General features: G+C 41.5%; 1 protein-coding gene and 2 non-coding genes across 4 annotated transcripts in view; all 3 read right to left on the reverse strand.

The window, feature by feature from the left end:
- trnar-ucu overlaps positions 1 to 9 on the reverse strand; it is a 91-nt gene extending 82 nt beyond the window's left edge. Inside the window, exon 1 of the tRNA in view lies at positions 1 to 9. This exon is cut by the window's left edge and continues 28 nt beyond it. This is a non-coding gene — a tRNA (tRNA-Arg).
- An 825-nt stretch (positions 10 to 834) lies between these two features.
- On the reverse strand, positions 835 to 925 carry trnar-ucu. The gene is given in 2 exon segments: positions 835 to 870; positions 889 to 925. It is a non-coding gene; the product is annotated as a tRNA-Arg (tRNA).
- A 14,129-nt stretch (positions 926 to 15,054) lies between these two features.
- dnaja1 (DnaJ heat shock protein family (Hsp40) member A1) lies at positions 15,055 to 44,237 on the reverse strand. Of its 2 annotated transcripts, none has more exons than XM_010868280.4 (9): positions 44,117 to 44,237; positions 43,530 to 43,672; positions 36,760 to 36,940; positions 28,166 to 28,270; positions 27,354 to 27,581; positions 23,939 to 24,053; positions 23,675 to 23,790; positions 23,452 to 23,552; positions 15,055 to 19,397 (listed from the first exon to the last, which is right to left on the reverse strand). In XM_010868280.4, exons 2-9 carry the CDS (start codon positions 43,659 to 43,661, stop codon positions 19,170 to 19,172), a joined length of 1,206 nt encoding a protein of 401 aa, XP_010866582.1. In that variant the 5' UTR covers positions 43,662 to 43,672; positions 44,117 to 44,237; the 3' UTR covers positions 15,055 to 19,169. The 2 variants fall into 2 exon arrangements, with proteins under 2 accessions (XP_010866582.1, XP_034147042.1); XM_034291151.1 differs by lacking the exon at positions 44,117 to 44,237 and adding an exon at positions 44,022 to 44,039.
- Positions 44,238 to 72,089: the final 27,852 nt, after the last annotated feature.

Consider the following 72,089-nt stretch of genomic DNA (forward strand, 5'->3'; position numbering starts at 1 on the left):
CACAGAGCCCTCTGTCATGGGGACTCTTTTGCTCTTTGGATCTTTAAAATACACCAAACCTTGTTCACTGCACTCTGCTTTAGGAGAACATTCTTTACTTAATACCCTCTTACTTCTCTGATACATTATCTTGCTAAAAGGGACGAAAACAATCTTTTAAAACAGAAACTTTTGTACGTTGCTTGTGTGAAGAACCTTTTATTTTGTCATTTCATCCCACATAAGGAGAGCATTCACCTATTTTACATCGCCTCACCTCTGTGAGCTTACTTTTGTCTTTTGCCATCACATATTTTGCTGCAGAAATCATGTCAAATTCAATGTGAATTCCATTGTGCCACACAGGGCCCAGATAAAAAGACACTTTTGCACTTTGGAACTGTAAGGAACACCAAATATTGTTAAATGCAGTCTCCATACGGAGAGCATTATTTTCCTTTATTTCCTCTCAATTCTCTGATACATACTCTTGTTAACATGAACAAATAATGGCATGAACAAAACATTTGACCTGTGGTTGTTTAAAGGATATATTGATTTGTACATTTACTCCACATAAGGAGAGCATTCACATTTTTAACATCATCTCAGCACTGTGAGCTTAATTTGGTCTGGGGAGTCTACCATGAGCTATTTTGTTAGAGAAATCTAGTAAGACTTGCTCATCAATTAGTGCGTTTGCCAAGGTGTTGGAGAGATCAAGTATTATTGAGTGAAGTGAGGCTAAATACCGTCGACAACGCTCCATAGATATCCGTCATGATCTCTTTTGTCGCACATTTAGAGTATAACAAATGGAGTCATATTCCATTGACTGCACTACACACAAGAATTTGACTCTGGTGGGACTCGAACCCACAACCTTTGAATCCCTTTACACAGGCCGCCTAGAAGTCCAATGCGCTATCCATTGCGCCACAGAGCCCTCTGTCATGGGGACTCTTTTGCTCTTTGGATCTTTAAAATACACCAAACCTTGTTCACTGCACTCTGCTTTAGGAGAACATTCTTTACTTAATACCCTCTTACTTCTCTGATACATTATCTTGCTAAAAGGGACGAAAACAATCTTTTAAAACAGAAACTTTTGTACGTTGCTTGTGTGAAGAACCTTTTATTTTGTCATTTCATCCCACATAAGGAGAGCATTCACCTATGAGTGAAGTGAGAGTGAATACCTACTGTCTAATGACTGACCACATATTTTACACAGAGCTGTACTTTCAGCTGCTTGTTGACCACTACGCTTCCTGGAAGCTCTCCATGGCCCTGGCAAGGTCTTCTTCCTACACTTCAGGGTATATTTGGAGGGAGACTTGTCCATGGCATGTAGACTGGAGTACAGCTTCACAATCTCAGCTATCTCTGCAGTTGACAACGCAGTTATTGTGCGGTTGAGGTTGACAAGGTACTCTGCCAAGTAATCAACCACCTCCCATCCAGAAAAACCTCTTGAATCAGACCGGTCATCCTGAAAAATGAAATTTACAAATATGGTACCATATGATATGATATACACTTCCCTGAAAAAATAAGAGACCTCTGCACCTTTTTCTCTCCCTTGCAAAAAGGTTGAAAAGGAAAGTTTTCAATGAGGAACAGAAGCGTTCATTTTGCAGTGGTCTCTTAATTTTTTCCGGAGCTGTACTTTCTTGTCCCCTTAGGGAAATTTTTCTTGCCCTCAGTGTCGCTACATTTAACAAATGTAATTTTACATTTAACAAATGTCATTCTACACTTTACATACAGAGTACGTAGACATGTGACATACCTGAGAAGATGTGTTAGGTCCACTAGAGGAATTGTCCTCAGCAAGTACACTTCAGGCTGGACTGACAGGACTGTGAGAGACACCACTCCCATGAAAACTGCTTTCCTGGGTATTTGTGAGCGAGAAACTTTCATGAGAAAATAATATCCTTGGTTTCTAAAATTTCCTCTGTACAAAATGAATTGGTCTTATAAGCATGCAATACAAAAAGACAAGCTGAGACTTAATGTAACACAGGTGCACTGGTGGCAATGAAAGCTTTCCACAGAAGACGACCCTCTGCCACATCTCAAGACATCCAGGACCTTGTCTCCCTTCTGTAACCCTGAGCTGATTTTGGTGTACAGTTCAAGACCAGGTGGATCTTGGATGCATGTCAAATGCTTTTGTTGTGTCTCCCACACACGTTCCATGCTCTCAGAGTTGATCAGGCGTAAACCTGATGTGTCAGTCAGTTCCCACATGGACTCCAGCAATCCTTGGATGAGACTACGGGTTTCCTAAACCCAACGAGTTCTCCTCTTGCAATGCCTGGCCAGTTCACTGGAGCTGATGATTGCAAAAACTTGAGCTTCTGTAAGAGCATGACCAGCATGCTTTTTCAGCAGCTCTGACCTCTTGGCTTCCTTGAGACGACAGATGTCATCCTTGTCCCACTAAAAAATACAACCAGACAACTTTTAGCAGAAAGTGCCATAGAGAGGATGGTGTTCTGTTGTGAGACCAGTGGTGAATCGTCTCATGAAGTGGAAAATATCCAGCCTCATTTTGGTCTTCCACGGTCGATACCAGACAAGAACTGGGGGCGCACCTGCACAAATAAACTACAAGGCCTGAGTTATGATATGACAATCATGACAAAAAAACTGAAACAACTGGGGGAAACTTATCATATAGAATGAAGTACCACATTCCAGAAACTTACATTTGGGTATACATTAAAGGTACGTTTTAAGGGTATACACTAAAAAGTTCATTTTAAGCAGTACACGTTAAAGTACAAGTAAAACTTATTACTTTTGTGCCTGTAACAAAAAATACATAATTACACAAACATTCTGAAGGTCACACACCTGTTTCACTGCTGCAATCTCGGTCAACATAAATTACATCTAGTTCTGGCTCCCCAGCGTGCTGGTAGCGCTTGATGATGCCTTGGCACAATCACCTGGTCATCTAGGCCAGCTCCCTCACCAGTGGTTAGCACACAGTTCAGTACCTGACCACATTCATTACTGACGTTTGTCATCCACGTAGCTGTGTCCGCGATGCCACCATCACCACCAGTTTTTTTGTGATCTATAAAAACATAAATCGGTTTAACAACATAATCAAGTATAAATCAATGACCATCAATGAAAACAAAGATATTTCAAAGGTTTACAAAGATTTGCCTGTACCTTTTTTGTGGAGTCGAGCTTTAAGATCCTGCCATAAGTTGAAGTGATGACACCCTTCATCTCATCCAGGTGACTTAGGGTCTCATTGGCATGGACCATCACAAACCACTGTGTGAGAGGTACGGGGCAAAAGGGTGGTGGCTGCCGATAGACTGCGGCCTCATATTGGGTTAAGGCACTCCTCCTTCTGTGAAGCTCACAGTCAGAAAGGTATTCGATGGTGAGCCTTGCCCACACCTCACTGTGTACTTCCTCCAGTGCTTGCTGCAAGTTACTGGAGCTGTTCCCTGCAGTTCGTGGTTTGAGCATGGTCCCACACTTCCGGTCCAGAGCCAGCTGTGTGGTGAGTACAGCGGGGAACCTGTTTCTGTGGGCAGGATCCAGTTGACTCAACACCTCGGTACTCCAAGGACAGACAGGGATCATGCACTTACTGTACCGATAGTCCCTGCCAACCAAGTAGTACCTGGAGTCAAGGTCAATGACTTCCCGTACCTTTGTGTAGATCCCGGAGTGGTGCATCTTGTTGTTACACTGAGGGCACTTCAGCAGAATACCCCACATGCACATCGGTGCCCAGAGAAACATCCCCTGCCTGAAGTACATCATGGGATCAGGTGGTTCAGTTGTCGGCTAAAGTGGATTGGGTGGATGGAACCAGTTTTGGGAAAACTGTTGTCTCAGCTGTCCTGTGAGGTCATAAAGGCATTTATGACCTCACAGGACAAAAGTAGCATAAAGGCAATCCAATCCCGGTCACCTGGCTTGATGACCCGCATGAATTGTTTGGGGGGAAAACTCACCCAAATCACCTCAGGTGGCCTCAGGAGGAAAGCATATGGAGATGTGGAGATTGTTGGAGTGGAGGTGGTTGTCGTGGTGGTGGAGGAGTTGGTGGTTATTGGAGTGGAGGAGGTTGTTGTGGTGATGGAGGAGTTTGTTGTGGTGGTAGAGGAGGTGGTGGTTGTTGGAGTGGAGGAGGTTGTTGTGGTGGTAGAGGAGGTGGTGGTTGTTGTTGAGGTGGTGGAACCCCACTTATTATGCTGGTGCCTGAAAGATGGGCTTCTTCAATATGGTTGAGCAGCCCAACTGCACCACTCACCTTTTTTCCACAGTGCTCACAACATTCTTCTGCATGAAAGTCAGACAAATGTTCAGAGAACTGTTTGACATTAATGTCCTCGCTACAAAGACTGCACTTTATCTGTACTGGAGTCTCTATGCTTGAGCTGCCCGGTGTGGCAGGTTCTGTTGGGGGCCTCCCTGACTTTGTGATGCTCTCTGTCTCTGTTTGTGGACTGGTCAGTCCAGCTGACTGAAAAAAAGAGTATACTTTTTCCCTAGGTCTGAAAATACGTTTTTAACTTCATTGTTAACAGTTGTTAAACAATCCAAGCACAATAATGGGATGAATAATGTATTTTCCTGTTTAGATATGTAACATTTCCTACTGGAAAAGCTAAAACACAATGATTTATGGTTAAAGGCAAACGCCATTTAACTTAAATATCTCAATTAAATGTAATAATTACTTACCTTATGATATCCACATTTGCAGGGGATTTTCTTCCTCCGCGGACTTGGTGGTTGTACATAGGAGTCAATGGACAGGCTTCAATGCGCTCCATGACAGCCTTCCATTTACCAGCCCCCGGCTTCTTACCTGTGGTAAACCGGTACTTCCCCTGGGCATACTGATACAGGATACCTGCCCAATATGCGTCGGGTTTACCTTTCTTAGGCATTTCCACAAATAGCAGGGTAAATGTCAGGCAAAATTTGAAACAGAAATCTGAGGTAAAACCTAGTTGTCAGACAAAACGTAATGTCAGGCAAAATTTTAAACAAAATCTGAGGTAAAACCTAGTCGTCAGACAAAACGTTAGACTCCAAAAAGTCGTAGTCTTCTCTTTATCCATTCTTTAGTCCTTTATTTATTTTTATAATAAAGGACCGACAAAAGACGGTCCAATACCGCCACCAACTGGAACTGATTGAGTGTAGCTCATGAAAGTGCTGCAGTCAGAGCCGGGAACGCCCCTTTTCTGTCAGGACTTGTTAGGACTTATTAGGAATTGCGTTTCGATTGTTAGGATTTGTTAAGAATTTGTTAGGACTAGTTAGGATATGAGTTTGCAGGCCAGTCGCTGGAGGACAAATGGGTTGAGGTTAAGGTTAGGGTCAGGATTGGGAACCAGGTTAAGGCTGGCTTTATGATTTTGGTTAGGATAGGAGTGTGTGCTGGGGTTGGAGTTAGGGATAAAGGGTTAAGGTTAGGGAGATTAGGATCATTAACCTAACCCAACAGTGAATAAGGCAGTTGCTTCCTAATCCAGGGTAATTGAAAGAGCGGGATACTAGAGAGCCACTCAACACAGGATTAAGGTCAAGGTCAGGAACAAGGTTGGGATTATGGTTAAGGTTAGGATACGAGTGTGTGCTGGAGTTGGGGTTAGGGATGAAATGGTTAAGATTAGGGTATTGGGTAGAAGGGTAAAGGTTAGGGTCATGGGTGGAAGGGTTACCACTATGATTATGGCTGGGTGTGGAGATTGACTAATGCTAGGGTCCAGGTTTAGGTCATGAGGGGCAAATAATTCCCACACGTCCTTTTTTGCCTCTCTCAGGAATCTCTTGGAGTATCCTCTCCTCCTCAGGGACGCAAAGAGTATGGGCACCACCTCCTCAGCATCTCCCCCCCATCTTACATAACCATCTGTAATGGATCAATTGTGACTTCACTATACCTTTGAAAGTATGTTTTGGATGATAACTAGATTTATGAAGTAAGGCATGCATGTCTGTGTCCTTGAAGTAGACTTTTGTGTGCAAGAAGACTGTATGTGTATCTGCATTTGGAAAGAAGACCATAGTATCTAAAAAGTTAATTTGTTGTGAGTGAATCTGAAACGTATCTGTTATCGTAGGATGGTGATTGTTAAGTATATCAATGAATGTGGTGAAATGTTCCAAACTGTGCTGCCACACTCCAAAGATATCATGTAAATGTTTGCGTAAGCTGTGCCGTGTATTTGTAAGAAATGTTTTTATGTAAAATCATTATTCTTTAGCCCTATTTCCAGCAGTAAAAGTTGTGTGTCTGGCCTACTTGGATCTTGCGGATCCACAGCTGCCAGACCTACCAGGATATCTATGTTGGTGTACGTCTATGTCTATTGTAAATAGATGTGCATGTATTATGGAACTGGAACTGTATGAAGTGTACCTACGAAATGATATGTGTCTTTAATAAAACTTGATATGGGATTGGGAAATTCTGCGACTGCTGAAGATTCACTCCCACAGTCTGAAACAATGGGTCTTCCCCTGGGGACCTCGAAAGGGACCGTCCACTTCTCAGGTGGTTGGTGTATTGTAGTTAGCAATTAAAACAAACGCTATAGAGGCACTTCCGGACCATTCAAGTACACCTTCTGTCTATGTGTAATGTATTTAGCCTGATCATGCTACTATCTGTCTGATTCTAATTTGTGTTTCCCATTGTATGGATTTGGGGATCACTTTGTAGTGTAATGTATTAGATATAACTGCCGGTTAGCTTCCAAAAGGTATTTCTGGCTATGCATAATGACAATTTTAGAGCCTTTATCAGCTGGTTTAATGACAATGTGTTTGTGTCTGCGTAGATTATGTATGGCCTGTCCTTCCCCTTCCAACATATTCTGTTTTGGATGTATAGTAGAGTAATGAAAGTTCTGGATAATATGAGTGTTAGATTTGATCAAATTCTTGATGGGTGCTGAGACGGTGTTAGATTTAGGCTCCCATCTAGATGGTGCACTAAATGGAGGAGTAACAAAATCAGATGTGTAATTAAAATGGCCTGACTCGGCCAATGATGTAAAATCTTATGAGCTGTAGTAGATGACTATCATGCTCCTTTGTGTGGAAGTCTGTATGGTGAATTTCAAAAAGGGGATTATGATTATAGTGTGTTGCTATGTACTGATTGAGAGATTTTAACATAGCCTGTTTATCTGTAAGATAAGGTGAAAAATTAATGATGGGTTTATGGATATGAGCGCATTAGTGTATGTGATGGATGCTTCTTTGTGAAGTGCTTGTAGTTGGCCTATTGCTGTACTAGTGTGTGTCTGGTCCTTGTTATTGATCCCTAGAGAGAGCACCGCCACCTCAACATTAGGAAAAACTCAAGATTTGGCAAACCCCCCTACTGGTGAAACTGAGCGTCAGGATAACTGTCAATTTGAATATGTTCAAACTTATGGGGAGGGATTCTGTCCAGGTTGGAATCCCCAATAATGACAATAGACTTGGTGGAATTGATTTCCCACTGATGAATCTTCCTATTTGACCTACAATGCCTAGTAGGAAAATATACAGGCATAGTTGGAGATGTAGGTGTGGAATGTCTCGGTGTAGGCAAAGGAGAAAGTCGTATTATAGGTTCAGCATGACCCCTTAATTGTGGAGACAAAAGGATTTAATTTAACACCGGGCCTCTCGAGCGTGGTGTGATGGTAATTCCATCGATCGACACTCTTAAATAAGGAAGTACAGAGAGGAAATTCTCTAAGCACAAGTTAACCATTTTAATATTATTTGCAAATAAGAGAGACGTGTCAAACGCTTACCAACATAATCGTCTGAGGAGTCTCTAACTCCATACATGCACAATCCGTATTTATTACAGTGAAAAGGGGTGTGGTAAGTTGTTGCCCATCTGTCTTGTGTCACAAAGGCTTTACCCAAAGGGAGGGCTGTCCCCCCACCTTATCCTTCCTGCCATAATGTTTATTGTAGTGTTTACCTAAAGGTAACTGACCTTACTCCCCCCAAGGACCACATTCCTGAGGAACAAAAGACTGACACCCTTCTTTATCTAGGCAGAAGGAAATGGCCCAAATACCTAATAATCCTCTGATATCATACAGACGTGTGTCACAATCAAAGTAAAACTTTACTACCAACCAATGGAAAGACAGACATTTCTCAAATATACCTTAGATCAAAATTTCCATAACAGTGGAGAGGTTAGAATTGAGGAAGGTTCAGATGGGAAGCCTTCTTAGTTTTTTCCCATAATCATCACTTTTTCCACCTCTACTTTTCTCTCCACCGTAAACGACGTGTTCGAGTTTGGGTCTGACTGCATGAACAATAATATCAGTATCAGTAACTTGATTAGAAGCAGGCAAAATATCCAAATCCAAATGAGTAGCTACATTCGTAATTATGGCTGTGTTGGGTGACACTGCTTTCCCCTGGGGCCCAGGAGGGCCTAAAACTTCAGGTTGACTATGAGGTGTATGAATAACTTGTGCTTGAATGGTAATAGGTTTGGGCTGGAATTTTCCTACCTGATTCAGGGGATGTCACACCTGGCCTAGTTGGCTTTTAGAGCCTTGGTGAGGCTTATCTGTTGGTGGGATGCGAGTAGAGGATTGTTGCAGGGAGACTGGAACTGGAGTAGTAGTCATTGGTGTGTTCCTAAGCAGATTGGTCGCTACTGTGATGGTACTCTCCTGTAATCTATGTCTGTAATTTTGTTTTTCCCAGCGTATAGCTTTGTAAAGTGCACTATGATTCAAATAGGGGCCGCAGAAGATGTAAAAATAGCATGGTAATGGTCACATAGTATTTGCATGTTTACTGCGATTCAATTGGGTCTTGGCAGCTACTTTTGTTTTATGTGTTTGTGTCTGTGTTTGGAGATGATGGTTTGATGTATGTTTATTTACTTGTTTCATCATCCCCACTGGAAATGTATTAGTCTTAAGGGCATTCTCAATAATCTGTCTATGAAGTATTGCTCATATGAGTTTAAAATGTCTTAGTAGAGGATTGAGTTGGTTGTTTGATGGGTTCTCTCCTTATAGTCTCTTGTTGGCTGATGGACTGTGATGCCTTCCCAGTAACTAAGCTAAAAACGTAACTTTATTGTTAAAAGCCACAACAAGTGGTATTCTAAAACAGCAATAAATTCACTGCAAATTAGAGAAAGAAAACAAAACAAAAAAGAAAATGAAAGCCTGACGTTTCGCACACCATGCGCTTCTTCAGTGGCTGGATTAGGGTTGTGTAAATTGGGTTTTAGACACATTTGAACTCCTTAGAGAAGAAACAGATATATTGGTGACATGATCAACATTTTAATTTTAATTCAGCTACATTGAATACTTTGTGTTCATTTTTCTGGTTTTGACTGGTTATGACCATCAGTTAGCTCTCAAACACCAAAGAGGTTGAAAGCCAAATTGACACATTGAGTTGAGACAATTTGTTTAAAGTAGAGATTTTTAAGGGCCAATTGTAACTATTACTTTCAGAGTACATCTAGTACAGACAAGAGTTCCAAAAGATAGGATTCTTTTCTGGATTTTTTATTTCCCTGTGTAAAAGTGTAATGTTTTAAATTTGGATTGGGCTAATTACTCAAAATCAGGACCCTCACACCCTACTTCAGGGTGAGCTCTGGCATGGCATGGGGGGGTCATGATTTTTGACAGGATAACAGCGTCTTTGATGTGCCAGTGCTTAGAGAAACTGACACCATGCTACATTTGGTGAAGCAATTATGGATTAAATAATGGTTGTGAATTGTCTTTAAGATTGATACTTCAACGTAAGCAAACTATGTTAACAGATGTTGAGTAATTGGAACAGTAATAGGAAATTGTGTTCTTCTGTTCTTGTAGTTTTTATTTGTTGGTCATTGAATCTATACCAAATATATAAAAGAGTGAAATTGTTATTTTTCAGTAATGCCTGGTTCCTTACAGCTGTAATTCTGCCTCAAGATGAAAAGGGCAACCTGCAACTGACGGAGGGCTAAGGAAAGCTCCGGTTCTGAACAACATTTACTGGGCCGCGAAAGGCCAGTTGCATGACATCATGCCATGCTGGTTGGGTCCATACTAGGTGCACCTCATCACACAATCTGCTGTCCAGGTAGCTGAGATTTTTACGGTCTGTTACATCGGTTTGCCAAGAAATGGTTCACAACTGACTGACATTTGGATGAGCAGAACATTTGTGATGACTATGGCAGTACATCTTATTGCAACCACGAGATGACTTTTCAGTGAATCAAACAATTGGAATATGAAAACCTTGTACCAGTAACAAATTCAAGGATGTATTTAGTGACTGGTGTGTACACATCCACGTGTCTATGCAACTTTCCCCAAACTGTCAATAATTCACTGAAATTACCTACTTTGACCATTGTTATTATCATACAACTTTTTACTGTACTATGTTATAGTCATGTGTAATGAAAATGTGTGGTCTTGTAAAAAGTTACAACACAGGTAATGTGCCAGACTCATGCTGACAAGGACACACACAATTCAAATTTCTTTCTGTTCCCTTATTATTGGAATGATGACACCATACATGATCACTATGTATAGAGTATTGATATTAACAGCCTGAGACCCATTCATTTGATGTTTGACAATCCATTAGTAAATTGTTTAAGGACTGACACCAAGGGTTGCTTTCATGTCAAGAGGACGAATTGTCACTTAATTTCTTGAACTGATGTATTCTTAATTCTATAAATGTATAAAGGAGTTACTGGTTAAAGTACTTAGTCCCCATGTTTAGATAAGACAAGGAATGTGGGAGAGAGGGATCTGGTATTGGGTCCTACATCAATCTGTATGTTTAAACCATCTGTGTATCTGTTCTTTGCCCAGATGGTGTGTGTCCCTTCTGAGTTGAATAGGTTACCTACAGTGTCCTTAGTTACCTGGGATAAAGTGGGGGGACAGCACACCCTTTGGGTAAAACCTATGTATTGTTGACATAAGACAGCGGTTCAGTATCTTACTACACCTCTTCTCACTATATAAGTACTGATGCTTGTTCGGTGTTACTTGCCCCACAGGTTTATTCTGTAAGCTTTTGACATTTCTCTCTATTTGCAAATAAACTGCTAAACTGTGGCAAGAGAATTTTGTCTCTGTACTTCCATTAAGAGTTCTTATTGATGGAATTACAATCACACATGTGTACCCCCTGTCCCCTAGCAGCAATCCACTGAAAAGCCCTGAAGATGAAAGCACTGAAGATAAAAATGCAACATACAGTGGTAATACCTTGCTCAAATGTTATCAGTTGTCAGGTTGTAATGGTTAAGGTTAGTGTTTAAGGCAGGTATAAGTTTCCACTTTCGGGAACCCATCTGTGGAACAGAAAAGCATCAGATGGTAAGGTTTAGGCATAAGATTGTGATGGTTAAGGTTAGAGTTGAAGCATACATATATTTCTATTATCGAAAACCAATCCAACGGGCAGAAGAATATCAAATGGTTTGGTTTAGGCATGGTCACAGTGGTTAAGGTTAGGGTTTGGAGCAGGTATACATCTACTCTATTAGGAACCACTCTATTGGACAGAAGACCATCAGATGGTTAAGTTTAGGCATGGTCACAATGGTTAGGGTTTGGAACTAATATGCGTTTCCAGTAGCCTAGAGCCCACATGAACCCCACACACCATATCACACTCAATGGTACCCGGGCCACCACCCTGAACTGACAGTAAAATAATGTATATCATAGAAACACACAATCACCCTCAAATATACAAAAACCTACATAAATAGTTGAGATATAATACCCCAATAAGTGCTGATAAACAGGAAAAAGGGAAAGTGAATATAACATTTAAAAAAACATGCTCATCCAATCATAAATAGTTGAGATAATATCCCAATAAGTGCTAATAAAGAGAAAAGGGCAGGGGGTGGGGGTTAAAACAAGAAGAGGGACCCAGAATGGCCATCTCCTGTACAACACAAATGTCCTACAGTGTAAGTCACAAAAGAACCACAAGATGGAGGCATATTAATCAACTTAGAATTTTTCATTGAGTCCAGGAGGATCCATTGTTTTCAAAACCCCAATTTAGCGCTGTTCAGCCGGTTGTCTCTGAACCGTAGACCACTGCATATTGCTCTCCAAACCCATTATAATCACATTTTCAATTCTATGATCCCTGAAAAGGGTGTACAAAACCGTCAACCTATCCCCCTTTTTAATATAAGTATTGTTTAAGTCTCTCCTTTAAGGCATTCTGTTTTTCCCTTATGTGGAGACAATCTGCACTGTAACCCATAAACAAAATTTTTAGTGTCCAACTGGACATTGCTTCTGGTAGGGACTCCCAGTCCCGATTGTATATAAAAAATTAAGGGCATTAGGAGAAATTGCTAGTTCTGCGCCAGTTCCTTTTTAGTAAGGCTAGAATGTACCAAAATATCCTGAAGATTTTTATTCCTCCTATAAGCGGAAATAACCTGGAAGTTAAGTTCCTGAATCTCACTCTGAGCCTGTTGGAAATAAGATTGAATTACAGAGACAAACCTCACCAGGGCCTGCAAATAAGTCCCCACAATGGGGATCAAAGGGCGACTATCCTCTTCACCTTTGTATACACTATGTTCCGGGAAAACAAGACCCACTTATTTAACACCTCTATGGAAATGCCTGGAATATCCCCTAGGTCTTAAAGCTGAAAAGTGTACTGTCGTAGCCTCCTCCACATCTTCTGGGAAACTAGATTCTATGGAAGTATATTAGTTGTGATTAAATCCATCCATCTTCTTCCGCTTATCTGGGGCCGGGTCGCGGGGGCAGCAGTCTAAGCAGGGATGCCCAGACTTCCCTCTCCCCAGACACTTCCTCTAGCTCTTCCGGGGGGACACCGAGGCGTTCCCAGGCCAGCCGGGAGACATAGTCCCTCCAGCGTGTCCTAGGTCTTCCCCGGGGTCTCCTCCTGGTGGGACGGGACCGGAACACCTTCCCAGGAAGGCGTTCCGGAGGCATCCGAAACAGATGCCCAAGCCACCTCAGCTGACCCCTCTCGATGTGGAGGAGCAGCGGCTCTACTCTGAGCTCCTCCCGGGTGACCGAGCTTCTCACCCTATCTCTAAGGGATCGCCCAGCCACCCTGCGGAGAAAGCTCATTTCGGCCGCCTGTATCCGGGATCTTGTCCTTTCGGTCATGACCCAAAGCTCATGACCATAGGTGAGAGTAGGAACGTAGATTGACTGGTAAATTGAGAGCTTCGCCTTGCGGCTCAGCTCTTTCTTCACCACGACAGACCGATACATCGACTGCATTACTGCAGAAGCTGCACCGATTCGTCTGTCAATCTCCCGTTCCATCCTTCCCTCACTCGTGAACAAGACCCCTAGATACTTGAACTCCTCCACTTGAGGCAGGCACTCTCCACCAACCTGAAGTGGGCAAGCCACCCTTTTCCGACTGAGGACCATGGCCTCGGATTTGGAGGTGCTGATTCTCATCCCCACCGCTTCACACTCGGCTGCAAACCGTCCCAGTGCATGTTGAAGATCCTGGTTAGAAGGGGCCAACACAACAACATCATCTGCAAAGAGCAGAGATGAAATTGTGTGGTCCCCAAACCTGACACCCTCCGGCCCCTGGCTGCGCCTAGAAATTCTGTCCATAAAAATTACGAACAGAACCGGTGACAAAGGACAGCCCTGCCGGAGTCCAACATGCACTGGGAACAAGTCTGACTTACTGCCGGCAATGCGGACCAAGCTCCTGCTTCGGTTGTACAGGGACCTGACAGCCCTTAGCAAAGGACCCAGGACCCCATATTCCCGAAGCACCCTCCACAAGATGCCGCGAGGGACACAGTCGAATGCCTTCTCCAAATCCATAAAACACATGTGGATTGGTTGGGCAAACTCCCATGAACCCTCCAACACCCCGTAGAGGGTATAGAGGTGGTCCAGTGTTCCACGGCCCGGACGAAAACCACACTGTTCCTCCTGAATCCGAGGTTCTACTATCGGCCGTGATTAAATCAACCCTCTAAAAGTGTCTTTAGGATGAAAGCTAGACTTATGCAGCAGTGAAGGTCTATCAGTTTCCTTAAAAAACACAGCGAACTGTTTGATTTTCCCCTCTTTGTGGGTGGAAAAAAACGCTTCACGTTCTGGAGCGGTATGACGGTCACTTGGTCCAGTGGTGTTATTTGCATATTATATTTTGTAGAGGTGAATGTGGTACCTTCAGGCATTTGGAAATTTCTCCCAAATATGAACCAGACTTGTGGAGGGGTACAATTCTTTTCCTGAGGTCTTAATTAATTTATTTGATTTTCCCATGAAGTCAAACAAAAAGGCAGCGATATTAAAGGCAGGCCTAGAAATAGATCCACAGGTACACCTCCAATTGAGGCAAAAACTTCTAAAGCCATGACACATTTAATGGTATATTTCAAGTTGTTTAATGGCACAATTAACTTAGTGTATCTAAACTTCTGACCCACTGGAATTGTGATATAGTGGTTTATATGCAAAATAATGCCTGGAAGCAATTCTTGGAAAAATTACTTGTCATGCACAAAGTAGATGCCCTAACTGACTTGCCAAAAAGCTCTGGATTTTAGTGCACCTCCCATGATTCAGAATGTTTTATTTTCATGGCATGCTTTTTCCAGGAGCTATAGAATGCCAATGTTGAAATGTTAAATTGTAGCCCACCTTCCTTCAAGTTAGAATACGCACTTTCTATAGTAATGGCACATTTTCTAGGAGATACTGAATTTCAAATAACCAAAAGTTACATCATTTTGAAAAAATAAAAGGTAAAGATTGCAGTCCATTCTATCCGATTCAAAATCCATAATTTTTATAGCTATGAAGTCAAGCATTCAGTGACTATTGACAAGAGAAAACGAATATCCACTGAATGTCCATTATAAAACTTTACCTTGCTCTGCATACAGTAGCACTTGTGACTACAAACAATGAGTTAACGCACTAATAAGACACTGCATTTAAAGTAGACCAGTCTAGGTTCAGCACAGCGCCTGATGGTGTGAATAACGACAGAAAAACAAGAACAAACATAGAAAAATAAAAGCTGGCTTGTATTGACAAAGTTAACAAATTAGAAAAAGTTGCTTTCCAAACACACTAAGAAATATCAATGGCACAAAAAAGAGACTACCATATACAATGATAATGTACAAACGGCGTATAGTGAAACCCAACAATTTATCCAAATGGTCCAGAGTACAGTCCAGATATCACACAAATAAATCCAAATTCACATTAGGGATATCAATTAAATTAGACACTCCCCAACTCAGTAAACCCACAGTGGATTTCCACCATGATCCACCAAAAAATATGGCCTTTCTTCTTGAAGAATGGTGCGATATCCCACTATACTCGTATGACAGAATTCCAAGAATGAATTAGAGCTCTTTTAAAGGCAAAGGCTGGCCCTACTCCTGTTACATGTCTGTCTTACCCTGCCAGGCCCTGCCAACTTCAACATGCGGCCGTTCTTGTTCCTTGCTGATATGTCCATGTTCGGCATATACTGTACATTTTTGTGATCAATGCACTCGCAATTCAGGCACCGACTATTAAGCATCTTTGTAATTGTGTTTTCAAAGCAACATGAGGCAACCAGCAAAGTTCCAATTGTCAGATGTCTTTTATAGCCAAAATATTTACTGCTGGTTGGCAATCAACCTAATGTGACCTCAGCAGCTACGTTTGTAAGGCTGATTTACATATTTTAAAGGAATGGCCCTTCACCATATAACGTTTCTTTTGTTTTGTCTAACCTTGCAAACTTATATAGCAAGGATGTCTGTCCTAGTTCATGTTAGAGACTGATGTCTCTTAGGTCTTATAGCTTTCATTTGCTATGAGATTTCACATACGTAGCACCGCAAACCTTCAGATTACAGAAACTCAGTTGGACCGAAAATAACTCAGTTGGACCCTTGTGTTTAGTGCCATATTACCAAGTACGCCAGGATTTCACAAAGTAGGTATGACAATCTGGATATTTGCCACACAGCACTACCCAGAAATGTTTCAAAGTTCATTTGTAACACTTGAGAAAGAACATTCTGTATTTAATTATAAATATGACAATATACAAACAAAATGATTGTTTCTAATACAACTGATCAGAAAAATACAACTTTTGACAATATTTTTTTTTCTTCAATTTTAACATTAAATCCACCTGTCCCAAAGGATGCAAAATTAAAACAGCACATTTGCTTACAACGAAATCCCAATTTTTGTAGCAGTCTTTCACAGGTAAACCCAGAGGTTAAATTAAGAGTGAAATGAAGACAGCAAAATACTGTGATAGCTCTTCATTCTCCATGGATTTTAAGGCCTGAATTCAGTCGGGACCACAAAAGATCTGTGTTAGAGAAAATTACAAGTAAAAGGTAGATTCCAATAGCGCCAACATACACAGTTTACTGTTAGTCCCTGCAACCATTGCTTTGAAAATGTGCATAAAAACATGATCTCACTGAATCTGTCTCTCAGGCTTTACAACAAACACACCAATCACTGAGGTAAAAGATGTAAGAACAAGACTCAACATGGCAATGTAACTCTATTTAAAAAAATAATAATTTACTAGAAAATTTAAAGTTGAACTCATTTTCGAACTCATCAGTAATGGTACTCAAACAGCTAAATGTTGGAATTGATTGGGTCTTGTTTTCAAATTACACTATTGCTATTCAACCAATGACATTAACACTTCTAAAAAACTAAACCGTACAGGAGAAGCCCTGGTGTTCAAGCTCAGCACATATTGCAGCCGTAGAAGTATTCTTAAGGTTGATTAAATGTTCAATAAGAATTTGACTAATTCCAATGAAGAACAGGTGCTTAGCACCCAGTCATATTCCACAAACATGGCCAATGTAGTTTCTCTTTGCGCCATTTTGTCATCCATAGCTTTAGCTTAGAGATAAATGTATGCTTGTGCTGTTGATTTCTGATAGCGGTTTTGTCAGTATGGCATACGCACACTATTTATTCTGTCATAACAGCTTACTTTCACCCTGTGTATACCGCCGTGCACAGCACAATTAAAGCTTACAGATACAGAAAAGAGGCCAATATGCATTTTATGAAAATGTCGACAAAACAATCAATTATACAACTGATCTAAAATGGGGTATAGAATTAAAGTCAGTGGAATAACTGGCAGGGATTTAAGAATCATAACCGATTCAGGCATAAAAAACTAATACTTGAAAATGTAATAATTCCATTGCATTGAACTGTATCATTGCATTGAACTGTAAAGGCATCACAGTGACACAATACTGTATCAATACAATGGGAAACGATTTAATGTATTGGCTGTTTCATACAGTACAATTTGCTATTACCTCTCAGCGTGCTGCCAAAAAAGCAAACAATTTACAAACACCTGAAAAAGACATTTTTTAAATAAAAACAGTGTTTAATATTGTATACATCCTATCATTAATGAAAATCTTTCTACATCTCTGCGTGTGCAGTAGCCTATATGTCTGTTCTTCCACTGCTGTCTTTTGTATTTTTTATATTTGACTGATTAATCTTGTTAACCTGCTAGGTAGCATGCTAAATATCGTTTGCTATTAATAAACAAAAGAAACATTTCGTTAATTGAAAACAACCCTTGAAATGGCTTATCTAACTACATAGACAGTGTGCAGGGACAGATGCATGGGAGTGTCTTTTACTCTAACACACCTGTCAATAAGACAAATCTGTGCAATCAGCTCAATTGTTATCTTCTCAAATAAAAGTTGGCAAACTTTCCGAGGCATTAGGTGCATGACTACAAATGCGGTTGAGTGAAGCTGTGCCGCTTTTCCTGTTACATTCTTTAGAGCAAGCTATAGACAGCTGGCCTGTTCATTCTTCTACCTGTTGAATTTAAATGTAACCAACTCTCATTCAGCAGTTGGCTCTAATCTGTAGAATTTTGCATATGTAAATGGAGCCTGGTTTAGAGACTGTGGTTTATTTCAGTGACATTGTGGTGTTAGTGTAGTTCAGTAGATTTGGCAGTGTTTTTTGATGGTAAGAGAAGTTATTGAACACTCACTGCCTACCTTCCTTAGTGGCTGCTACGTTTGACAGAGTTACCCACTGCTGCAGTAGCTACATTCATTGACGTTCATTGGCCTCTTGTCCCTCAAAAAAATTTACTTTAAAGTGATCCTTTTAATCTATAAAGCTATCAATGGCTTCTGACCTGCTCTCCCCCTATAAACCACCACGCCCCCTATGGTCCAGCAACGCCAATCTGCTTAATGATCGCCTTTTCCTACATTGGACCTCACCTCTTGATCTCCCTTCCTGACAGAGTCAGGGATGCACAGATAGTCACAGCTCTAAAAACAGGCAATAAGACACACCTTTAACAGTTGCCCTGCACTTCCATTTAATCAAATTATACTGTACATTATTATATAATATGTATTATTTCAGTTTACTGTATTATCAATATAATGTAATGTAGATATTTTCTATATGTATTTCAGAGTTCTTTTATTTATTTAATATAATTATTTGCATATTCATTAATTATTTTCTCTTTCATGCACTTTGAGATTATTCCTCTATAAAGTGCTTTACAAATGCAATAGATTAATATTATTATTAAAACAACAAATCCACCGTATAAATCGATTATTTAAAATTCCACCAATACAAATGAATCGTTGCCACACAAACTGGTGCACCGATACATATTGATGCATAGTTACACCCCTAATGTGCACACAGGACTATAGTTCTCCAGTGTGAGGAATTAATAATCTTTCCCATATGGGCGCCAACAAAATCTATCACCAACTGTTCTCATTGCAACAATAAAGCAAAGCAAAAGAGGGTGCTAACAGCCTGCTAATAAACAAAAATTACCATGAAATCAAACTTCATATGAAAAAAGGTCACAGCATCCACAACGCTTCCAGAATCTCCATTTTGAGTCATCTAAGGAAATGAAAAACTGTCAAATCACTCAGGCACATGATCCGACTAAAAGACAGCAGTCGTCTTGGAACAGAGATCCAGATTACTGGCCCAAAGGGTCACTTCAGCTCAACAGTTATTGTTAAATTAAGACATGCTTTGTGCATATTTTCCCAGAGGGTGTTGAATCCTTAAAGTTTGAAAGAGGTGAGGTAAGGGGTCTCATGAGGTCTGGCACTGCACGCCACCTGGGGATGGGTAGTCATCCTCCTCCATGTAGTGGTAATGGCTCTGTCTTACTGTGGCCGGGTCGCAGTCCTCTAGGTCGACATATATGTATAGGTCATCATCCATGCTCTCGGATTGCTCCCCTTCCTTTTTGGGTGGTAGATAGTGTGCCAACTCTTTTAGCTTGTGCTTGGGGAGGAAGTTGGCCTCAGGAAACACCACCTTTGGTGTAAAGAAAGAATAAATTCAACATTCTGATCTTTTCTTTAAAATATAAGGTATAAAACTGTTACATGTGACAAATACACACTGACAGTGATGGACTCTCCATTATAACATCAATTACATAAACAAACATAAGTGTCCATATGCTCGTAAAGAGCATTTTGGTAGGTTTGCTTTGAGCAACATTAGTATTTACACAGGACTTTAGCTAGTAATTTCCTTGCCTAAACACTGAATCGCCCAGTGCAGATGCATATTGGATACATGTATGGTACCACACTAGTACAGTTCCCTTTCATGTACATATTTGTACAGCCGTTAAGGGCAGAAGTACATGCATTTGCTTTAAATTATGTAACATTTTTCTAGGGAGACGTGGGCATGGTGGCCAGGAGTAAATGCCACTGACTTGGACCTCAATTCTTGCAAGCTACATACGCAAGAATTGGAATTAATTTGTCAAACTTTGAGAACATGTGACTAATAACGTAGATAATGGGGATGCAATGGAACAGTGAGCCCACTGTTCGGTACGTATCAAAGTTTGTGGGTCATGGTAATGGTACGGTATTGCTATGAATGACTTCATGTAACAAGTGTTTCCACTTTACAGTCTTCTTACCTTCATCATCGTAACAAGTACTTGGCACCTAGTACCAAGCTAGGTAATTTAGCTAGTTACATAGTGGACATTTAGCTGTTAAATGGTATACCATGGGAAAGTGTAAATTGAATCAGAAGTTGTTGGACAACAGCAACTTTGATTTGTGATTGAAATCTGTTGAAGGGAAAGAAAATGAAGCCAACTGTGTTTTTTGCAAGAAGTATTTCAAACTAAGCACAAATGAGAATTAAATCTGTGGAATCCGTTATAAAATTTTAGAAACACAAAACCGTTGCGAAAAGCCCCCAACAAACCTGTAATTTCTCAGTTTTGTTTGGTCGTATCACCGAAACAGTCCTGCGCAGTACAGCAAGTAACATTATTGTTAGCAGTAGGCTTACTGCTCTAACAGTGGGTACTTCAGTCAAATTGGTGTCCTTGTGTATTTTTTGCATGGGGTGTTATGAATTCGTAGTGGCACTAAAAAGTATTAAAAAATCTTCAACTTCACTTCCTGAAACTTGCAGATACCTTGGGAGGGGGTGCCTTTGGGAGGTTTTCCAATGAGATGTCATTGCAAATCATCCACTGGTTGTTTAACAGTAGAAGTGCCGAGCCATAAACACCTACTAGAAGTGCCCACCGGGGTCATTTTGACTCATGCATGTTTTGAATGGGAGGGTGTTGCTGATGGTGATCTGGAGATGGCGCACCTTGAGCATATATCCAAAGACAATTACACTATTAGGGCCGGAAGAAGGCCATTGACCAAGAGGCACATAAAAAAAGTGGGTGTTGTGTGCGCACGTTTGTACAGTCAGGTTAGGGACAAACCCCAGTTGAGGTTATAGGCTCAGAGCTGAGGCTCACTGTTTTCTTGGCAAACATATACAGTATCTCACAAAACTGAGTACACCCCTCACATTTTTGCTAATATTTGATTATATCTTTCCATGTGACAACACTGAAGCAATGACACTTTGCTACAATGTAAAGTTTGCGGTCTCCTCAAAATAACTCAACACAGCCATTAATGTCTAAACCGCTGGCAACAAAAGTGAACACCCCTAAAATTTCCAAACTGCACCCAATTGCCATTTTCCCTTCCCGGTGTCATGTGACTCATTAGTGTTACAAGGTCTCAGGTGTGAATGGGGAGCACGTGTGTTAAATTTGGGGTTATCGCTCACACACTCCCTCATACTGGTCACATGACAAAGAACTCTCTGAGGATCTGAAAAAAAGAAATGTTGCTCTACATAAAGATGGCCTAGGATATAAGAAGATTGCCAAGACCCTGACACTGAGCTGCAGCACAGTGGCCAAGACCATACAGCGGTTTAAAAGGACAGGTTCCACTCAGAACAGACTTCGCCATGGTCGAACAAAGAAGTTGAGTGCACATGCTCAGGGTCATTTCCAGAGGTTGTCTTTGGGAAATAGACATGAGTGCTGCCAGCATTGCTGCAGAGGTTGCACACTGCATCAAATTGGTCTGCATGGCTGTCGTCCCAGAAGGAAGCCTCTTCTAAAGATGATGCACAAGAAAGCCCACAAACAGTTTGCTGAAGACAAGCAGACTAAGGACATGGATTACTGGAACCATTTCCTGTGGTCGGATGAGACCAAGATAAACATATTTGGTTCAGAAAGTGTCATGTGTGTGTGGCGACAACCAGGTGAGGAGTACAAAGACAAGTGTGTCTTACCTACAGTCAAGCATGGTGGTGGGAGTGTCATTGTCTGGGGCTGCATGAGTGCTGCCGGCACTGGGGAGCTACAGTTCATTGAGGGAACCATGAATGCCAACATGTACAGTGACATACTGAAGCAGAGCACGATCCCCTCCCTTCAGAGATAGGGCCGCAGCGCAGTATTCCAACATAACTACCCCAAACAAACCTCCAAGACGACCACTGCCTTGCTAAAGAAGCTGAGGGTAAAGGTGATGGACTGGCCAAGCATGTCTCCACACTTAAACCCTATTGAGCATCTGTGGGGCATTCTCAAATGAAAGGTGGAGAAGCGCAAGGTCTCTAACATCCACAAACTCCATGATGTTGTCTAGGAGGAGTGGAAGAGGACTCCAGTGGCAACCTGTGAAGCTCTGGTGAACTCCATGCCCAAGAGTGTTAAGGCAGTGCTGGAAAATAATGGTGGCCACACAAAATATTGACACTTTGGGCCCAATTTGGAAATTTTCACTTAGGGGTGTACTCATTTGTTGCCAGCAGTTTAGACATTAATGGCGGTGTTGAGTTTTTGAGGGGACAGCAAATGTACACTGTTATACAAGCTGTACACTGTTCACATTGTAGCAAAGTGTCATTTCTAATAAAATATTTGAGTGCCTTGAAAAACATTTTAAACATTTTCTTTGGTGCCTCTGGGTAACTGACCACTTCCAGCGGTTCTAGTGTTAAGGGGAAGATGTTTGCAGTCCCTGTGATTGCCACATTTTGAGACATTGCTGTAGAGTAAAGTTTGTCAGCCCTCCAGAGCCCCCTAATGGCCTGAGGCCCCAAGCATTTGCCCTGCCTTTCCTGTTCACAAGCTACACATTTGGGTCTGTGGATCTGAATCTACACCTTGCGTGTAGTCGGCAGCATGTAGCAATAAGCATGTTTTGGAAATTATAAAAAAAAAGACCAGCATACCGTAACTCCACAGTTCGTGTGTTTTGAACTATAGGGGGCATACTAAATGTTCACGCAAACGTGCGCACACAACACCCACTTTTTTTATGTGCCTCTTGGTCAATGGCCTTCTTCCGGCCCTAATGGTGTCATTGTCTTTGGATATATGCTCAAGGTGCGCCATCCCCAGATCACTATCAGCAACACCCTCCCATTTTTTTTTTTTTTTTTTTTTTACTGTTGCTGAATAATTACTCAGTATATCATTTAACAGTATTACTGCCGGTAGTAGTTTGCAAATATAATATTAACCAGCCGAAATCAGAATTTAGATGACGTCTCTGGTCTGCTTTTGAATGCACCTCAAATAGTCTTGAGTAAATGTACTGCAAATATGGAAAGGCTTTAACTCCACTTTAACTCCATAGACATTGCATCATTTCACATCATAGAGTACAGAGCTAGGCAAACGCATAAAGAGGCATTTGAAACAGAATGTCATGGTCAACACATACCGTATTCAAAACACAACACCTTTCGCCTTCTAAATCTGTTTGCGTCAAGAATTATTTTTGTGACTTCTTAAAATGTTTGCTTCCTAAAATGTCCAGATAGGGTACAAAAATGAAAAAAGAAAACTGTTCACCTGATATTAATGCAAATATTCTATAATACCCTTTCATTGTATCCTTTCAAATATTTTCTGGAGTACATTTAGAAGTCACCATATAAAATCTACTTGAATGGCAGCTGTAAAACACGAATATTGAAAAAACAACGAGGACAAAATGATTAGGGTTACAGCACATACCGAAAAAAGGATAATAAGGTGTCCCTTTTCAAATGGCCGGCGGTGCATGGGCATCCCCTCATTCATGATGTACTTTTTGTCCCCAGGTTTGATCAAGTCCCCTGCAATGTGAACACAATTGTAGGACATTTACTAAATAAATGCCTTTACAAAACATGTTATAAACTTCCCATATAAAGTCCCAATGTGGCATAATAATTGGGTTTTAATCTAGGCACTGTACCTGGGGGGCTGGTGATGAGGAGACATCGGTTGTCAAGTGTTTGAACAGGCTTCTGAAAACCACACAGGGCCTCCACCAGCTGCAGTTCTATAGTCATGGTCAGATTTTCCCCTTGTCTGAGACGCAGCCAGAGAAAAAAAAAAATTCAATATCAGGTAAGGACAACAAGGCAAATAAAGGGGATTTTTTTGTAAATGTTTAAAAGGAAAACTAAGTTTCTAAACTACCTAGATTTTAATAAAATTGCTCATAACCCGCCCCTACCTCGTGAACACAGGATGGACTCTCTGATCCAGGACAATGATGATGTCACCAGGCTCAAGTCCAGGCTCCTGATCTCCCTCCCCATGGAAAACAAGCTTCTGTCCATCCTTCATACCTGCAAAAAGAAATGAATCTAATTAAAAATGTATTTAAAATAACTAAACAAGTACAGTTAGTCTTCGACCTATGCGACTTACCGGTACCGAGTAGGACAATTTCTAGAACAATTTCCATGGACCCTGTAGATTCGTACCCGGAAAAAGGGCATTTTCATTCACTGTAGACTTAAGAACCCGCAGACAGCCAGTATAGGAACATCAACAACTAACCCTAACTCATCAACAACAAGGCCTAGTACCGTGTCGAACAAAAGGCCATAATGCAGATATCACCTACCCAGTCAATAACCAGAAATTATGACAACAATTATTTTTGTAAACTTTTTTGTAAAAGATTTCTAGGCTACATCACCCCAGCCTTACCTCCCTACACCAAATATAGGGGTCAAGTCTTCAGAAAACAAAAAGTGGAGAAAATGAAGTGTTACAACATCTCATCTCATCTTCAGCCGCTTATCCGGTATCGGGTCGCGGGGGCAGCAGCTCCAGCAGGGGACCCCAAACTTCCCTTTCCCGAGCCACATTTGCCAGCTCTGACTGAGGCGTTCCCAGGCCAGTGTCGAAATCTCTCTCCACCTAGTCCTAGGCCTACCCCGAGATCTGCTCCCAGCAGGACGTGCCTGGAATACCTCCCTAGGGAGACATCCTGGGGGCATCCTTACCAGATGCCCGAACCACCTCAACTGGCTCCTTTCGATGCAAAGGAGTAGCAGTTCTACTCCAAGTTCCTCACAGATGGCTGAGCTTCTCACCCTATCCCTAAGGGAGAAGCCACCCTTCTGAGAAAACCCATTAAAGCGAATGCAATACCGCCCCCGCTGCTCCGATTCTCTGGCCAATCTCCCGCTCCATTGTCCCCTCACTCGCGAAAAAGACCCCGAGATACTTGAACTCCTTTACTTGGAGTAACGCCTCATTCCCTACCCGGAGGAAGCACTCCATCGGTTTCCTGCTGAGAACCATGGCCTCAGATTTAGAGGTGCTAATCCTCATCCCAACCGTTTCGCACTTGGCTGCGAACCATTCCAGTGAGTGCTGAAGGTCACAGACTGATGATGCCATCAGGACCACATCATCCGCAAAAAGCAGCGATTAGATCCCCAGCCCACCGAAATGCAACCCCTCCCCACCCCGACTACGCCTCGATATCCTGTCCATAAAAGTTACAAACAGGACTGGTGACAAGGCGCAGCCCTGGCGGAGGCCAACCCCCACCTGGAACGAGTCCAACTTACTACCGAGAACCCGAACACAGCTCTCACTTTGGACGTACAGGGATTGGATAGCCCTCAGAAGGAACCTCCTCACCCCATACTCCCGCAGCACCTCCCACAGTCTCTCCCGGGGGACTCGGTCATATGCCTTCTCCAGACCCACAAAACACATGTTACAACCTTGTTATAAAATGGAATTTATGTTTTTCCCACAGTTTGTAACGCCAAAGCAAAAACAGGTTTCTCGCAAATTCATTTCCGTTTATCATTCTTGACATGTTTCTACAACTAGATTGGAGTCCACTTGTGGTAAATTCAAATAAATTGACATTATTTGGAAAGGCACACACCTATGGCAAGCAGTTTTAACATTTATTCGCTATACTTGACTATCCAGAATTTACACGACAGTCGTAATTACATTGTAACTAGTCAGAATTTTGATTCAAGATGTGACATAATTCGGACTATTGAAAAACAACAGTTAAATATATCTGTAATTCAGTTCTGACTAGTCAAAAGTGAATTACAGATATCAGCAATGACCTCATTGAAAACGACAACTTGTTACACACCCCAAATGGACATTGAAGATATCTGTAATTTAGTTTTGACTAGTCAAAATAATAGTTGCAGATTATCTCAAATGTCATTATGAATATTTTGAATTGTTTTCTGTGACGTTTCTCATGCGAGGCATCGGATCATATTGGCCAAGCAACGCATTTCGGTGTTAGCAGCAATGGCAGTTTCAGTTGTGGATAGAATAGTTAAAACATTTCATGAAATAGAACAAGCTTATTATCAGGAATTTTGTGACAAACAAGTTTTTAAAAATAATCGACTTTTGAAAGAAAGTAAATCATCTCTATTTCTTGCTAAAAGCACTTGTCGTGCACTGCCTGCAGCCTTAAAAATTATGTCAAAAACTAAAACTTCGGCCTATGACATGGCGGTTAATGCTTGCCATACGATGGAAGAGTATTAACACGTTTGAATACAAGCAAGCCACTCACTCCTGACTCCTACAAGTAACTATATATATCCGCAACGTAATTTTGCCTAACTAAAACCCCAATTCAAGATATTGGTAATAACATTGTGACTAAACAGAATGAAAGACATCTCCAATTTCAGATATCTCCAATCAAAATTAATTTGAAGATATCTATAACTTGATAATATATATCTACAATTCCATTATGACTGGCTGTAATTCCAGTTTCAGATATCTTCCATTTAATTCAGACTAGTTAAAACGTTATTTAAGATATCGCAAAAGACCGATCTAGATACCTTAAATTGAGGGGGATTTAAGATATCTTGAACTGGAATTGTGACTAGTCACAATCAAATTATGGATATCTGGAACTGTATTTACAACTAGTCATAATTCAATTGAAGATATCAACAATAAACATTGCGGATATCTCAACTGATTTAAAGATATCTGTAATGAGAAACCTCAGACATGAATGGCAATAGTAATTTAAAACTGACTAGTCAAAACTGAATTCCATATATCTCCAACTGCCGTTTTGACTAGTCAGAATGACGTTATAGATATCTTGAATTGGAGTTTTGACTAAGCGAAATTATTTTGTAGATATCTGTAAGGAATATCCAGTCTAGAGAATAAATGATAAAACGGCTTGCCATACACACCTGCCAACATTAGTGGTTACCTTATCGGATCTCCAATATACCGGTGCCGATATGGGCCTTCTAGTAAATCTGCTATTGACCGTGCTCTCTCCGATAGTCCTTCTACATATGAAACCTAAGTGCACCCTCTAGTGTTGATAGAAACATTTTGCTGCCACCACCAGAAAGATCCATCAGAACATAGGCATGCTCTTGCTCCCCTCTCCCACAGTAAGATTACTGTATTGAAAAACAAACAAGTTGTCACAATGACCAAAATGTAACTCCATTTACGAATATTAGTTGAATTTATTTTACTAGTAACATGCATGGACATGCATTCAATAAGTAAGCTAGCTAGTCACTACATAGAGGCTAGTTAATTTGATAATTTACCCTCTCTCATAGATTCACTCAATTAACTGAACACTGCCTCACCTTTGTCAATGTGCACCTCCAGAATTTTCTTCTGTCGAGTGATTTTGCGGCCACCGCAGGCCTTGCAGCGGTCCTTGTGGCTAATGCGCTGGCCCTGGCCTTGGCAGCCACCGCACACTGTAGACACCTGCTGCACCATGCCTGGACCAAGTTGGTGCAGGCGCACATGCATGCCTGTACCACGGCAGGATATGCACATTTCCACAGCACCTTTCCTCCCCCCACGACCTACCCCAAAACACAGCCAGGTCAATCCACCTTACCAGTTGTTTGCGGCTAGAAACCTATTTTGCGACATTTCACAGGGGGTAAATGCTAGTCATCTGAACTAGTGTAATCTCTCATAAAACCTGACTAAGGATTCAACAGATTGCATGGCACTGAATGTCCATATCACCCTGTGCATTGCCTGGATACCATTACCAAAGACCATTATTGAAACAATTATATGACTTTGTACATATATTGTCAATAGTTTGAGGTATGTATATTTATTCTTGACATACATTTTTCATGCATTTTCAATTGTCAAACGAAGTCAAAACAAGGTCAGCAATAAAACATGCTTCAATTTTATAATCTGAGCAGCAAAAATACTTCAAAATATCCATCTTAGCAACAGCAAATACCTCCCTCTAACAGCATGTTTACAATGTAACATTGTAGTAAAATTTAGTTATTACATCAAAGTCCGTATACATGTATGGCACAGCTATTAAACCAAACTTCTTTAGGGTCACCACTCTCAACATAAACCAACAGATTTTATGTGGGACTGATCCAGACAGGTAACATTAGAAGTAATGAAGTACCTTCACATCGATCGCAAATTACATTCTTCTGGACAGCAAGTTTCCTCGTAGCTCCATTGTAGAGGTCTTCCAAAGAAACTAAGAGCTGATGAACCACATTCTTTCCTACGTTTGAAAAGCACATGAAGGCAATCCATTAGCATCAGAAAGTCAAGAACATCCACAGACGAGCAACAGCCACAATGATATACAATTACACTTCAGAGCTCAATAACATGTACCTGTATTTTTCCAAGATTTGTTTGGCATTGCAAACCCCCCCCCCCCCCCCAAAAAAAAAAACATATGTTCAAGCCAGCCATTTATTAATAGTTTAGGCCCCTTGTCTACAACCTATATCAAATGTTTTTTTTTTGACAAATCTGTTTCGTTTAACCTTGCATGGCATTGATTCAATACATGATTTGTAGTGTTGTTTCTATTTTTTTCTTTCGTGGATTATTCACAGACCAAAAACGCTGGAACAGCAGTGCCTCAAAAAGAAAAGCAACCTCAGGCTGCCATAGACAAGCTACAACCGGATAGTTCAGACCCACTGGAGGACGAAGAGCAGCATTTGGAAATGGACCCTGATTCTTGAAGCGATAAAGTCACAGACCCTGCTTTATGGGGAAATACATTAAGTGACAGAGTGAAATCCACAATGACTGGAAAGGGAGCAGCTCCCCAGCAAAACCATAGTTCAAAACCCCCAGCATCAGAGAGGGATAAAACTATTGGGGGTAAGACCAAATTTTACAAAATGTATTTAGTTGCACAATGCCAAATGGACAGAATCTAGACAGCGGCCACTGTACACTCCTTCAACAGGGTGTGTATATTGCTTTGCATGAAAGTTGCTTTCCAACAAAAACTATGCATTTGTTGACAAATTTATAGTGCTTATGGGGCAGAAAGAACTGGAAGCCAATTCGTGAAGCCAGATATTTTTCCGTAACCGTTGATTCCACGCCAGACCTCTCACATGTGGACCAACTGACATTTATTTTCAGGTTCGCAAACGTAGATTGACATGTTGTGGAGTGTTTTCTTGCGTTTGAAGCAATTGAAAGCCACACCGGGGAAAGCTTGGCAGACTGCGTCGTCGACATGGGATAGGACCTGTCAAACTGTAGGGGCCAATCATACGATAACAAGCAATATGTCTGGAAGGTACACTTAAAAGAACACTGTAGAAGCTGGAATTCATTTCATATGATACAGTCAATATATGCACTTCGCTCCTTGTCCACACAGACCGGGTAAAGTTTTCCGTAACACTGATGTCAAACTGACACTGATAGCCATGTCGACCTCTTGATGGAGCACTCGGGCAGAGTCAACTAAGGAACTCTGGAAACATTAGCACAGATTAGAGGGGCCTCTGGAAATATAGACAAAGATTTAGAGAAACGGGAAACAAGATGTGAAGCTACGTCACTCTGTGCCAAATTGGGTTGTTCAGAGACGACAATCATGACACATTTCTAGGATTTCAAGTGTCTCAAGTCGTACAGGTACGATCTCCAGCGCACAAGAAAGCGCAGGAACCTGTGCAGACAAAAGTTCAGAGCCAAGTGTGATACTCGACGGGAGGGGGAAGTTTCAAACAGAAACATTTATTGTTGTCACTGACAAGTTAGTGAGATGTCTTGATCATCGATTGGAAGCTTACACTTAGCGGAGCTCTTTGGAGTGCTATCTGCCAGAAAACGTCTAACAGTGAAATAAGAGTGAAGGTCAACGCACTCACTGCTAAATATGCATCGACTTATATATAAGCCTGGCGAATGAGGTGATCCAGCTCAGATCATTTCTGACCTGAAGGACAAAAGTGCCCAATGAAGATGCTCGAAACAATGATTAACTCGGATTCTGAAACATCCTTCACAATTGTTTTCATCGCACTTAAACCGCCTGTTTCATCACACTTACACCACATGTTACTAACTGTGAGGGAGAGCACTTTCTCCAAATCGGTCCAGATTAAAAAACGAACTACGGTCAAGGATGTGCCAAAAAGTGCCTCAACTCTCTCTCGCTTATGACCATAGAATCTTACCTAGTCAGACAGCTTGACTGCGATGGATTTGGTGGATTAGCAAGGAGGAAAATGAGAAAGACTCCTAAGGTAAGAAATCGTTTACTATTCTGACATTTGCTTTGTTTCATCTGAGTACTTTTGCCTGAAGTTATTGCTTGCATATTGTGGATCTAAGTTATTCTGCAGGGATAGTGATTGTGCAGAAAATCATGTTTGATAAGTTGTGTGTTTTTGGGCAGTGTCCCTTTCTGCATTGATTCCACTGTAAATCCTGAGTTATCCACAGGTGTATGTTTTGATGTACTACAGGCCTAAATATAGCAATTGGTGGTGAGGGGTTGCTGTTCGGGTGTGCGAACATAGTGTGAGTTTGGGGGTGGGGGGGGCCTCCAAAGACACTCGCTCCCAGGAGCCTTGTAGTATGTAGATCAGTCATTGCAAAAGACAAAAAGGCTGCATTAAGTTGTTATAACCTGTCTGGCAGTGGCCACTGATGTTGCACATGCATTTTATATTAGTTTGGCCAGTGTCAGATTTCTCATGATCTACAGTAAATTCATGAAGACACCCTCATTTTAAAATGTGGAGCCATGAAGAGAGTGTATTATAAACTCATCTCTCTCACCCACCCGCTAATGTGTGCACTTTCATTTATTTATTGAATAGGATAGTGCTTGGGCATGAATTAGGCCTACCTGGCCTGTCTACATGTGTAGGGCTATAAAGGCATGTGTGGTGTGTCTGATAGTAACCTAGTAATAAAAATGCACGACCCTCAGCAAGTTAGAGTGCTTACATTTTATCACCTCACACACACAACATCAACAGTGTTTTAGGCTATTTATTGCAATGGAGAATGATATAATGAACAGCACTAGACTAACCACTATACTTTGTAGCATACCAAAAAAAGCTTCTGATCACGTTTCCTCCTCCCTCTATGCAAATACCTGTCCATTCCATTACCATGGAAAATACCCAGTCGAAACAGAGCTCAAACAAATCAATTATATTTATCCTAAAAGACATGCAGCTACGAGGAATGCATGCAGAAAAATATGTTATGTTGTGCACAATACATGATGTGCACAACATAACAGAGAGCTGAATTATGAAGTTATTACAAATTAGGAAGTTATTATAGACAATCGACACATCAAATAGACCTATCATCAGCTAATAAGGCACATATAATGCGCATGCAACGCGTGCATCCACAGGTCAGTACCGGTAAGAAATACTACTTTAACCCCTGATCGTCGGATGAGTGACTTCAAAAAGCTCTTGCCAGTCACTGAAGTGTTCCTGACTACTTGTTTTATTTAAAACTAGAAGCACTGAGCCATTCACACCTACTAGAAGTGCAGTCAGGGGTCATTCTGACCCATGCATGTTTTAAATAGGAGAGCGTTGCTGACACACAATGATCGGCAGATGACGCATATTGCGCATCTATCCAATGCCATGTTCGTAAAGTCAGGTTAGGGACCAAACCACTGTTGAAAATCATTGAAAACCTTAGGTCCTGCCATTCATGTGGATGTTACTTTGACATGTACCACCTACCTAAGCATTGTTGCAGACCATGTGCACCCTTTCATGGCAGCTGTATTCCCTGAAGGCACTGGCCTCTTTCAGCCCCCTGCCACAAAGCAAAAATGGTTCAGGAATGGTTTGAGGAACACAAAGATTTACAGGTGTTGACTTGGCCTCCAAATTCCCCAGATCTCAATCCAATCGATCATCTGTGGGATGTGCTGGACAAACAAGTCAGATCCATGGAGGCCCCACCTCGCAACTTACAGGACTTTAAGGATTTGCTGCTAAAGTCTTGGTGCCAGATACCACAGCACAAATTCAGAGGTCTAGTGGAGTCCATGCCTCCACGGGTCAGGGCAGTTTTGGCAGCAAAAGGGGGACCTACACATTATTAGGCAGGTGGTCATAATGTTATGGCTGATCAGTGTACATTGTGTGTTTATAGCAGCACTTAACTTAGGATGAAATAAGAGCAGGAACTGACATTTGACAGACTGTTCAGCAATATAGCCTACGGCTTACATTAAGGCTTGTTACTAAAAGAAACCATAATGCTGTTAGCCTAACATTATACACTCACCTAAAGGATTATTAGGAACACCATACTAATTATATACCATAAAGGTTTATTAGGAACACCCCCTTTCGCCTTCAGAACTGCCTTAATTCTATGTGGCATTGATTCAACAAGGTGCTGAAAGCATTCGTTAGAAATGTTGGCCCATATTGATAGGATAGCATCTTGCAGTTGATGGAGATTTGTGGGATGCACATCCAGGGCACGAAGCTCCCGTTCCACCACATCCCAAAGATGCTCTATTGAGATCTGGTGACGGTGGGGGCCATTTCAGTACAGTGAACTCATTGTCATGTTCAAGAAACCAATTTGAAATGATTGGAGCTTTGTGACATGGTGCATTATCCTGCTGGAAGTAGCCATCAGAGGATGGGTACATGGTGGTCATAAAGGGATGGACATGGTCAGAAACAATGCTCAGGTAGGCCGTGGCATTTAAACAATGCCCAATTGGCACTAAGGGGCCTAAAGTGTGCCAAGAAAACATCCCCCACACCATTACACCACCACCACCAGCCTGCACAGTGGTAACAAGGCATGATGGATCCATGTTCTCATTCTGTTTACGCCAAATTCTGACTCTACCATCTGAATGTCTCAACAGAAATCGAGACTCATCAGACCAGGCAACATTCTTCCAGTCTTCAACTGTCCAATTTTGGTGAGCTCGTGCTGCCGCATACTGGACTGCCGCATACTGGATGTTTTTCCCTTTTCACACCATTCTTTTTAAACCCTAGAAATGGTTGTGCGTGAAAATCCCAGTAACTGAGCAGATTGTAAAATACTCAGACCGGCCCATCTGGCACCAACAACCATGCCACGCTCAAAATTGCTTAAATCATCTTTCTTTCCCATTCTGACATTATTTGGAGTTCAGAAGATTGTCTTGACCAGGACCACACCCCTAAATGCATTGAAGCAACTGCCATGTGATTGGTTGATTAGATAATTGCATTAATGAGAAATTGAACAGGTGTTCCTAATAATCCTTTAGGTGCGTGTATGTCTCCAATATGAAATACTGTGCTGCCTGGATATTTCAATGGTTTTATCAGTTGAGTTGGATCTTTACCCCAGATTTTGCTTCAGCTTGGACGATAGGCTACTACCGGTAGGCAAATGTAGGCTAATGATCTACGTCGACTGATAAAACCTTTGAAAATAGTTCATATAACCATTATCACATTTCACAAGGATAATATATGGTGATGTTTTTCAAAGTAAATTAACACATTGTGTAAGGCCTCAGGGGGGAAAATGGCACCAATAATTTGCTATTCAATAGGCTATATGGGCCTATCGAAACCACTGTGAAAAATTGACAATTTTATTGATCAATTGAATGGGCGGAGCTGTTAGGAAAACTGTATTCACAGTACAATTTCTTTAGCGTTTAGTGCTATAAAGTAGCGAGTGGGTGGCTGGAGTTCACTGCATAAACGGGCAGCTACACCATTAGAGCGGTTGCACGGTTTGGTTGGTAGTGTATTTCCTTACAATGTCCTGAAGGGCACACTATATGGCTCAGCAAGTTTAAGACTTGATACAAAAGCAGTTGATGAACTGCTATTCCATACCAAAGCATGCAGTCATTTCACATAGTACATGCCTAATAATCCAGACAAATTTGGCATAAACCTCTGAATTGCCACTGAGGTCGAAATAATATATGTTGAATGCACTTCCCTATCTGGGAAAAGAAAATAGCAGGCCGATACTAAAGGTTGAAAAGTTTTGAGTGCGGAACTGAAGCATTTAATTTGTAGTGGTCTCTTAATTTTAACCTTTCTGTTCCTCACTCAGAACCTTCCTTTTTTTTCCCGATCTGCATATTACCAATTCTCCAAGGGTATGCAAACTATTGAGCACAACTGTTTATATGCTGTTTAAGACCAAGATATGTGGGGAAGCACAAAGACATTTGGAAAGAACAAGAAAGACATACTATATTTTGTGAATAAACATGGAACGCTCCTTCCCCTCTGATAAATATTATATTTTGTGAATAAACAACAAGGACCACTTTTCCCTGACTTGGGTCCATTATTATTTGGCAAAAGAGCAAGAAGCTAACTGTCCGGAGGACACAGCGTCCATGATTAACCCAAAAATTATTTTGGATTTGTCAGACCACAGAACGGTTTTCCACATCACCTCAGTCCATCTTAAATCAGCTCTGGCCCATAAAAGGCTATATATAGCTTCTTCTTTGCTTGGTAGGGTTGTAAATTAAGCCATGAAAGTTAATGCTAACAATTCCTACAGGTGTACCAAATTTCGCAGATTACATAAACACCTATCCAGGGTCAGAAATGTACACCTGCCAAGTGCCAAACGCTTTGCATTTGGCAAATAAATCACAGAAAGAAATCCGCCACACTGGTGGGTAAATGTTTGTGCCAGAATAGTAATGTAATAAAATCTGTCAGGTTGGCTAGCAGGAAATGACTCATTTGCATTACTCTGAAATCCACCCTTTACTTCAGTGAGAAAATATGTTAACTTTTTAAGGAATACAGTACTAAGGATCAAAGTTGGCTGTCCGATAACCAAACCAGTCTTTACAAAATCATTTTTTGGATCTTGGGAAGAATAGTCTGCTAGCTACTAGCTAGCGCCGGAGTAAGATAATTGTTTCTGTACTGACAGTGAAACGGTAAGGATATTTGAAGCAAGAAAAATCTCCCAGACTGAAGATTCTACTGTGTCTATAAGCTACATTGCCTTGCCTGTAAAAACCATGAAAAAAAGCAAAATAGCATAACTCTTCACCTCCCAGGTTAGAGGCAACAAATGGAAACTACATTAGCAAGGTGACCAACAAAGCCTGAATCTTTCACCTTTTAATAAAATGTTAAATATAATGTAATGCCTCGTTATAATATCTCAATACCTCACAAAAAGGAAAGTCAGGACCGGTAAGGTCCTATATGCAAGGTTGCCAGATCATTGACAGTTAACAGTGAAATCTGAGGAACGCTGTGTCTTCTATACAACCCTCTCTCTAAATCTGCCTTCCCAAGCTCATGGGTGGGAAACCTACATATCTGGCAATGTGAAAAAAAAAAAGTTTCCTCCTACAGTCACATTCGCAGCAGTATAGACTATTTAGCGAACGAGCGCAAAATTTGGATTTACCATGCTGACACACAGAGGCGGTGCAAGATTTTAGAAATGCAGGGCCGCCTTTGAGTTTTATATGCAAGAAAATCCCTGGTAGTGTATTTAAAATGGTTTACTACATTTTAATGAAATAAACTGCAGTGAGTTTAGTTAAACTTTAGGACTAGAGACAATCATCCACTAACGTGCATGGGAAAACCATGCATTTATGCCATTGTCTGTTCAATTTCACATTCACAAACATAAATCTGCACATTAAGCTAGCAAGGGCATATATTTGTTGCATCTAAGCAAACTAAACGTACTTCAGGAGACAAGATTATTAACGCCAACGTACATAAGCAGCCAGACGTTGTTGAATTCATGTGGACCTAATGTAAATAATGTACTTCCATACATTCACAGAAATAGCTAAATGAAAATACAATATTAAGCTACCTCCGAGTTGCTAACACAGACAGGTTGCCATGAATCCCTTTGAGTCATGCGAGCATGGCATGTCCTGCAAAAGGCGTAAACAAAGCAATTTGTGGGTCACAACTTCCTGGTATTAGAGACTTAATAAAGAAAAATGTTAACCAAGAAATTGAACTGCACTCCTGCTGTTATTTTCGACTAGCGTGGGTTATTGAGATACACTAGTTGGTGCTGAAATTGCCATGATGGCTGCTTTTTCTGTTCTTCTTGCCAAGGCGTAACATGATTGTGATGTATGCAATTTTTCTTCTGTACAATCAATACTACCGAACGTGTTGAAAATGGAAATCATTACCAATGGCACCAGTGGTTCCCACCCCTAATTAACATCCCATCATACTCTGTGGCATTGCTGACCCGACTAAGAATGACTGGAAAATATATACTCCAATTCCAATTGGGTGCCATTGGTAATGATTTCTGTTTTCGTTCGGTAGTATTGATTGCACAGAAGAAAATTTAGGAACCTCCCAATTCAATTTTAATTCTTGGCATTACGATTAGATTTCAAATTGATTCGCAATTTAATTAGATTCCCATTCAATTATGATCAATAAAACTTCTAATTGCATGAAAGGAGAAAGTTAAGTATTTCAACTGGAGTTTTAAAAGCTCAAAAACTGAACACCAAATACAGAACATAATAATACAGGCCAAGGCTAGGCTAAGTAAGCAGTAGTAGGCCGGCCCGCAATATTTTGCAAACCGCCCCCAATATTGTCAATTTGTGAGAAGATCTAATGCATTAAAACACACAAACTCAATTCCTAATTTGTCAACCCCAAGTACCATGACTAGTCTACTTTGTGTGCACCATCTTACTTGAAGGAACTATTTAAAAATATACATTACCTCTCCTCTCCCGGTGCATGCGGCCACCGCCTCCGAAGAACATGTCAAAAATGTCCATGGGGGATCCAAAACCCCCACCACCTCCACCTCCTTCTTTTATGGCTTTCTCCCCTCCTCGGTCATACACCCCTCTCTTTTGGGAGTCTGACAGAACCTCATATGCCTGGGAGATCTGCTTAAACTACAAAAAGAGAAAACAATTCTTAGAGGGCACTGTATTAGAAAATCTAAACCAGGGGCCGTAATCACAAAACATTTTATCTTACCACTAGGAGGACTCCTAAACATCACTACAAGTTCCTAGCTAAGAGTTTCCTCTTAAAACCTAGTCACAAAGCTGCTAAGAGCAACTTTTACAAAGGAAAGGGGAGGATAAGTAAGCTAAGGATGATGTCGTTTCCCATCAACAAGCTTACTTTCTATGCCCACAGTGATTGGCTGATAGGGAAGAGGTCTTCATCAGTGTCATCAAAGCAATACTGTAGAAGGATGTCATGTTGCCATATTGAAATGAAGATAATCAAATAAATATGTAGGCTAAGCGTCACCGATCAAACAGCAAACCAAGAATGATATAAGGACTATTCAAAATAGTCCTTATATCATTATAAATAAGGTTCAGCTAATTGTCAACCACTCACAAAGCTCGTAAAGAAATGCGCATTCATCTTATGATGGTGCAATAATGCATGCAATTGTGTCCCATCTATAGCACCAACTATACTGGGTGGTCGAGCTATGGCCATGAAGTCAGCTTTGTTTGTTTATAGTTGGCGAACATCATGAGAAACCCAAATGATTTGTTGCACAATATGGGGTCTGGGGAGGGCATTTATTGTTTGATATAAAATTCTACTGACAGATGACTGAGATATACGTAGTTTGTCTGTGCTGCATAGCAGTGTAGTGTTGTCAGAACCTTCATCTCTGATGATGCTGGTGAAGTGACAGCCTCCCTGACTAGCTCTAGTGTGATCATAACACCCTCGCGATTACGGCGATACCTTGTTAAAAGCTCAGTATCAATAAATGTTTCCAAAATATTGACCTGATTACGAGGCAGATTGCCGATAGCAGCTCTTTTAGGATTGTTGGTGACTTGGTCTTAGTGACTACTCCTTACTCCACAGATTTAGGAGCAGGTTTTAGCCCTAAAACGCTTTGTGAAAGAAGAAAATGTAAGATCAGTTACTCCTAAATTAACAAGTTAGGAGGCACTTTTAGCCTTAAGATGTTTTGTGAACACGGCCCCTGAAGTGGAAGGGTAGTCGGGAGTTTAGAGCATCTGACCATTGAAAGAAGGACTGCTATATCAAATCACTGAGCAGACTAGGTGAAAAATGGGTCATTCCATCCCTGAGAAGTGGGTTAACCCAAATTGACAACTGTATAAACTCTATGACAAACTATAAATATACATGGACAAAATTACATAGATGCAGCAAGTCTTGCTTCTTACCACTTAGTGTTGGTGTAATGCCATACCAGTCCACGGTATTGGGATTGTGTCGTTTTAGCATGAAGTGAACCTGCGCATGCATGCTATCTTGCTCGTGGCAATATCTGTGGAGTAGCCTGTTGCCACATCTTAATTCGCTAAGTCCAATCTGCAGAAATACTAGCCTAGAGAATGTGGCCAAGAAAGTATAACATTTCAGAAATGTTATAGATCAATGACTCTTGGAAAGACCGGGTGTTAAAACTATTGTTAAATTTTAGTGAATTACATTTTCCATTTAGTGCTACATAGTAATAGCCTATAACTTTTATTTTGAATAGGCCTATTGACTGCGGTGAATTAGCATACCTATTTTATGTTCTATTGATTTTCATTCAGTGACATGTTCATGAAATTTTCTGAAATGTATTGTCAATTTTGTCAAATTACATATTGTAAGACAACATGTGTGATAACGCTGTAGCTCATTCAAAAACACATCCTCTAGGTCTTAAAAGTGAGCACCTTTAAAATAAATCGGCATATTGTAGTGTATGGTAAAATAAGCAATGTCGAATGTGTTGCTTAACGCACATGCAAATAGGGCTATTGTTAGTCTTGTTTTCAAACTATGGACATGTCCACTGAAAGTGCTACGTTTAACCTAGAAGTCCTATCAGTTTTTAGGATTTTGACACTTGCTACATCCGTAGCATATAAGCCTACGAAGTTGCATGAAACAGTTTGCACATTCCTGTAGGTAATTCATATTTATTGATAATATTTTTCCCATGTATTTTAGTTGACACTCTACCAGCTTTTGTGAAATAGCATGGTATTTCTCCAATTCAAGCGCTAGGCTGTGCATACGCATGGGCTGAAATTTGCCCTGTATCAATTGTGGGTACCCACAATTGATACAGGTCCCTTGGCCCTTTATGGTATCAATTGCGCGTAATCTTGTAAGTATAAAAAAAATGAAATCTCAATATTTTTTGTATAGTGTGTGATGACATGAAAGCCAGCTGGACTGTCCTCTCTTATTTAAAAGGGGATGTCCTCCTGATTAAAACGGTGCTCAACTGAAAAGAAAAAAAGATCTGAAGCAGACAGTAATCTGCACATATAGTATTTTTCCATATGGAAACGTAGGCAGGCTCAGTGTTTGGAAATTAATGTGTATTTCTGAAAGTGTGAAAGCTAATGTTAAATGTTATAGGACAATTATGATTAGCGGTTTATTACGGATGTCTGTAAACAGCGACATTGTAGTAAAGTTTTCCAAATTAAGGATGACGAATTAAAATCCTCAGATATTTTCCTAACCGATTAGAGAAAAACTTGCACAGATGAGGATAAATATGAGAGGCAATTTTCGTAACGGGTCAATTTAATCTGCTTAATTACAAAAAGACCCTTGTAAGGCTGGGTAGCCAAGAAAATGGCATACAAAGAACATTGCTGCGTAGCATTATCATTCACTTCCATATAACCACCCCACTCCCACCCTCAAACAAACATTCACGCAAGTGCAATATTAGTCTACATGAGAAAAATGAAAACCTTAAAAAAAAAAAAACAATAACCTGGTTGCATAAAAGTGTGCACACCCTCTTATATCTGGGGATGTGACTGTGTTCAGAATAAACCAATCACATTCAAACTTATGTTAAACAGAAGTCATTACACGCAAGCCATCATTAAGTGACGGATTAATCACAAATAAAGCTCAGCTGTTCTAAGTAGGATTTCCTGACATTTTCTCAGCAGCATCTCAGAGTAAAAGCTGTGGTCCGCAGAGAGCTTCCAAAGCATCAGAGGGATCTCATTGTTGAAAGATATCAGTCAGGAGAAGGGTACAAAATAATTTCAAAGCATTAGATATACCATGGAACACAATGAAGACCGTCATCAAGTGGAGAAAATATGGCACAGAGGCTACCAAGAACTGGACGTCCCTCCAAAATTGATGAAAAGACAAGAAGAAAACTGGTCGGGGAGACTTCCAATAGGCCTACAGCAACATTAAAGGAATTTCTGGCAAGTACTGGCTGTGTGCTACGTCACAACAATCTCCCGTATTCTTCATATGAATGGGATATTGGGTAGGGTAGCAAGATGGAAGCCTTTTCTCACAAAGCCTGGCTAAAGTTTGCAAAAACAAAACATCAAATTCCCCAAAAGCATGTGGGAAAATGTGTTATGGTCTGATGAAACCAAGGTTGAACTTCTTGGCCATAACACAAAAACACTATAAATCACCTCAAAGAACACCATACCCACAGTGAAGCATGGTGATGGCAGCATCATGCTTTGGGGCTGTTTTTCTTCAGCTGGAATCGGGGCCTTAGTCAGGGTGGAGGGAATTACGAACTGTTCCAAATACCAGGCAATTTTGGCAAAAAACATTTTATCCCCTCAAAGATCTCAGTTTGTTCACATTATAGGTCACATTAAAGGAAAATGTTCAGACATGATTTCTCTCTCTCTCATTCTGTTACATCACAATAACCTGGCAGGGGTGTGTAGACTTTATATCCACTGTATACATTAGGATTATTTTAAAGGGTACACATTTGCAACTAAAATTTCAATTACAGTATATACTGCTGACCAAAACATGACCACCTGCCTAATATGCTGTTGGTAGTTCTGACCCACCAAGACATGGACTCCACAAGACCCCTGAAGGTTTCCTGTGGTATCTGGCACCAACATATTAGAAGCAAATCCTTCCAGTCCTGTAAGATGCCAGGTGGAGCCACTATGGATCGAACTTGTTGGTCCAACACATCCCCAGGCGCTCAATCGGATTGAGATCTGGGGAATTTGGAGGCCAGGGCAATACATTCAACACTTAATCATGTGCCTCAATCCATTCACAAAGAATGTGCGCAGAGGAGCACTGGCACATAATCCTGCTGAAAGAGGCCACTGCCATCAGGGAATACAATTGCCATGAAGCGGTGTACCTGATCTAGAATGATGTTTAGGTAAATGGCATGTGTCAAATAAAACATGACATGAAGGCCCAGGCCCAGGATTTTTCAACAGAACATTGCCCAGAGCATCGCACACCCTCTACCAGCTTGTCTTCTTCCCACAGTACATCCTGGTGCCATCACTTCCCCAGGTAAACGGCACACACTTTCATGGCCATCCATTTCAAGGGTGGAAATGGGTCAGCATGGGCACTCAGTCTACCCAGCAGGGTGTGATGCACTGTGTTGACGTATTCCTCCAATATCAATCTATACAATTTTGTGACTTGTGCCACAGAAGACCTTCTGTTGATTTGGACCAGACGAAACAGCCTTCACTGCCCTCCTGACCAACCCTCTTTTGCTGATTTGTGGTTTGTCCCTCCTCAGACAACTGTTGGATCTCACCACTGCTGACTGGGAGTACCCCACGAGCCTTGTCGTTTCAGAAACACTCTGACCCGGTCATCTGGCCATAACAATTTCACCCTTGTCAAAGACATTCAGGTCTTAACTCCTGCCAATTTCTCTTGCATCTAACACGTTGACGACGAGAACTGGCTGTTTGCTTACCATGTAATCGACTCAGACCTTGATGTGTCATTATTCATTATTTGCTGAGTAGTAAATGTTTTGGCTCATCAGTGTACCAACAAAAATAAATTAGATGAGAATCTAGGTGAAAGAAGGGATAAAATAGTGACATAATTATGGCTTTCATAAACCTATTGGTCTGCTTGCACAAAAGGTGACACATTTCATTGTTCTGTTCACATTTATTTTGATACAATGCATTTTTGTGCAAGAAAAAGTGTTTGAAAAGTGTTTGTGTAATGGCAGAACAGTTCCACATGGGTTTTTGGGCTGATTTCAATATAAAAAAATAAAAAAAAAGTGTGGGACAAAAAGCAAAATCTGAAAACTTTTCTTCCACAAATGTGCATTGTTTGCACAGAACATTTGTATTGGGAGTATCACTCCATATGGGTGTGTTATGATCAGAATTCAAAGAAAATATCTGATTTTGCTTATGAAATTACTTTATTGGGCATTTTCCCCTAAAACAATACCTTATAAGAACCTTAATATGCATGCTTATATTAGCTGAGGTACTTTGGAATAATTTGATGCCAAATACACAATGATCGATTTGCATTACATATTGTTTATAAGCCCAAATATAAAAGTAGTGAAACCCAAAAATAAGCTCTAGCCCTGCATAGCTTTTTTTTTATTTCCATTGGACAATTACAAACATGCAAAGACTCAAATAATCTGAGACATTAAATATTGCTGTCCAACAATGATTCCTGACCAAATTTACTGAGCATGAGCAATTACAAAAACAATTGATTGATGTAGACCTAAGAATTTACCAAAGTGCCTCCACTAAGTTTTAACATGGGGTGTGAATACATGCTTGTTTATTAATTTGGAAAATGTTCTGTAACTTTCCCTGAAGGGGAATGCCTTTTATATTAAAATTCAATCCTGAATGGTTATGAATGACCTAATTTTTACAGTTTCTCTCTGTTGTGTTTTCTTACAAGAATATCCTGTACTTTTACAGCTTTTTACTGGTGACTCTGCTGACAGACTTTCTATTGTATTTATTATAATTGTTTCTAAATTAGGCGAGAATAATGTGATTTAACTGAATAGTTAGTTAACTAAGCCAGTTAAGCAAAGAAATTACTGGTATTGTGCCTTCCTCAATTAATTGTTTTGCACATCGGCAGAATGGGTTCTTTCGCGTGTGGTGAGGATGTCTGTAGCCTACTAATCATTCAGCTCGTCTGCATAGAGCATTATTGGCGGCTCCAAATACAGTTCAATCAGTGTTTCTCAAATTGCATGCAGAAAATAGTACGAGCTAAATACCCTTACGAAAAAAAAATATGATGAAGGCTTATAATTGATGTAATCAGAAAAATAACAATACAGAAATAGGATTTAATAAGGATTTAAATCTGAATAAATATTTAACTACGAATGGAAAAGATTTTGCTTTTGATGGGTATGTCCCAGAAATGCACAGGTGAAAAGTGCCAAATTTAGGACCGTTTGCTGGCGATTTCTTTTAAACTTCAGCAAGCAGCTTGGACATAAGGTAATATTATGATACTTGCATCTATGACGAACACAACGATCTAAGTTTCATCCGGAATAAGCGCTGTTACATTTTTCATCTGTCCAGCCTACTTAGGATTAAACGCCTTGATCAGAGAATGCGTTTTCACATTACCCACTCCGGATTTGATCTACTGACTTCCAATCATTGGCTACACTTCTTATACCTACCGCACACAATTACAACATGGCAAAAAATTAAGTTGGTATATTCCACTCACTTTCTCCCCCTCCGTAGGGTTCTTGTCTGGGTGGTACTTCAAGGCCAATTTACGATAAGCTTTTTTCAGCTCATCTGGAGTGGCATTGGGCTTCACCCCCAACATGTCATAAAAGCCAGTTTCCTTCACCATTGTTGTTTGGACTGCAGAAAATAGAAAATATGTTCAGAGACAGTATTCAATTTCTCTAATGGGTTTGCGGTGAAATTAGCTATACTGTACAAGTCAGTTAGCAGTAAACAAAAGTTGAACAATGTAACTACAGTACCTAGCCTAACTCAAGCCAACGACCTAACCAGCAAACCCAAATATTAGAATAACTAGTCACTTCAATAAAAACAACGTGGAAATAGTTACATGACTGACACCTAATTGTCGTATTTAAGGTACCGTTAGATATTTAGGTTACTAAAGTTAACTAACAATACATAATGCAGATACCGTTACAGTAGCTAGCTAAACAGCTAACGAGAATCGACATTCGGACATTACATTTGCTAGCCGGACGTTAGAAACTAGCTTGTTGGTTACGAGTTAGTAACATTACTCTAAAGCGGAATTAAAAACAGGACAATGCGGTACGCTACCGATAAGTATAGCTTTTTCCGTAAAGAATAGGCCTTTATCTAGCTGGAACAACCCTCGTCCATAAGACGAACTTCTAGAACCTTCTCCTTGCACCGCCTACTTGACACTTCCCTAAGATGACGTCTCAGACCTGGGCCAAGAACTGGTAGTGGCTTAGTTTGCAAAACAATGCGTCATGCACATAGATAATAGAACAATAGATAGGCAGAAGTCATAGAACCATAAATAAATCAGAATGGAGAAAATTGGCAGCCATCTTACCTGGTAGCTGTTACAAACAAGCTACAATAGAAAAACATGGTAGAAGTGTAATTTCAACTATGTTTCCAAAAAAGCTGGGAAGGTGCATAAATGCAGAACGCAATGATACATAATGCAATGATTTGCAAATCATATATCCTTATATGTAATTGAAAATAGTACAAAAACAATATATGAAATGTTTTTTTTTAAAGTGAAATGTTTTTCCATTCTGGCTTGACACAGGATTGCAGCTGCTGTATCCTATATGGAAAATAAAAATATTTTTGCAATGCAAAATGTATGTAGAATATATGACCTAAAGGATTATTAGGAACACCATACTAATACTGTGTTTGACCCCATTTCGCCTTCAGAACTGCCTTAATTCTACGTGGCATTGATTCAACAAGGTGCTGAAAGCATTCTTTAGAAATGTTGGCCCATACTGATAGGATAGCATCTTGCAGTTGATGGAGATTTGTGGGATACACATCCAGGGTACGAAGCTCCCGTTCCACCACATCCCAAAGATGCTCTATTGTGTTGAGATCTGGTGACTGTGGGGGCCATTTCAGTACAGTGAATTAATTGTCATGTTCAAGAAACCAATTTGAAATGATTTGAGCTTTGTGACATGGTGCATTATCCTGCTGGAAGTAGCCATCAGATGATGGGTACATGGTGGTCATAAAGGGAAGGACATGGTCAGAAACAATGCTCAGGTAGGCCATGGCATTTAAACGATGCCCAATTGGCACTAAGGGGCCTAAAGTGTGCCAAGAAAACATCCCCCACACCATTACACCACCACCACCAGCCTGCACAGTGGTAACAAGGCATGATGGATCCATGTTCTCATTCTGTTTACGCCAAATTCTGACTGTACCATCTGAATGTCTCAACAGAAATCGAGACTCATCAAACCAGGCAACATTCTTCCAGTCTTCAACTGTCCAATTTTGGTGAGCTCATGCAAATTGTAGCCTCTTTTTCCTATTTGTAGTGGAGATGAGTGGTACCCGGTGGGGTCTTCTGCTGTTGTAGCCCATCCGCCTCAAGGTTGTGCGTGTTGTGGCTTCACAAATGCTTTGCTGCATACCTCGGTTGTAACGAGTGGTTCGGTTATAACGAGTTGCTCTTCTATCAGCTTGAATCAGTCGGCCCATTCTCCTCTGACCTCTAGTATCAACAAGGCATTTTCCCCCACAGGACTGCCGCATATTGGATGTTTTTCCCTTTTCATACCATTCTTTGTAAACCCTAGAAATGGTTGTGCGTGAAAATCCCAGTAACTGAACAGATTGTGAAATACTCAGACCAGAGGAAGTATCTAGGGAGAGGGAAGTCTGGGCATCTCTGCTTAGACTGCTGCCCCCGCGACCCAGCCCCAGATAAGCGAAAGATGATGGATGGATGGAGATTGTCTTCACCAGGACCACACCCCTAAATGCATTGAAGCAACTGCCATGTGATTGGTTGATTAGATAATTGCATTCATGAGAAATTGAACAGGTGTTCCTAATAATCCTTTAGGTGAGTGTATATCTGACAGTTTCATTATGTTACCTTTTGCTCAATTCTCTCGCATACACACACTTGTAACAATAACCCATAGACATAGCATTGACTTACTACTGCCTCTTTCACTGTCAGTGCTAGTCTGTTTATTGTCTTAGGCAATAATATTTTGGTTCAGAGGTCTATATGACCACAAATACGTGGTCACAAATGTCCCTTACCTGAATATTTTCTCATACTGAGCATATTGACATTCAGTGGCAGTAGTTTGTATATACTCAATATACTTTATACTGTCTTTCTCTTTGACACATACACTGGCACACACACATCTTAGACAGTGGACTATTGAGTCAGAGGTCTATATGTCTACACAAAGATAAACAGTGTGAGTGTACCCTACCAGACCATTTTCCTAGCCTGTACATTGTTGCTATGCAACAATATTTGTTATTGTTATCTTTGGAAATGAAGTATAATCCTGTATCTTCCTACATTAGACCATAGCCTTTTTGTACTCTTAAATTAATAAATTATTAAAAGCAATTTCAAATGGATTTGTTTGTTAATAATCTGAAAAGTACAATCAATTTAGGCATTATGCAATGCATGACAGTTCTTATTTATACAACGTTTCCAAAAATGTTGGGACGCTGTGTGAAATGTAAAGAAAAACAGAATGCACTCGTGCAAATCATTTAAAAGAGGACATACACCCCGGAGGACGCTCAAAGGGAACACGACAAATCTGATTAAGAATATATTTTAGATAGAGATGGCACTCCTACACCGTATGTCTGGCGAATGTATGAAGACAGAGTTGGATTTATTCACAGTTCCATTCACACAGACATCTATCGAGAAAAATACATACATTGAAATACCGACCCTATCAGCAATATCTGACGCAGCCCCTCTGGAGTTCTTTATTGCCGGGAATGGCGAAGACTACGTTGATCTAAACAATACTTTGCTGTACCTACGTGTAAAAGTCACTAAACCGGACGGAACCAATATTGATGCCGGAGCCCGTGTTGGGGTTATCAACTATCCGATAGCCACCCTATTTTCACAAGTGGATGTCTCCTTGGGTGATCGTTTAATTAGCCAGAGTAGCAACACATACCCCTACAGAGCCGTTATAGAGAGCATTCTGAATTATGGATGTGATACATTAAAGACAGTTTTCAGCTGGGTTGTTTTACAAGGATGCCGCAGGTCACATGGATGTTACGGACCCTGCAGGCGTGAACGATGGACTTACGAAAAGGGCAGCCTATTCGGCGGATAGCACAACATTTGAAATGATCGGCCCTGTTCATAGCGATATCTTCTTTCAAGAGAAACTTATGTTAAACGGCGTTGACATAAAGGTTAGGATGATGCGCGGTAAAGATGAGTTCTGCCTTATGGGGGTCGGGGATGTGCGTTATCGTTTGCATATACTATCAGCATCACTATTTGTCAAGAAAGTGTCTGTTTCGCCAGCCGTGAAACTTGGACACGCTCAAGCGCTACTCTCAACCAATGCCAAGTACCCAATTGAAAGAGTGTGTATGAAGACATTTAGTTTACCGGCTGGGGGTCATGTTTGTAACCAGGAAAACCTATTTTTAGGACCTCTGCCGAAATGTATTGTAATCGGATTGGTGGACAATGACAGTTTTACCGGAAGTTACACAAAGAATCCATTTAATTTCAAACATTATAATTTGGAGTTTATGGCTATGTATGTGGATGGTCAGCAATTTCCTAGCAAACCATTCCAACCAAATTACACAACAGGGTCAGCAGTGCGTGAATTTTACCAATTGGCCTTAGCTTCAGGAAAACACCTAAAGGACCAAGCCTTGGCTATTGACAGGTCGGACATCTTACACGGCTATGCCCTTTATGCATTCAACTGCGCACCAGACGAGGAATGTGGTCAGCACATATCCTTGATCAAGTCAGGGAATGTACGACTTGAGATGAGGTTCAGACAACCACTACCCCACACAATTAATTTAGTTGTTTATTCAATCTTTGACTCCATTATCGAAGTGTCAAACCGGCGACAAGTCATGGTTGACTACTATTAGGAGAACTGTGTGGAAATGAATACCGCAGAGTTGACCAGTGTGGTGAACCAATTTTCATCTAGGACCCATTTCTATGGTGTACTGGCAAGTGACCAACTACCTAGGGTGCCTGTCCGAGATGTTGCATCAATGATGATTGTTAATACACACCCAAGCAATCAACCGGGGGAGCACTGGCTTGCTATTTACATAACGGATGATGGCATTGGAAGGTTTTATGACAGTTTTGGAAACCCCCCGGATTTTACATATTTTCCCAAGTCAATCAAGGCCTTTCTGAAAACCTGTGAGAATGTGGAATACAGTTCAAAACAAGTACAGGACCTGATTTCAACCACGTGTGGACAGCATTGTTTGTTCTTTCTCTTTCTAATGACAAAAGGTCTGAGTTATAAAGATTTTATGTCTTTTTATGCTGATGATTTACGAGAAAATGATGCCCTAGTCTCAAAGTTTGTAGCTAAGATGTACCAGAGTAAGCGTGATAAGCAAATGTTTAATTGCATACAACATGCTCAATCTTGTGAAACGTTTAATTTGTGCCATGGTTGTTGAAGAAATAGAAAAGCCAATCACGTGTATGTCAAATTTATTATTAAAAAATAAAAACAAAAATAAAAACCACATCAATGTTTACATATTATTTTTCATACAACATTTATTCAAGATAAAACAAACATACAATGTATCACAAATAAAATAAAAACACATTAAAATGGAAGCCATTTTGCGGGGTCCGTGGTATGAGGTTCAAAGAAAGCTTTGGTTGTTTGAAAACCAGTTGCTGGTGGTGTGGCTAAATCATCCATTGTGTCACCAGACTTTTGTTTATACAAATTGATTTTACGTCTTACATGCGCATTTGGAATAGTTGTAAAAGGCATGTTGAGACATGCCATGGCCTCTAAAACACACCCCACCCCAACGGTCTTCTATCGTCAGCAATTTTATTGGTAGCTGTCACACTTTTAACAAGATCCAATAGGTGCGAGCCCTTGATTATCTCTCCTTTGAAAACAAATTCACCATTTGAATTCCATGAAGTCAAATCTTTAGACCTGTGCATTCTATTAAGAATATATTCAACATTCTTTCTACGCTTCACAGGCACATTATCCAAAATTTCATCAACAAGGTCAACATTTCGGTCAACAGTTTGCTTATTCTCAGTCACGTTTACTACAGCAGACCCGGGTAGACTTAAAGTCAGGGTGTTTGTATCAAGCTCACCCTGGCGCACAACAGTCAAAAATCTTTGTAAAATGGCAGAGTATCTTTTAGCTTTCTCATGTAAATCCATATCAGGCTTCAACAGTATATTGCGAATCGATGAGTCCAAATCATTCTCAACAGATTGTCTTACATCGGTGCTAGTTGTTTTGGATTCTCGCAGTTTTTCCAACTGATGTTGTGGCACCAGAAACATTTTCTGAGCATGCTCCATGTTGTTTAACCCTGTCTCGATGCAATTAGACTGGTTAAGAATGGAACTGCAACGCTTAGTAACGGCAGTAGAAAACCTCCAGATTGGTTGATGGTTTTTCTTTTCCATGCAACTGAAGTGTTCTTTCTAGACATGTATATAATTTTGGCTTTTTGTCTCTTTACTTTTCGGAGCTGCGACTCGGTTAAGGGTATATTACCGTGCCTTAGATTAAGCGCTATTTCACAGAGTGATAGAATGAGGTCGGTGGATGCTGATTCTAAAATAACTTTTCGTTGACTTGCCGGTGCCTTAAATATCATTTTCAAAAGTGGTAAATTTCTACGAATGCGTTTAGACATGATCAAACTTTCTTAGGAACGTACACGACAGGCCAATCCCCTGAAAATAACCCTGTTCTCAGACGGTAGTCTTCTGGTGTTGTAGCTTTAAAGTCAATAAGTAAATAACCAAAAGGCGGATGTGTTGCATCTTTAAAACTCTCCATGAAGAATCGAGAAAGACCGGGGTATATCTGTCTGCCTAAAATACTAATCTGCTGATTGTCGCAGGGGTTTTTAAACAAGATGAGGTAGTTTGTGTTCAAGTTAATAGTTCTACTAGATTTGCCTTTAACAAACATGTTTTGGACGAGGTAAATTGCACTCAGGTTACGGTGGTGTGAATATTGTGTGAAAACTCGCTCCATCTCCAAACTCTCTGATGCACTTTTCATTAAATCGTCAATAATTAAAAGGTTGTTTTTCTGAATCGGTAGCAGATTGTCATCACACAGCGATGTTGGTAGACCTTCTATGAAATGTATCTCCCTTACTTTCAACAGTTCGTCATACAGCGGTTGCCAACATGAATAAACCCAGACGATATTTTGAATTTCTTTGGAGAATACAACCTCTGCATTATCCAACAACATCTTCACAAAATATGTTTTACCAGAGTTACTGGGGCCACTAATGACACAGCTGAACGGGTGTTGTAGTCGCGGGTCAAAACCGCTATCCATCCTAGACTGTGGTTTAGTACCCATAAGGCCTTGTGCTGTAATCAGGGAGCAGTACACGCTTGTTGTACACAACTCTGAAACGCTTAGACACTACTTGGTTTTTCAACGTGAATGTTCTTTTATCTCTAGCAATTGTGTCTGCATTAGCAAGGACATGATCATCATCACCGCCCTCACCCCGTACAAAGTTGTCAACCAGTCGTGTCAGCGTCTCCAAATTAACAATGGTTGTGTTGTAGCTGTTGAGCGTAATGCCTTTTGCTTTGAGACAGGTCAGACCTTTAACGGTTTTGTAACCATATGTCTTTGGCCCACCACTAACAAATTGAGCTATGCTGTCACCATCCGGTAACTCATCGGTCAAGTCACCCAAGAACGGGCCCAGTGGGGGGACCCAATCCCCATGGCGTGTGACAAAGATCACGGAATCAGTGTCTGTGTAGAGTACACGTCTATCCAACTTTTCCAAGAGTGAATACAACTCGAGTCTAGCATAAGCGGTTGTGAACGCGGCAATAAATATGTTGCCGTTACGTGGTTTGATTGGTGTCTGTTTTGTGTAACGCCACTGTACCATCGCAACAGTGTCTGAGATGAACGAGAAATAACCAACATCTATTTCACTGGAAAAAAGGTAGTGGCTAAACTCCTCCGGATCTGTAATTAACATTGTGTTCATAAGGTTAGTCCGCTCACCCATCTTACCCCAAAGACTATTCATTGCCAATTTAGCTAAAGATCGCCTAGCACTGTTTACAACAATGTTTTCCTTGTCAAGCTGCACACCCTCCTTTTCATGATATTCACGGATAAACCGGTCTTTAGCCTCATCGTCAACCACAGATGGTGGGAAGCCACTAGCTTCCTGCTTGTGCTTCAGGAATGTTCTCATGTAATCTGCAAAAAGATCATCTGATGTCCTGGTGAAATCCCAGATTTCAAATATTTCCACAATGCGATAACCTTTCTCAACAGCTTTAACCAGCTCAATAGAAACCCAGGTACCGGTTAAAGATCTTTCTGAATCAGTATGTGAACAATCAGTTACCTGGTTTTCAGACTCTGCACATAATCTACACAATGGAAAGAACAGCTTACCACCAACCCTGTGTGGTAAAACGGGGGGATAAAGGCCTTTCGGTGGACACACTGTAGCCTTAACAATACCAAAGTAAGTGTCTAGGGGTTTGAAATCTCGAAAGATTATGTCTGGATGCCCAATCGGATAAGTCTTTGTCTTGTTGCAGAATGGGTAAAGACTACAGACATCGTTATACTAAATAGTCTCCCCTTCTCGAGCCGTAAACTTCAGATGAATCGCATTAGTACGACCACCAAAAAGAGCATCCCGAGGGTCAAGGCGCTCTGGAGAACCAAAGGTCTTCAAGAAAGCTTTGACATTTGCGGATGTGTTTTTAAGCCGGTTCCACTCACACTCCCATATGTATTGAACATGTACGTTGTGTTGTTCTTTCAAAGCCTCTAGCTTTGTCAACCATTGCTGGTGCATCAACCCATACTGAATCTTTGTCATTGGATTGATGCTGGTTGAACAATGACACTTTGGGTGACCGTGCCAGAAACAACCTAGAAATTCATAGACCGTGCTAAAACCATCACGTTCAGCATAACCATCAACGTAGTAGGGACCGATTTTCACTTCACCCCTGTTCACCCCGGTTGGTGGGTGTCCCTTTGGTTGATGCCTGGCAATGTGGTTGGATTGATTTCCTGCCTGTTGGGCCCTGTCCGGGGCCTCCCCCGGGTAGGGCCACAGTGTCACCGGACCCCCCCGTCTCAGTTTCCGAGGTGTTACGCTGCTATATTATTGTGCTGGGGGACATGAGGGATGTACTACTAACTTTTCTCAGTTTCCTCCAATTTTAAATTTTAGAAGGAGATGAGGTCCTGGTCCACACCTGCGGATTACCTGGTTTGGGGGGACCGTTGCTGTTCCTGTCCTTGTCCACCTGGTCATACTTCTGACCTAGTCTAAAATCAAATATACTCTGGATTTAGCCAAGAGAAATTTATTTATTACTCCAATTGGACTCCTAATATCTCACCCGGCACAGCCAGAAGAGGACTGGTCACCCCTCTGAGCCTGGGTCCTCTCTAGGTTTCTTCCTAAAATTCGACCTTCTTAGGGAGTTTTTCCTAGCCACTGAAATTCAACACTACTGTTGTTTGCTCCTTGGGGTTTAAGGCCGGGTGTCTCTGTAAAGCACTTTGTGACAACTGCTGTTGTAAAAAGCGCTTTATAAATAAATTTTGATTGATTGATTGATTGGTTCAGGGCGTGCTGTATTGATATATTCTCATCGGAGGCCACATATTCAAGCCACTGGATTGAGCGGTTTGAGAATGTCTTCTGACAACGGTTGTAGTTGTCTGAGGGGACCAATGCAATGGTGTCCTTGGTGAGGAATCTGTTGCAAAAGACTTTCATGCAAGCCGAAGCAATCGTAATTGACCGGAATGGGTCAACACCACCACACTCCAGGAACTTGAGTCTGTAGCGCATACAACCCTCTCTCAAGATGACCACATCATTCACGCAGTAAGCCTTTATTTCATCCTGCATGACAAAGGGGTCTGCGGAAACAGTTGCATACCATTGCAAAAACTCATCTTTTTCTTTAGCCATCATGGTATTCACGCCATAGTAATGCGGTTCCGGATGGGGGCCAACATAGTTCTCATTCTCCTTGATGTTAAACTTGTAAGGAAAGTAGCCTTTTTTCGAATCCTTAAAACCCATAGCACGTGGCAAAGCTGACAGCTTCATAGGTAGAAAGCAATGACTATCAATGTATCTCTGATTGAATGTGCTGTCTGTAAAAATCATGAGCTTGCTACCATTAGCAATAAGTGTCGTGCCAATACCATTGTTAGCAAGGTACTGCATCAAGATGTAACCATCGAAACCTTTAGAGTTGTGTGCTATAAATGTGTAGTCATTATATTTCGGTTGCCTAAACTTTTGAAAAAAAGCAGAGACACAACCATCTCCGGCTGAACACCACGTCTTGTTATCAAAGCTTATTGCACACACAAAATTTGCAGTGTGTACACCATTCACCGGATTGGTAATAGTCTCAAAATCATAAAATATGTAGCGCTCACTGGGGTCCTCGGGCTTGGAGGGTTTTATAAAACACTGATGATTAATTTCAAAAGCCAGATCCACATTACAATTGGGGCACATGTTAGCAATGCACCGGTGTGCTTTATAGTTGGTAATACTGACATTGTAATAGCGACCACAATCGACACAGTATTTCTTCTGGTCACACCTGCTAACCCAACGATCCACACTTTTGTGGTGCTTCAAACGTTTATGCTGGCTATAACAAAAATCTGAATAACATATCCGTTTACAGTCAGGGCACTGCTTTGTGTTACGGGGTTGGGTATGACAATCTTCATGAAGACAGACACTACAGCTATGTTTACAACCATGATCACCACGTGTGTTGAAACCGGTATAGCACCAGTCACAAACATAACCCTTCAGATTCATGATACCGTAGAAATGGTTATCGTGTAAGTACATAAAGACAGTTCTAGGGTGGGTTTCCTTGCTGTTTTGAAACTTGGTAAAGTGACCATCCCGTGTTCGGTGAAAGACAACAATTTTACACCCTGTCATTTCTTCAAACCGAACAATATCTGTGAATGACACACATTCATCTAACGCTAAACCAGCCCCCTTATGTAGCTCACGACCACTAACCAGGGCCTCGGGATATGTGTACTGCGGGTTCAACATACCCATCAAACAAACAGAAAAACACGTAGAATCATTATTCACAGCCACATATAAATGTCTTCTTTTTTTATTGATAATCTGATCTATCAACAATGTTTGAGCTTTACGTCGCGGGGCACCACCCTCACGGTTTTTGACAATTTGTACCACCAGTTCTAGTGATTCATCAATCATAAGCTCCGTATTACTCTGCATAACACTTTCAAGTAAATTACCAAACGTGCGTTCATTAAATTCATCCGCTCTCATGGTCACATGTACGGGATCTATCAGAGATTCACCAATCAACTCAATCTGCAGACGATCACCGGGCCCTTGTACAAAGTCTGAGGCTCTAACAATCAAAGTATCCAAGCCTGCCATAATACTTGTGTAGAATGTGCCAAAATCACCAATTTCACCAGTATTTTGTAAATGTATCAATTGTCGTAATTCAACATTGTCAAACGCATTACGCTGTATAACTCTAACATCGCCATCACTGCACTGAGTTTGCATCAGAGAGCTCGAAGGAGTGTCAACTAGATCGTGTGAAAAATGGGGGCTACTAAGCTTGGTTAACAAGCCTTGTATCTGAGGATTATTGTGCACATCGCTGTGTAACAAAGTAGCGGTTGGTTCATTTGTATTTTGGGGTATGGTCGATTGATTATTTGTAGAGGTTGTTGGCTGTTCCGTGTCTGGACTGTAGTTAGCATTATCTTTCGCCATTTCTCTGGTTTAACGTGTAAATAACAATCCACTTTTCAGATTTAAATATTCTAACTCAAACATACATTTACATACAGCGCAGTTTTGAAGAGTTGGCTGTATTACCTTCAGCTTTCAAGCCTGAAAGAAAACAAAAACCCCCTCACGCTGTGCAGCCACAAGGAAGGGTGTCCGTAACTGACCCCATTGTGATAATGTACTTTGTATCATCACCCGGCTGTCCTCAATCTGTTGGAATATAGAATGTTGTACCAAGGGTCAGTATGCATAGTCATAATTGTTAATAACACTTTAGAACAAGACTAAAAATTTCTGTAAATAATTAAACTTACACAAAGTATCTGCTCAGGTTGTGTAAGATCACAGTCTGACCACCCAGTCCAACTGACGCAGATACCGGTCACTTGAACTAAATACAAATAGGATTAACAATCGTATACAGGGTAATTAAAGCTGATTAACAATAATGTCAAAAGTCTACTTACCAAGATTTGGAGGTCCAAAAATGTGTTTACCAAACACGGTCGGTGTTCAAATCTGCTCAACCTAAACCGGAGATTTAAACAGGCAATATGAAAGACAGCTAAAATGAATGGATTGCGCAATCGTAAAATTGATTTACAAATTCTTAAAAAGTTGCATCACAATTCAAATAAATTACTTCAAATAAAATAACTTGTACTTACAACAGAAACGATATACTCCACGCTTGAAACACCAGCTGTCTTTTGTGGATGCTGCAGGGTTTAATTACTGTCTTCACATCGCAGCCGGGGCTCCTCCAGCAAGTCACGCCTCTTAAATTTGTCATTGGTTACATGTCATCGTTCTTCACGTTAGATTCAAATTGTGTTAGAACTATACATGCTGCAATGATACAAATTCAGGATAAAACTTAACTATTTAGTTCTGATTTTTGTAGCCACTTGGCAACCAAATATATTGCTATATCACGTCTGGTAGAACAGCCGTTCTCGTTAATTTTCGCGGCTCAGCCGTGACACACGTCATATAATTGTATATATTAACGATAAACTCATCTGCTTACATATAAACGCTTGCTATTGTCACCATATTGATATTATTCAGTTCAACATTTAACAAACACAGGACCATAATGCAGCAATACAAAATCAGATTTCACGAGTTGTTCATTTAGAGAATGCAGCACATCTTCACCCGGAAGTGACAGCATAACCCCATACTAACACAAATACTATAGTATTTTTTTTAACCAACGTTTGCCTATTATTAAACATTTCTACCAATGTGTAGAAAACAATCTTGCGTTGATCTCTGTTGTACAATTTCAAAAGACGCCTTTACGAATGTTTAAATTACCTGAAATAACCTATCCTTACCTGTCAACGATTCCCCGTTGTTCATGCAAATTTATACGCGACCTTGCTGGTAACTTTGTAACGTTTTGCCATATAATGCAACTTAGAAGTTAATGCTGACTTAACAATTTTTATTACAAAACTCAACATTGCTCATACATACACTTGTTTTTATTTATAACAATATTTAAAAAAAAAAACAACCACGACACAATCTACCTTTGCGAAATGTGTGGTTGGCCCTGGGCCACAGATGCTCCTTCAAAATAAAAGGATTGCTCATGCGATGTTAATTTGCTGTAATTCTGTGTTGGACTTCAAACCGTGAGACACGGGATGGTTTCTAACCTGCATATACTACAGTTTGTATTAGTGGTTATTTAGGGACCATTACTACTGGGCCGATATAACCTTGAAGCCCATCTCTTGTTAAAATTAATATTGGGCTGAAAACTATCCGAACTCGTAAGTCCCGTCCCATCCCCTTCTTTATATCTTACAGAAAAACACGTCTCTCACATGTAACTCTGTGTTTGTGGAAAAACACCATGTTACAACCACATTGCATTGCAAAACATGGAAGTTTACATCTGTACCACAAGGCATTGGAACCCTGGCCCCCTTTTGTTTAACACCAAACACCATACCGCTGACACAACACTTATTTACTGCCTGGGAATTTAACATTCCGGAACCCTAAACCCCATTTGTTAATCATCAAACATAGCCCACCTGTTATAACACTAGTCTGGTTTGCTCATCAGGCGTTGTAAAACATCAAACACTGACACATCAATGTAATCATAAATCACAAAGTCACCGGACATGCATACGTCACTCCTGAAGTCCCACCCTAACATACGTCATACCGGAAGTCCCACCCTAACATACGTCATACCGGAAGTCCCACCCTAACATACGTCATACCGGAAGTCCCACCCTACAAACCGGATGTCCCGCCCACCTGTCACATCAATATGGAAGTCCCGCCCCCCCAGGGCCATAAATCACCATTCTGACACAATATACCCTACACTAACTACTCATGTGAATGGTACAGACAAAGGAATATTCTTATGTACATTGAATGTACATGAAAAGACATCATCTGGAATGTTCATGTATGATCAGTATGATCATAGATGAGTATTGCTGGTTGCAGAGTAGTGTAGAGTGTCAACTGCCTAGTGTTTTCAGTGTGGATGGACATAATGGAATGGGAAAACCTCAATCTTACTGAAAGTCCCACCCCTACATTGCATTTGAATTGCGTAGACAAGCAAACAATAATTACATTATTAAATGGATAATTAAATTATAAAAAATAGAAATAAATATATACACATTACATTTGCATTGTTTACACTTGTGCGTCTTCCAAATGCAATAGACATTTCATTTGGATGCTGTAAAATTGTGCGTCGTTCAAATGCAATAGACATTTAATTTGGATGGTGTGAAGTTGTTCGTTGTCCAAATGCAATACTCATTTCATTTGGATGGTGTGAAGTTATACATCGTCCAAATGCAATAGACATTTCATTTGGATGGTGTGAAGTTATACATCGTCCAAATGCAATGGGGCGGGACCTAACCAATTTGATAGAGCTATCCTCATTGGACTGCAGTGGTTTATGCTTGGAACACTGTGATTGGACACTTGAGTGCAAACTATCCGATGAGCGCTTCATGTCAATCAAGTCTAGTAGCACATGAACTTGGTAAATTGTTTCCATGTCTGTTATGGATACATAATTGTGTCCTTTTGAGAACTCTTTAACACTAGAACCGTAAAATGCCTATGCCAATTGGTGTTTGAGTTTGTCATAAAAAAAAAGGCCATTTTGAAAGCTACACTCTTCCTCCTTCCAAGGTGATGCGCCGTTCACAGCCTATTAATTTCGGACCTTGTCTTTTTCTAATAGCTCCTCTCGGTTTTTCTATAACTTATTCTTGTAACATATAGAAAAATCTTATAAGCCAATAATCTATGAGGCTAGAGCTATGCATTGAATGGTAAAGGCGTATGCCTACTATTGAGCTAGAGGACGGTGCTGGCAGCCTGGCACAACCAAGGGCACATACACTTTTCCGGTCCTCCAACGATCATGCGGTTGCCGCGATGAAAACAGGCCACATGCTAACAACATAAAGTATGTGGTTAAATGGTTCTCAAAGCGGACAAATGTTGTATCCATAACTGACAAGGAAACACTGAAACTAGTTTGTGTGCTACTTCATTGACAGGACTCATCTGATCATTTGCTCTCAAGTGTCCAATCACAGTGTTCCAAGTATAAAACACACAGTCCAATGAGGACATCTATATCAAATGGGTAAGGTCCCATCCCATTGCATTTGGACGATGCACAACTTCACAACATCCAAATTAAATGTTTATTGTATTTGGATGACACTCAAGTTTACACAAATCAAATGAAATGTCTATTGCATTTGGACAACACACAACTTCACACCATCCAAATGAAATGTCTATTGTATTTGGATGACACTCAAGTTTACACCATCCAAATTAAATGTATATGGCATTTGGACGACGCACAACTTCACACCATCCAAATGAAAAGTCTATTGCATTTGAATGACGCACAATTTAACAGCATCCAAATGAAATGCCTATTGCATTTGGACGACACACAACTTCACAACATCCAAATGCAATGTCTATTGCATTTGGATGATACATATGTGTACACAATGCAAATGCAATGTGTATATATATTTATTTATACTTTTAATAATGTAGTTATAATTAAAAAAATGTACTTATTGTTTGCTTGTCTGCGCAATCCAAATTAAATATACGAGTGGGACATTCAGTATTATTGAGGTGTCCGTGCACACTGAAAACATTTTTACTGGAAACTTGACACTACAGTCCTTGAACAACCTGTATTAACCCAGAAGAATCTGGCAAGTATCGGCTGGTTAACAGATACGGGTCCTGTAAACATTTTAGGTACAATTTGTTGACACCATAAACTTGTATGAAAATATATTAAATACTGTTCAATTACATCCTACTCGATATTATGCCATAATACATTTGATTGATATTAAATTCTCAGTAAAAAGTGCAAAGAAGTTTTCCCAAATCACTAAGCACATCATGCTCTTTTTCTAAACAAATTAATGTTCTAAATTGGCCTAGTTTTGGTATTTGCAGTATTAAGTCCATTCAAATGTATAGTTTCTAGGAGGTTACACAATTAGAGAAAGATATTGCGACAACATTGCAATAAATGTTAATAATCTTTCAGTTGCACTCCGCACTTATTTTGGCAGCCCAGCATGCTTGTGTTCCCTGCATAAATGGTGAAACAAACATAACCTACCAGTAGCCCAACTCACAGAGAATAGAAAGGAAAAAGCGATTTCAGTATCTCATTAGCCATAACTCACAAGGAAACACTGAAACTAGTTTGTGTGCTACTTGATTGACAGGACTCATCTGATAATTTGCTCTCAAGTGTCCAATCACAGTGTTCCAAGCATAAAACACACAGTCCAATGTGGGCAGCTCTATCAATTGGGTGAGGTCCTGCCCCATTGCATTGGATGATGCACAACTTCACACCATCCAAATGAAATGTCTATTTCATTTGGACGATGCATAAGTGTACACAATGTAAATGTAATGTGTATTTATTTATTTAAGTATTTAATTATTTATATATGTATTTATATATTTATTTATTTCATATTATGGCACATTTAGTCCTCCATACCTGTCAGTGAGTGGGATATATTAGGCAGCAACATTCTGTCCTCAAAGATGTGTTAGAAGCAGAGTTTTGTTGGTCATAGGCCTTTAAACTAAGCAAGTATCATGTTAGTGCCCCATATGCCCCATCACTTTCTACAAAGCTGTTGGTGACATACTTGGCAAGCCATTAGAGGTGTAGGCATATAACTGTGTATGAGGTGATCTTAAGGTCACAGAAAAGGCTTTATAGGCCTTTTAGTCCCTTTAAGGCCTTCTAGGTCATATACAGTGGGGAGAACAAGTATTTGATACACTGCCCATTGATGAATGCCCCAGCAGTGTTTCAGTCCTTTGTGAACGATGTGTTTAGGGACATGCTGGGGCACGGAGTAGTGGTTTACATTGACGACATCCTTGTGTATTCCGCTACGCGTACTGAACATGTGTCTCTCCTTCGCCTGTGCTGAAGTGGTTGTTGGAGCATGGCCTGTACGCTAAGGCAGAGAAGTGCGCGTTCTTCCAGCGAGCCGTCTCTTTCCTCGGGTTTCGGATTTCCGCCCGTGGGGTAGAAATGGAGGTCGATCGCGTGTCAGCCATGCGTTAAGACGGTGCAGCAGTTTATTGGGTTTGCCAATTTCTACCATAGGTTTATACGGGGCTTCGGCAAGGTGGCAGTTCCTATTACATCCTTGTTGAAGGGTGGGCCGAGCCAGATCACCTGGAGGACCGAGGCAGACGTCGCGCTTCGCACCCTTAAGAAATTGTTCACCTCTGCCCCGGTTCTGGCTCACCACAATCCGTCACTGCCGTTCATAGAGGAGGTGGATGCCTCAGAGGGATTGGTGCGGTGTTGTCCCAACTGTCGGGTACCCCTCCTAAGCATCGTCCCTGTGCTTTTTCCTTGCGAAAGCTCAGTGAGACAGAGCGCATCTAAGGCGTCGGTGATAGGGAGCTGTTGGCTGTGTTTAGCGCCCTGACTGTTTGGAGACATTGGCTCGAGGGAGCGGATGTCTGTGACCATCTCATCTACTGGGCCCACACGTCCCCTTCCACGGGTCACCCGGGCATAGACTTTTTCTGTGCTCTTTCTTACCGATAAGTATTGGTGGCCTGGTCTGGCCAAGGATGTGAGTGTGTACGTGTCCTCCTGTTAGGTGTGCGCTCAGTGTAAGGCACCTAACACCTTCCGGCGGGTAAGTTACTCCCTTTGCCCGTTCCACAACGACCATGGTTTCACTTGTCCATTGATTTTCTGACCGATCTTCCCCCCTCAAGAAGAGCTGGGACCACAGTCTCAAAGAAAACCATTAGTAACGTAAGAAGCATCTCAAGGTCCTGGAGTGTCCTAGCCAGTCTCCAGACCTGAAACCAATAGAAAATCTTTGGAGGGAGCTGAAAGTCCGTATTGCCCAGAGACAGCCCAGAAACCTGAAGGATCTGGAGAAGGTCTGTATGGAGGAGTGGACCAAAATCCCTGCTACAGTGTGTGCAAACCTGATCAAGAACTACAGGAAACGTATGATCTCTGTAATTGTAAACAAAGGTTTTTGTACCAAATATTAAATTCTGCTTTTCTGATGAAAAAAATACTTATGTCATGCAATACAATTCTAATTAATTACTTAGAAATCATACAATGTGATTTTCTGGATGTTTTAGATTCCGTCACTCACCGTTGAAGAGTACCTATGATAAAAATGACAGACTTCTACATGCTTTGTAAGTGGGAAAACCTGCAAAATTGGCAGTGTATCAAATACTTGTTCTCCCCACTGTAGGTGTTTTTGTCCTTCTAGTCCATTTACATACCAATGTGAACATCCACCACATGATGCTTAAATTAATTGGCATATGGTGGCCACTATATTATAAAATTCCAGCTTTTTTATGCTTGTATATATGCATAGCCAAAAGGTGCTTCTGTTGAAATTTTCTCAAAATCCGAGCAATGGCCTAGGACTGATTTATTTTAGTTTTTATGTAATATATTCAAAGTTCATGGAAAGGAAGATAACAGAACTCATAGATGTGAGAGGCAATTTTGTTTGGCTCAACAAGCAGCACCATTTGACATTAATTTGGTGAGTTCAGGTCTAAGGAGAACAGAGAAATCGCTATTTGTAAATCTCAAGTTTTACCATACACTGTAGCGCCCCCCAATGGCCAATTGGCACCACAATCTGCAGGTGTCGTTATCTTGTCTTACCAATGATACGTACCAAATATGGTGAGAATCTGATATATATTTGTGGAGATATACTTTCACTTCCTGTGAAACTGTAGGATGCAGGAAGTTGTTGACATATGACATCTGCTGTGTTGGTAATATCCAATTTTCTTTTAGTAATTATTGATGGGCAGCATCCACAGATGCTATTTGTGAAGTTTTGTTTAAATCGGATTGAACGGCCTAGGACTGGTTCGTTTCAGTTTTGTTTTAATCTATTCACAATACCGGGAAATGAAAATGACGCAGCTCATAGGTGCAAGAGACAATTTGGTTTGGCTCAACACAAAGCACAATTTCAGATTGTTGTTTTGTGACTTCAGCTCTAGGAGAAATTGTTATTTGAAAATCTCACTTTGACACTGTACTGTACCGCCCCCCAATGACCAATCTCATCTCTATGGTTAATGGTTGTTGGGGGCTATAGGAATTTATACAATAAAATTTTAATGGCAAGCCTTTGATTCATAGCTTGAATTTCATTGGCCTGTGGCGGTCACATGGTTTGCACTACCAACATCCTATTTATTGCAAGACAACATCATGATGCACTCATGCAACAGACCTTGTTTGCTTGAAATATTTGCATTCAGGAGTAATGAAGCCTTAAAATGCGGGCACAGCCCCCAATCTCATCAACCGTCTTTAGGAAATAGCCACCAATACGTTTGGTGTCACTGCTGGTGTTGTTTGCCTTGAGCCAGAGTATTTCTTGAGAGCCCATCAATGGCACCGTAAATGCAGATCCCAAATGGCTTCAACTTATCATAAGAATCCATATAGAATCCATAATCCTTCTGGGAGAATGTCCTTTGGACAGATGAGTCAAAACTAGAGCTTTTTGGCTAGTCACATCAGCTCACAGATGAAAAAAGGAAGCTTTCAAAGAAAAGAACACCATACCTACAGTGAAACATGGAGGAGGCTCGGTTATGAGAGCTACAGAAAACATTTGATTGCAGGTTAGCGGTCCTATCATTTTTGTCTATGCCATTTTAATTTGTTTTCTTATTTACAATATTATGTTGAATAAAAAATTAAAAAAGCAAAGTCTGATTTCTGTTAAATATGCAATAAACAATGGTGGATGCCAATTACATGTGAGCATGTCTGTAGTTCTTACATGTTCTCCAATAATTACAAAGTTAACAGTCTTTTATACCAGCACACATGGGAGGTGGTCATTGGTCATAGCCTACCATTACACAGTCCAATATCCTCCAAGAAGAAAGGTTTATCCTACAAATACCAGTCGATACGTCCTGCTAGGACAGCTCCTAGCAGGAGGTATGTACTAGATGTATGGACAGGGTGTGTGGGGCCCATCAGTAACAGGCATCATGTCCTATGTATTGTCCTTTGTACAGAGTTAGTCAGCACACATGCATTGTGTTAAGTTTCTCATGCCCGTTTCCTCTCAGTTTTCTGCTCCTTCGACGTTCTGTGCCAGTTGGATCAAGAGTGTTGTTGTGGAAATTTCTCTAACCAAAGTATTCTCACTGATTAAAGGACTGAGTACCCTTGTTCGAATAGAAAAGGAATGTGGGGGGATCTGTCATTTGCCTGGGGGGCATCATTGACTGGTATCAGCAGATGAAATAGTTACTCTTTATCTGCACATCTGTATAACTCACCAGGGCATCTATTGTCTGTCCAGATGCTGTAAGAGCTTTTTAGAGTTAAATAGGTTATCCATGTGGGGGTAGGAAAGCTTTCCGCTTGTGTGAAGACTAGGTAGTCACAGAACAAAGGGTATGTGTTTTATTGACACGAGACAGATGGGCAACAACTTACCATACCCCTTTTAACTGTAATAAATACGGACTGTTCATGTATTAAGTTAGAGACTCCTCAGATGATTATGTTTGTAAGCATTTTACGTGTCTCTCTTATTTGCAAATAATAATAAAACTGTTAAATTGTGCCAAGAGAATTTGGTCTCTATACTTCCTCATTTAAGAGTTCTGATCGATAAAATGGCCATCACACTTTGGGAGCTCGTCCTGGATACTTATCCTGGGGTCTCGTAATCAAATCATGGCGGGTTATCCGCGCACGGCCGGTGACTAGGTCCCGGAACCCACTCGTGGACTGGCTGTGAAAAGGGTGAGAGTCAGGGCGCCCTGCTTAAATGATTTTTGGGATTCCTCAGTACAGGTACCCAGGCTTACATTTTTTTAACTCAGGAGGTACGTGCACATTACGGTTGGGCCTTTGGTTAAAAACTGTTAACAGTATGGTGGTTGGACCACTGTATAATACACCGGTGTAAAGAATATCTTGCGAAAGGGCTGACAAGCTTATTAATGCATGCTGGGGCACGTTAATTGAGGTACCAGGGTAAAAGGTGGCGGCTTGGTAGCCCCATTTGGGTTTGCCCTGGATCCGGCATTTTCACCTCGCTTAGGTTTAATGGGTAATTGTGGCAGTAAATCTTTACCGGTCTCTCGTCTTTACAATGGACCGGCAAAGATTATGTCTGATGTTTATGGTGCATGGATGTGTGAACAATTGTGTCTTTGGGGATTTTGGGGTTTTCCGCTGAATGGCAGCTTTTGCCTAGAACGGTTGTATGGTTTGAGAGAGAAGTTGGTCGAATATGAGCGGGGGTATATTCATGGGTTGCTTAAGGAGAGACGGAAGCTTGATTGTAAAGCTTATGTTTTGTGGCATAGGGAGGCTGATGAAAGATTTCGGCAGTGTGGTGTTGGGTTTACTGATGTCTGTGTTTTAGCTTTTTTTTTAGCTGTGTTTTTTGACTAGGGGCCCACGGGGTGTTACTTCGTCTCCTCTGGCTCGTCTGGGCAACTTCGGTGGGGAACGTTTCCTCACGGTCTGCGTAGTTTTCCCTTGGCCCATTTTCTTCTACGGCCCGGACTCTGAGACCCAGACCAGTGGGAGGAGAGGTGGCTGCCGCCCCGGCATAGGGGCAGGGGCTATGCTAACCGTTGCGTTTATGATAGAGGATGCCACCGCTGTGGTTCGACTAGACATTGGGTTCGTGACTGTCCTAAGGAGGACATGAGACCGGCTGTTCGACAGGACTGTGGCGTATTGTGTTCCTGTGTGCTTTATGCGGGCAACCCAACGGGAGCAATCGGGAACGCTAGGCTGCCTGAAGGTGGTGTGCTGACGGTCAGGGGAGTTGGACCAGAGAACGTCAATCAGTGAGTTCATTCCTTAACACACTCCTAAAAAAATAAAAATAAAAAGGCCATTGTTGTTCCGTGTCCTGTTAGCACTGGTAACGCTTGCATGCTTTCTTTGCGGGGAGATTCGTGCAGGATTTTAAGCAGCTCTCTGTCTGTGCGAAATGCGAGAAGAATGTCTCGTTTGTTTTTCGACAGTAGGGGAATTGTGCCCCTATGTCTCCTCGTGCAACCTGTATTATAGGTAGGGGAGAATCGGTCCTGTGGGCTAGCGGTGAGCAAAGGGCACTGATGGCTTAGGGGCTATATCTGTTGCACATCTATGTGGTGGGGTATAGCCAACTGCTGTGCTCGGAGGACCTCGCAGATTTTGTCAAGCTCTATGTCCACCAATTTCAGAGACTGTAGGAGGGAGTAAATTGCCAAAGTAAATTGCCAAAGTTGTTTGTCAGCTTGTGGTTTTAATTAGTAGTTGTACAAATGAAGTTGTAAATGCACACGCGCCAATTGTGTTTGTTCTGTTTGTGATTATGGCCCGAGTCACGGGTATTTGTCAATATCTAGTTTTGGTCGACACCTAGTAAATGCATTTGTCCATTTTGGTGTTCCCTGTGCACGAGGGTTCCGATTGGCTGCATTGTGTATTCCTTGGTGGAATATTTGATCTCGTTTGCCGAGGTTGTTGTTACTTTGGACATTTTGAAATCACATGGTTTTGCTTTGTTTGGTGTACACTCGGGTGAACGCATTCATTGCGTCGTTAATGTGGTTCTTTGGCGAGGCCTACTCTTTCGGCTTTGCCTTAGAGCCGAATCCTTGATATTGAAATTTGCCTTCTAGTGTTGTGCTGGTGGCTGGCACACGTGGGGGTGTTCGCCTGCTAATTTAGGATTGTATATGAAAATTATGTCCTAAATTTAATTAGAGGGATATATTGGAAATTGATATAATGATGCTTCTACTATTTGGTGAAATATGATCTCGTAATGAGGGGTTAAAATATTGTGTTTCTCTCTCCTTGTATGGAGTAGAATGCAGAACATAGCAATAGTCTTTACCTTGGGGTGCCGCACATCTACAGTGATGCCTGGTTCCTGAGCTGGGCTGATTCTTGTCCTGACGATTCAGCCATGAGATGGAGAAGGCAACCTCCAACCAAGAGGATGGAGGCGAAGGAAAGCTCCGGCTCTGGACAACATTTACAGGGGCGCGGAAAGACCAACTGCACAACATCATGCCACGCTGGTTGGATCCATAACAGGTACATCTCATCTGCGGTCCAGGTAGCTGAGAGAGGAACCTGGGGTTGATGACACGCTACAGGAGGGCTTCTGTGTTTAAAGGTTAGGCACAGTGAATTGAAGTCACTGAGGGAAAAGTGAATTATCTGGTGCTAGTAACCATCACTTCCGACCTCAGCCTGCAGCTATAATGACCTGAGCTAAAACTTGTCACACCAGCATTCACAAAGGAGAACACACAGATTCTCCTGACCTGGCTGATAAAGCAGCTAGTATGGAGACAACTTGAACTGTGTCATTTGAGCTATGAAGGACAACACCTTGGAATATACATCTGACTTTTACGTTCTGTTACACCGGTCTGCCAAGAAATTGTTCATAACTGACTGTCTGACGTTTGGAGGAGCAGAACATTTGTGATGACTTAGGAAGTACATCTAATTGGTACTATGAGAGGACTTTTCAGTGAATCAAGTAATTGGCATGAGAGGACTTTGCACCAGTAAAAAAATGAAGGATGTATTCAGTGATAGGTGTTTACGCACCCACGTGTCGATGATACATACCCCAATCTGTCAATCTTATGTGTCACTTGGATTATTTCCTTTGACCAGTGATTTTAACATAAAAGGTTTTGCTGTACTATGTTATAATTCTGTATAATGAAAATGTGTGATCTTGGAGTTAATATGAAGGTAATCGTCGAGAAGCATTTACATGAGAATCCAGACATTTCAGATTTGTTCCTTTCCCTAATCATTAAGGGTAATGATATTGACAGGGTCATGTTGTTAAAGAGTACTGTTATGTTGCAGTCTACATCTTAATGAGTAAACTGTTTAAGGATTGATACCAAGGGTTGATTTGGTATCAAGAGGATGGAATGTTGTGGACATTTCTCTAACCAATGTATTCTCACTGATTAAAGGACTGAGTACCCTTGTTCAAATTAGAAAAGGAATGTGGGGGGATCTGGTATTTGCCTGGGGGGCATCTCCATGAACTGCTACCTTAACGTGGTGGAGGGGTTTGAGTACCCGAGTGACCCTAGGAGCTATGTTGTCTAGGGCTATATGCCCCTGGTAGGGTCTCCCAAGGCAAACAGGTCCTAGATGACGGGTCAGACTAAGAGCGGTTCAAAACCCCCTTAATGATGAAAAAAATTATGAGTTCCGTGACGTGGCCCGGTATGGCACAGCCGGGGCCCCACCCTGGAGCCAGGCCCAGGGTTGGGGGTCGTACGCGAGCGCCTGGTGGCCGGGCCTTTCCCCATGGGGCCCGGCCGGGCTCAGACTGAAGGAGCGACGTGGGGCTGATCCCTGGACACGGAAACTAGCTCTAGGGACATGGAACGTCACCTCGCTGTCGGGGAAGGAGCCTGAGATCGTGTGTGAGGTTGAGATGTTCCGACTAGAGGTAGTTGGGATCACCTCTACGTACGGCTTGGGCTCTGAAACCACACTCCTTGAGAGTTGTGGGTTTGCTTATAGCTCCCCAGCTCTGCCGCCATGTGTTGGAGTTTACCCCGGTGAACGAGAGGGTCGTTTCCCTGCGCCTACGGGTCGGGGATAGGTCTCTCACTGTTGTTTGTGCCTATGGGTCAAACGGCAGTGTAGAGTACCCGACCTTCTTGGAGTCTCTGGGAGGGGTGCTGGAAATTGCTCCGACTGGGGACTCTATCGTTCTACTGGGGGACTTCAACGCCCAAGTGGGCAATGACAGTGACACCTGGAGGGGCGTGATTGAGAGGAACGGCCCCCCTGATCTGAACCCGAGCGGTGTTCAGTTATTGGACTTCTGTGCTAGTCACAGTTTGTCCATAACGAACACCATGTTCAAGCATAAGCTGTGGCCGTAAGGTCTCCGGTGCCTGTCGAGGCGGCAATCCCCAAACCCGGTAGTGGACACCGGAAGTAAGGGATGCCGTCAAGCTGAAGAAGGAGTCCTATCAGGCCTGGTTGGCTTGTGGGACTACTGAGGCAGCTGACGGGTACCGACAGGCCAAGCAGACTGCAGCCTGGGTGGTTGTGGAGGCAAAAACTCTGGCCTGGGAGGAGTTCGGTGAGGCCATGGAGAAGGACTATCGGCTGGCCTCGAAGAGATTCTGGAAAACCGTCCGGCGCCTCAGGAGAGGGAAACAGTGCCTTACCAACGCTGTTTACAGTAGAGGTGGGCAGCTGTTGACCTCTAATGGGGATGTCGTCGGGCGGTGGAAGGAGTACTTCGAGGATCTCCTCAATCCCGCCGTCACGTCTTCCATTGAGGAAGCAGAGGATGAGGGCTCAGAGGTGGACTCGTCCATCACCCGGGCTGAAGTCACAGAGGTGGTCAAGAAACTCCTCGGTGGCAAGGCACCGGGGGTGGATGAGATCCGCCCTGAGTACCTCAAGTCTCTGGATGTTGTGGGGCTGTCTTGGTTGACACGACTGTGCAACATCGCGTGGCGGCCGGGGACAGTGCCTCTGGGATGGCAGACCGGGGTGGTGGTCCCTCTTTTTTAAGAAGGGGGACCGGAGGGTGTGTTCCAACTATAGGGGGATCACACTTCTCAGCCTCCCTGGGAAAGTCTATGCCAGGGTTCTGGAGAGGAGAATACGGCTGATAGTAGAACCTCGGATTCAGGAGGAACAGTGTGGTTTTTGTCCGGGCCGTGGAACACTGGACCAGCTCTATACCCTCTACGGGGTGTTGGAGGGTTCATGGGAGTTTGCCCAACCAATCCACATGTGTTTTGTGGATTTGGAGAAGGCATTCAACTGTGTCCCTTGCGGCATCCTGTGGAGAGTGCTTCGGGAATATAGGGTCCTGGGTCCTTTGCTTAGGGCTGTCAGGTCCCTGTACGACCGAAGCAGGAGCTTGGTCCACATTGCCGGCAGTAAGTCAGACTTGTTTCCAGTGCATGTTGGACTCCGGCAGGGCTGCCCTTTGTCGCCGGTTCTGTTTGTAATTTTTATGGACAGAATTTCTAGGCGCAGCCAGGGGCCGGAGGGTGTCAGGTTTGGGGACCACACGATTTCGTCTCTGCTTTTTGCGGATGATGTTGTCATGTTGGCCCCTTCAAACCAGGACCTTCAGCATGCACTGGGACGGTTTGCAGCCAAGTGTGAAGCGGTGGGGATGAGAATCAGTACCTCCAAATCCGAGGCCATGGTCCTCAGTCGGAAAAGGGTGGTTTGCCCACTTCAGGTTGGTGAAAAGTGCCTGCCTCAAGTGGAGGAGTTTAAGTATCTAAGGGTCTTGTTCATGAGTGAAGGAAGGATGGAACGGGAGATTGACAGACGGATCGGTGCAGCTTCTGCAGTAATGCGGTCGATGTATCGGTCTGCCGTGGTGAAGAAAGAGCTGAGTCGCAAGGCGAAGCTCTCGATTTACCGGTCAATCTACGTTCCTACTCTCACCTATGGTCATGAGCTTTGGGTCATGACCGAAAGGACAAGATCCCGGATACAGGTGGCCAAAATGAGCTTTCTCCGCAGGGTGGCTGGGCGATCCCTTAGAGATAGGGTGAGAAGCTCGGTCACTCGGGAGGAGCTCAGAGTAGAGCCACTGCTCCATCACATCGAGAGGGGTCAGCTGAGGTGGCTGGGGCATCTGTTCCGGATGCCTCCGGAACGCCTTCTTGGGAAGGTGTTCCGGTCCCGTCCCACCGGGAGGAGACCCCGGGGAAGACCAAGGACACGCTGGAGGGACTATGTCTCCCGGCTGGCCTGGGAACGCCTCGGTTTCCCCCCGGAAGAGCTGGAGGAAGTGTCTGGGGAGAGGGAAGTCTGGGCATCTCTGCTTAGACTGCTGCCCCCGCGACCCGGCCCCGGATAAGCGGAAGATGATGGATGGATGGCATCATTGACTGGTATCAGCAGATGAAATGGTTACTGATGATGAAAAAATACCAGATATCGCAGGAAACATTTCAAAGTTTTCAACATTTCAAGCATTTCAACGATGTGTTTAATACTCATAATACAAATTCTAAGAATATCTTTGTATTTTAGGCCTTCGCCTTGAGATATAATGTGAATTTCACACACAGAAAGCTATGTTTTCATCAGTAATTACAGATCAAATTCAATATATAACACTACACATAGTAATACCCATATTACAAGTCAGATTTTACTTACCTGAATCAGGTCCTCCTATAAGGTCAGCCAGAGCAGCCAGTGTTCATGTTTTTTTTTATCATCACGTCTGTTCTGGTTTTAGCAAAAATAAATATATCTCCCCATGCCGTGATATATATTATTTTCCTCACAGCGTTTTTTCCCATTGTTTTTTGTTTCCTCACCGTTTTATTATATAATTTATTCTCCACCATGACCCTTAAGGGGCTACGTACCTACGTACCAGCCTGAAATAAAAGCAAGATAAAATCTGACTTTTTCCAGCTTTATTTACACACAGTTACCCACAAGTGGAAAACAAAATAGAAAAAAACTATTTTAAAACTTAAACGTAAGCTCTTAAACTCAAAAAAAAAATAAAAAAAACTTAAAATAAAACAGAAATGCTCCTTTTAGGACCCAAAAAACAAAGAGCGTTGTTAGCAGATCTCACTGTGAACCTCGAAGGCTGCATGGTCGTATCCCAAAAAACGGTAAAAAACCTTGGCGTTACCCTTGACCCTGACCTCTCCTTTGAAGAACATATAAAATATGTCTCAAGAGTTGCTTATTTTCATCTTCGAAACATTGCAAAAATTAGAAACTTTCTATCAAAAACTGATGCAGAAAAATTATTCCATGCTTTCGTTACTTCTAGATTAGATTACTGCAATGCTCTTCTCTCTGGTTATCCAGACAAATTAATAAATAAACTTCAATTAGTGCTGCACACGGCTGCTAGAATCCTAACTAGAACAAAAAAAATTGAACACATTACCCCTGTCCTGGCGTCCTTACATTGGCTGCCTGTTAGGGTTAGGGCTGATTTTAAGGTTTTACTCTTAACCTATAAATCAATACATGGACTTGCTCCTACTTACCTTGCTGAAATGATCCAGCCATACATACCTACACGTGACCTTAGATCGCAAGATGCAGGCCTTTTAATTGTACCTAGAATTTCTAAACAAACAGTTGGCGGCAGGGCCTTTTCTCATAGAGCTCCACTCCTGTGGAATGATCTGCCAATTAAGGTTAGAAATGCAAACTCAGTGCAAACTTTCAAGTGTCTACTAAAAACTCATCTCTACAGCACGGTTTATAATTAGGTGTAGCCTGGCCCGGGGGCGTGAAGGTGACCAGTAGGCTTGATACTGTCCACCCTTGCTGTCTTGCCAGGTGGGCTCTCGTTGCCACTGGGATGCCCTCCCTCCAATGCCTTTCGGGGGAAGAGTCACTGGCTTGTTGTTGACTCTCTGTTGCGCACTTGTGCAATTGGGCTGTACGCTGCTAGCAATACTCTGCCCTCATTCAGGGGGGTTGCGGTTGGTGGGTGTCCCTTTGGTTGATGCTTGGCAATGTGGTTGGATTGATTTCCTGCCTGTTGGGCCCTGTCCGGGGCCTCCCCCGGGTAGG

Source organism: Esox lucius, chromosome 25 (assembly GCF_011004845.1).
Source record: "Esox lucius isolate fEsoLuc1 chromosome 25, fEsoLuc1.pri, whole genome shotgun sequence".
Taxonomy (NCBI): domain Eukaryota; kingdom Metazoa; phylum Chordata; class Actinopteri; order Esociformes; family Esocidae; genus Esox; species Esox lucius.

Excerpts from the sequence above, each read along its gene's own strand:
- dnaja1 (XM_010868280.4), bottom strand. The coding sequence starts at position 43,661 with ATGGTGAAGGAAACTGGCTTTTATGACATGTTGGGGGTGAAGCCCAAT. Across the intron at positions 28,271-36,759 it reads CATGCACCGGGAGAGGAGAG|GAAAGAATGTGGTTCATCAG; the intron begins GTAATGTATATT and ends TTTCAAACGTAG. Across the intron at positions 23,791-23,938 it reads GTCCATCCTGTGTTCACGAG|ACAAGGGGAAAATCTGACCA; the intron begins GTAGGGGCGGGT and ends GCTGCGTCTCAG.